Genomic DNA, 72,089 nt, shown 5'->3' on the forward strand with positions numbered 1-72,089 from the left:
GATGCTGTGTTTTTAGCTTTAGAGAGCAGCTTTCACCTGCGCATTTGAGATGTCCGGGAGGCTACACTGGCTGGGATAGTTATCTCTCCTTTAGGGGAGAGGGGTGAAGTTTGCACTGAACCTGTCTGCCAGTATGTTGGCAATGTCTGTGGGTTCAGTGATTTTTGTATCATTTTGGACTAATTCTGAGCATATCTGTGAGTTTCCACCCAGGTTCCTAACATAGCTGAAAAGGCCTTATGATTGTCCTTGAATCCATGGCAATTTTTCTCAAAATTGGCCTTAGTTGATTTTATGAGTGCTCGTAATTTTTACTAATAATGATCAGGGTGACTTCCTTTTATGGATTTTGTTCTATCATGTAATAGCTTTCTCCTCTTATTGTAAAGTTTGTTAATGGCTGGGGTCCACCAGACTGGACGCTTGCTCTGTGGAAAGAGTCTTGGTTTTATTTGGGATTGCCTGATCCATGCAGTCCTGGAGGTGTTCATAGAAGGCATTTGTAAGGGCTTCCGAGCTTGGGTTGTGGTTTCCTCTGACTCAGGGGCCTTGAAGGATACCACACCAGTCTTGAGTAGTGTGAAGTTTGCTTTAGAGAAGTTCTTCACTATGGTCTTTTTGTTTGGGGTGGGGCGGATGTGGATTTCCAGTGAGATTAGTTTATGATCAGATCTCACCAATGAGGGATATACTTCCGGTGTGGAGCATTTTGTCCCCATGTTTGTGACAATGAGATCTAGTATATTTTCTCCTCTCGTGGGAACAGTGACTAGCTGTTCCATGGCATTTGAATTTATGAACTCCAGGAACCTGGGCTAGAAAGTTAGGGCTTGAGTAATGTTCCCAGTCTATATTCGGTAGTTGAAGTCACCTAATATGATGGTGTTTGAGATACATTTATACCCTCCAGTGTCTTCAGGAAGGCTGTGTGGGGTTCCTGAGTTTGAGAGGGTGGCCTGTAGCATGCTACAATTTGTAGAGCAGTTTTGCCTATTGTTAGTTGCACCTGGATGGTTTCAAGCTTCATGTTGCCACCAACCTGGAGGTGTGAGTATCCTTTATGAATATGGATACACCCTCCTTTTGTGGAGTGGTCCGGTTTTGGGGCCGGAACGCATGATATGAGGTAAAACCTAATAGTGCCGGGTGCTCTCAGGAGCCTTGAACCAGGTTTCAGTTACAGCACAGACATCGATGTTCTCCATACTGAGAAGGGCCTCGAGTCGTGCATTTTGAGATTTAGACTTCTGGCATTGAGCAGCATTACCCTCAATTTCTTCCCATTTTGTTTTCTAGGGTGGTAGGTTTAGAATTTGAGCCTTGCCTAAAAGGCACTATGGGGTGGCAAGAGCCTTAGCCAATATCCGAATCCCAGGGTGACAGGTGCAAGCCGTCCCTCATGAAGCAGCGTGGCTTGTCAAGCATGTCATCCCAGGCAGACAGACACTGGATCCCCTTTGAATGACACCAGACATTAAGCCAATTGTTAAAGCTGATCATCTTGTCTCTATATTGTGGCATCATTCTTGGTGAAGGAAGGATACTGCTCAGGGTTAGGGTCATACCTGCCTGGGCTACATAATCAGAGAGCTCCTCTATGTCTCTTTTCATGCAGCCCAGGGAGGTATGTCCCAGGTCGTTCACACCAGCATGGACAATGACTGTGTCATATTTGTACCTGCTGTGGAGTGACCAGTGCTTGTGTTATGTGGCGGATTCTAGCACCCGATAGGCAGCTTACTGTGACCCTCTCCTTGTTCAGCCTGGTGAGTGGGACGTCAGTGTGTCTGACTATGGAGTCACCTATGACAAGTATGTTTGGTGTTGTATTTGGCCTTAAGGGCTGTGACTGCTTTGCACACTGCTTTTGTGGTTTATGTGTTGCTTGTGGGGTGTCTTGAGGTAGCAGTTGTTTGGGTGTCTGCTTTGGAGGCCTCTGCTGTTTAGGTAAATTTTACTCAGAGCCTCCGAGTATGTCTTTGTGTGTTTATGTGTTTGATTCAGTGGAGTGGTAGCATTATGTGAGGCTGGTTTTGTGGTGTGTGTAGTTGCCTTCTCCTCCTGTCTGGTCTTGCCAGTCCTGAGTTGAGAGAGCTCAGCCTCCAGTTTGGCTAAATAGCTGCATCTCTCGCAAGTATTTGTGTTATGTGGCAGGAGGAGAGGGTTGTCTGTGTACATGAGGCAGTTATAACATTGCCTCAAGATTCCCAGATTCACCAGCTGGACCGGAGATTGACAACTGACCTTTGGACATGCTAGAATAATATTGGGAAATCCTTAATTGAAAACAAGGGCCAGTGGGGAGTGAGGGTGTAGTGCTTTTAATTTTTAGTGCTGACTTATATAATTGCTTTAGTGAGCAAGTGCCAGGTAACTTGAGTGCAGTGTGATACAAGTAACTAAATGCAAAAACGACAAACAGTAACTTTCTTTCAAGTGAAACAAGGAAATAAGTACAGTAAGCAATGCAGATATCACTAGTGATCCACAGAAGCTGAGAAGTTACGTATTAGGTGAATTAGCTTCCAGGAAATAACAAGCAAACAAACAACAAGTATATAAACAAAGCTAGATTCAGTAGGCCTGGATCTAGTCTATGATAGAGCAAACAAGGTGAACCAATTTCAGTAAGATACAGTTCAAATATTCAGGCACCATAAACCTTTAACCAGAAAATTCCCAGCTCAGAAGGGCAGAGTCCAGCCTCTTCTCCCACAAGAGTGCAGTCCACGAACCTTCTTAATGTAAAATAACTGGCCTGAAGCCCAAGTGCCTAAACCAGAACTAATACACTTGGACACTGGGCTCTCAATCAGTAGTTCCCAACTTAGAAGGATGAAAGCTACCTGTCCTGCCACCACAGTGCTTGCCACAAACCTTCCTAATGTAAAACAACTGGTCTGAAGCCCAAGTGCTTAATCCAAAAGACTTGAATGATAGCTACACTTTAATCAAGTTACAACCAAGCAGTAATAAATACCATTGAATACTTTAGAGAATGTCTGGATTAGTGCTCAAGTTACACAAACAAAGCTAGATCCAGCAGGCCCGAATCCAGTCTATGCCACAGCAAACAAGGCACCAACTTCAGTAAGAAACAGTTCAGATATGCATGCACTATAAGCCTTTAACCAGAAATTCCCAGCTCAGAAGGGCAGAGTCCAGCCTCTCCTCCCACAAGAGTGCAGACCACGAACCCTCTTAATGTAAAATAACTGGCTTGAAAGCCCAAGTGCTTAAACCAGAATTAATACACTTTTAGAATAACAGACACTGAGCCCTCAATCAGCAGTTCTCAACCTAGAAGGATGTAAGCTACCTGTTCTGCCACAACAGTGCAGACCACAAACCTCTCAGTGCAAAACAACTAACTGGTCAAGCCCAAGTGTTTAAACCAAAAGGCTTAGAATGAGTTACACCAAGCAGTAATAAATACAATTGAGTATTTTAAGATGATGCAAAAAAGAAGTAGGTAAAACACAAGTACAGTAAAAGCAGATGAAAAAATTTTTTTTTTTTTTTCTGAACAAGTGCTGAGATCAAAGAAACAGATTTGAGTGCTGAAACTAGAAAACTGGCTAGTTACAAGAAAAAAAAAAAAACAAGCTAGAAGGCTTCCCTCAAACACAGAAGGGCTTGGGGGCTCAGAAGCCTACAAATAGTCTGTACCACTTAACAAGAAAGGCAGGAAATAAGTTTAATTTTTTTTTTTTTGTGTGTGTGTGTGTGGGTGATTGTGGTTGGTCTGTGTGCAAGTCTGTGTGAGGGAAATGTTCCTCTTAGCAACTGTGAAAACACACCACAGGATGCTCATTCCCCTTTCTAAACACCGATGATGTCAGCACCCTATAAGTAAATCAGGAGAAAAGAAATCTCCCAGTAATCCGAATAGTGTGCTCTGCTAATGCGTCCGTCTCTAGTGTCATAACATAGTTAGGTAGGGGTTTGAATCCAGCAAGTGTGTGTGAAGGGGGGTAAGTGTGTGTGAAAGGAACATCCCTTTTGGCAACTGTGGAAACACACCACAGGGTGCTCATTCCCCTTTCTAAACACCGATGATGTCAGCACCCTATAAGTAAATCAGGAGAAAAGAAATCTCCCAGTAATCCGAATAGCGCGCTCTGCTAATGTGTCCGTCTCTAGTGTCATACCATAGGTAGGGGTTTGAATCCAGCAAGTGGCAAGTGTGTGTGAAGGGGGGTAAGTGTGTGTGTGTGTGTGTGTGTGTAAGTGTGTATGAAAGGAACATCCCTTTTGGCAACTGTGGAAACATACCACAGGATGCTCATTCCCCTTTCTAAACACTGATGATGTCAGCACCCTATAAGTAAATCAGGAGAAAAGAAATCTCCCAGTAATCCGAATAGCGCGCTCTGCTAATGCGTCTGTCTCTAGTGTCCTAACATAGTTAGGTAGGGGTTTGAATCCAGCAAGTGTGTGAAGGGGTGTAAGTGTGTATGAAAGGAACATCCCTTTTGGCAACTGTGGAAACACACCACAGGATGCCCATTCCCCTTTCTAAACACCGATGATGTCAGCACCCTATAAGTATATCAGGAGAAAAGAAATCTCCCAGTAATGCGAATAGCGTGCTCTGCTAATGTGTCCGTCTCTAGTGTCATAACATAGTTAGGTAGGGGTTTGAATCCAGCAAGTGTGTGTGTAAGTGTGTATGAAAGGAACATCCCTTTTGGCAACTGTGGAAACACACCACAGGATGCCCATTCTCCTTTCTAAACACCGATGCTGTCAGCACCCTATAAGTATATCAGGAGAAAATAAATCTCCCAGTAATGCGAATAGCAAGCTCTGCTAATGCGTCCGTCTCTAGTGTCATAACATAGTTAGGTAGGGGTTTGAATCCAGCAAGTGTGTGTGAAGGGGGGTAAGTGTGTGTGTAAGTGTGTATGAAAGGAACATCCCTTTTGGCAACTGGGAAAACACACTACAGGATGCACATACCCCTTTCTAAACGATATCACAATTATTTATGGCTTTTGATTCCAGACATGTCACGTGTGTTCTGCTCACACAGAATGCCCATGTGTGCGGGTTGTTTCTCACAATAATGCATGACATCAATTAAACCAGTTATGGCACTGCACACATGATGTATGTGTGTGTCAAATACACATATGTACCTGTGACCTTCAATAGTTACCATATGTGATGCCTGCCACATGTGAATACATGGTATTTGCACTGGGTAACATTATGAGTGTGGACTTCTGTGCAGGTGCTGCATGTGGGATGTGTATATACAGTGTGAGATGTAGATGCTATCAACCTAGTAGTGAGGGATACACACCTGGTCTGGGGCATATAGTCTACATGTTGTTGATGAACAGGTGCTGCATGTTTTCACCTGTTGTGGGAGTGGTAAGAAGTTGTTCCATAGCAATGCAGTGACTGCATGCTACGAACCTGTCAGCTAGGGTGTTGTAGCTACAGTAATTCATTAGCATTCAGTAATATGTCAGCATTCCTGGTGAGGGTATGATGCCAACCAAGGTCAGGGTTCTACCAGCCTGTGCCACATGCTCAGTGAGCCCTTCCATGTTCCCTATCATGTATCCCAGTGAGGGACATCACACATCAGCTGTAGTGGCATGGACAATGACCGAGTCATATGTGTGCATGCATCTGACTGACCTGTATGCTTCTGTTATGTGGTAGACCGTAGTGCCCCATGAGCATATCACTGTGACCTTCACCTTGTCCAGCCTGGTGAGCATGACCTCACTGTACTGGACAATAAAAGTACCTAACACAACTGCAGCAGTAGTGTTGTATAGCTGTACAGACTGTGCTTGTTTGGCACACAGGATTTGTGTGTTATGCGTGCTGTGTTCAGGCCTAACGTATGCCTGTGTGCCAGCTGCAGAGGTGTCTGCCACTCAGGCAGGATGCTATCCTTAGGCTCCACGAATGGCCAGGTGTGTTTCTGTGCTTGTATTGCTGTCAGTGTAGGTCCACATCAGACTGGTATTGCAGTCACTGTAGTATTTCATGCCACCTGACAGGTTATGCCAGTACTGGGTTCAGAGTGCTTAGTCCACAGTTTGGCCATGTGTTTCCATCACATACATGTGTTGTACATCCATGGGTAGGGGATAGGGTTGACTGTGTACATGTGGCAGCTGTGACATTACTACATGACTCACATATTCCACAACTGTACCATAGAGGTCACTGACAACTGACCTTTGCACATGCTACCATAGTATTGAGATTGCATTGGTGATTAACAGCACATAGGGCCAATGGTGAACAAGATACATAGGTTCATAGGTTCATACTAGGCTCTCTGCCCTAGGGCATTTATAAACCTAGCCAGAATGTGTGTGGCTTTCACCATGCATTGTAAATCTATCTTGCTATGCCCTTTTCCAAGGTTAGTATACTGTGCCACTGTCTAACAGTGACACATAAATGATACCCAGGGTAAACCTACAATGTCCCATCCAGTCATTAATATCCCTCTTGAAGACAGTCACTAAGTGACTCTGCCTAACCTCTATTGGGATAATATTCCACAGTGAAGGGAGCCTCTGAGTTATGAATGTGTCCCTCCAGCATGTCCTATGTATATCACTCCTGAGGTGCAAGTCTTTCCAGCGTGTAGCCTGATGGAATCTGGATATTCTGAGGTGCAGCATGACCATTAAGTCAGGGTTTCACATGGCTTTATATGTCAGGCACAGATTGCCTATGAAGAGGCAGTATACCACTGAGTAGAGCTGCTGATTCTTTAACCAGTCAGTATGTGGCATCTGTTTGAGCCCTTTGATCCTCTTGTTGAGGTACTTTTGTGGTCTTTCCAGTTGCTGCAGGTGTCTGGTAAGGTGCATGCCGACAGGGGCATTGTAGTCAATTATGGGCATGATGAGGGATGAGTAAAGAGGCACAATGTCCTCCCCTGATCTACATGTGAATCCCTTCATGATGATGTGGCCCATATTACACGTTTTCCTAACCACTTTGGCCATGTGGTTGTCAAATGAGAGAATGCTATCAACTTGTGTACCCCAAGGTCCATAATTCCTTCATCTGCACTTAGTGGATTAACACATATGTGGTACTTTGTGGTCACTTTGTTGTTGACAAAGGGGATGACCATACACTTTTTGGCATTCAGCCTGAGGCCATGGCTGTGGCACAAGTCGTGTGTTTCTAAGAGGCCCTTTTGGAGGATGCTTGTGTTGGCTGGAGAGTTGATTATGGCGTCTGGTTTGCAGTCATCTGCGACTTGCTCAGCCACAGTACTTCCATGTTGGCCTGTACCTCTGATAACTATATACTGAACAAGACAGATCCCAGGGCTGAGCCTTGTGGGACACCACTTGTAACTGGTTTTGAGGCTGACATGGCTCCAGCAATTCTTACCATGTGTGTTCTGCCCTTGAGCCATACCTCTGATAACTATATACTGAACAAGACAGATCCCAAGGCTGAGCCTTGTGGGACACCACTTGTAACTGGTTTTGAGGCTGACATGGCTCCAGCAATTCTTACCATGTGTGTTTTGCCCTTGAGCCACTATGCAATATCTGTAGTGACATAGGGGTTAATATGTACACCGGTGAGCTTCCCTAGAATGCACAAGTGGGGTATTGTATCAAAGGCTTATGCAAGGTCCAGGTAGGCTATGTAGACCACCTTCCCCTTGACAGTGGCCTTGGTGACTGTTTCAAAGAAATCAAACAGGTCTGAGAGGCAGGATCTGCCATTAACAAAGCCAAACTGTGTATGATGAAGTGTCTGTAGGTCCCCAATATCTATATTTATGAGGTTTATGATGATCCTTGCCATAGCCTTGCAGACCAAGCTATTCAGACGTATGGGGCGATAAGTGTCCAGGATCCGTTAAGGCACCACCTGAATGTAGAGGGACCACTGTTGCTGTATGCCACTCTTTGGCCACATATCGTGTAGTAAGGCTGGGATTGAACAGTAGTGTTATGTCTGGGTGTAGCTCTTCTTGGGGTTCATGTAGGACACAGCCTGGGACACTGTCTGGTCCCATTGATGCAGTGTCTATTGCTTTGGAGAGGGCAGCTCTTACCTGAGCATCTGAGATGTCAGGGGGGGGCAGCACTCTGCTGGGAGAAATATTTGCCCTTTTGGTGTGGAGGGGGGGGAGAAGGTAGCAGTGAACCTGTCCACTAGGATGTTGGCAATGTCTGTGTGTTTGGTATTTCTTGTGACATCATGGACTACCTCTGAGCATATCTGCGAATTGCCACCCAGGTTCCTAACATAACTACAGAAAGCCTTGTGATTATCCGCAGTGTCTTGTGGAATCTTCTCTCAAAGATGGCCTTAGACAATTTTATGAGTGGCTGTAGTCTTCTTCTAATACTCATCAGTGAGGCCTTCACATTTTAGGTGTTTGTTGTATCATGTAGTAGCTTTATCCTTCTATTGTATATTTTGTTTATGGCTGGTGTCCAGCACACAGGATGTCTGCCTTTGGAGGATTGGGTCTTGCTTTTGTTTGGGAATGCATTATTGCATGATCCATGCATTCCTGAATGTGTCCATAGAATGCCTTTATACAGGTATCTGCAGTCTGGTCCATATTTTCAACAGGCCTGGGGGCTTCACAGGTTTCCGCATCATTTATGAGGAGTGTGAACTTGCTTGACATGAGTTGTTGACTGTATTCATCTGTGGTGGGGGTGGCCTTGGGATGTGAATATCCAGTGAGATTAGTTTATGGTCTGATCTTTCCAGTGAGGGATACACTTCTGGTCTGGAGCATAGAGTCCCCATGTTGGTGATGATCAGGTTCAGTATGTTTTCCCCTCTTGTGTGAGTGGTAACAGGTTGTTCCATAGCATATTGGTATATAAATTCCAGTAATCTGTGGGCTAGGGTGTTGGAGCTACAGTCATGCTCCCAGTCTATGTTTGGGTAGTTTAACCCACCCAATATAATGGTGTATGGACAGACCTACATATTTCCAACTGTTTTCAGGAAGGCCAAGTGCAGTTCTTGTGTTCGTGAGGGTGGTCTGTAGCAGGCTATAACCTGGAAGGCAGTTTTACCCATTGTTACCTGCATATGGATAGTCTCTGATGTTTGGTGCTTTGCCACCAACCTGGAGGTGTGGGTATCTTGGATGAATATCAATACACCCCTCCTTTTGTGGTTTTGTGCAAGTTTTGGGCCTGAAAAGCATGGTATGAGGTATAACTTGGTAGTGCTGGAGTGCTGTTGGTAGCCCTGAATCCGGTATCTGTTACTGCACAGATAGTGATGTTCTCCATGCTGAGGAATGTTTTGAGTGTGTGCATCATCAGGTTTAGAGTCCTGCAGTGGCATATATGACTGCTCACATGGACAGATGCCAGGTAAGTCATATGCAAAGTGTCACAGGCAACGTACATGTGCACAGGAGAAACAGTGACATTCTGTCAAGTCAGACATGAACATACATATAGTAAGCTATGCAGATGTCACTAGGAGTCCACAGAAGCTGTGTAACTCTGCATGGCAGGTTGGATCAGTATTCCAGGGTAACTGCAAGGAAACATGCATGCAAACATAGCTACTGTAAGCAGGGCTGCATGTAGTCCATTGTACAACAAACAAGCTGTACCACTATCAGTAGGTAACACTGCAAATGCTCACCAGCTGACATATGAATACCTATGTCACCAAAGGTGATACTTCCCAGACCATGGACAGAAATGACATGGCCAGACACGCTGCATCCCACATGAACACATATCTCAAGCAACACAGACCTCACAATGTCAGTGTTCATAACAGGCACAGCCCATAGGGCCAAACACAGTGTGTGACACACCTATAATAGGTGATGCCATAGTCAGACACACTGACATCCCGCCCTCCAGACTGAGCAAGGTGAGGGTCACATTTAGCAACCTGTCGGGTGATAGAATGTGCCACATAACACAAGCACTCAGGTCACTCCACAGCAAGTACAAGTATGAGGCAGTCATTGTCCATGCTGCTGTGAACAACCTGAGGCGCACCTCCCTGGACCACATGGAAAGAGACACAGAGGAGCTCTTACATCACCCTCTCAAACTCAGGAATCCCACACAGCCTTCATGACGACACAGGAGAGTATAGATTTCTCTGCAAACACCATCATACTGGGTGACGTCAACTACCCAAACATAGACTGTGAACATTACTCAAGCCACAATACCCAAGCTCTAGGGTTCCCATAGTTCAGAAACTCTTTAGCTATGGCACAGGTAGTCAACATTCCCACAAGAGGGGTAAATATACTAGACCTGATCATCACAAACATGAGTACAAAATGCTCACCACTTGAAGTATATCCCTCATTGTTGCAATCGAACCATATACTAATCACACTGGAGTACTGGATCCCCCACATGTGCAAATCTCAAACACATTGATGTGTGTGTGTGGGAAATGCCCCTATTAGCAACTGTGACAGTACACTACAGGATGCAGATTCCCCTTTTGAAACACTGATGTGAGCACTCTATAACTATATTACCTGAATTAAAGTTCTCCAGTAATTTGTATAGCGCGCTCTGCTAATGCATCTTTCTCCAGTGTCATAACATAGTTAGGTAGGGGTTTGAATCCTGCAAAGGGAATGTATGTGTGTTAGTATGAGTGGGGTTTGTGTGTGTGCATAATGCTGTGAGGGAAAAGTGACTTTTGCCAACTGGGAGAACACACTACAGGGTGCACATCCCTCTTCCTAAACACAGATGATGTCAGCACCCTCTAAGTACAGCATTAGAAAGGATTTCTCCCACTAATGCAAATAGCACACTCTGCTAATTTGTCTGTCTCTAGTGTTATAACACAGTTAGGTAGGGGTTTGAATCTTGCAAATGGAAAGTATGTGTTTTAGTGTGAGTGGGGATGCTGGGGGTGGGATGTGGCTTTTGCCAAATGGGGCTATGCACTGCAGGGTGCACATTTCCCTTAACAAACAGTGATGTTGACAGCACCCTATACAAACAACATGACAACAGACAACTGCCAGTACTCAGTATAGTGCTACATGCTACTGTAACACGCGCATGTACCAGAATATACCTAGATAGTGTTTTGAAACCTGAATGTGGCAAGTGTGTGGATGTGGGATGTTTCTGTGTGTGCATTTCCGTATGGAAAACATGTTTGATGTGGCAATCAGGGTACCACAGTACCTGATGCACATTACACTTTTAAACTAATGAGGTTGCCTGCACCCTGTGAGTACAGGTAGAGAGGAGGAAATCGGTAGTAATCCACATAGAGCACTTTTCAGATGTGTACCTGTCATGTATCGACAGCTACTCATGTAGGGTAATAAATAATGGAAATGGCAGATGAGCGTGTGCATGTGTGGGGGTAGCAGGGTGTGTGTCCATGCATGTGTGACAGAACAGATACATATAGCTGAATATACAATTCAGCACATGATGCACATTCCCATAGTCAATGGTAGCATGTGATGGTGTGCAGCTGGTACACTTTGGTAAGTAGTATGGGTGCAGATAATTCAGGACATTCATACAGTTACTGCAGCAGGAATGCTGGGATATACACACAATCATAGTGGAACAGTGAACAGTTACCAAAATGTTACTACTTATACACATCTATGTAGTTAGCCTGTGCATCAGCAATGTGTTTACCTTTTCCTGCACTGATGTATGCAGGAGGTGGCACAGTGTCATCATATGCACAGGGTGTGGGTTAGGTATGCCCAAGCCAGCCACTGGTACCACCAATTGACATGCGTGTGTATGTGTGTTTGTGAGGGGCAGCAGTACAGGGTGGACCAGTGCTGGTCCAGTGTGTGTGTGTATGTGTTTGCCCTAGGTGTTAAATTTCTGCATGTGTGTAAGCACGCACACAGTCCCACATAATGGCTGCCATGTACAGGGTTTTGTGGACAGCCACAGACTGCACCTGTCAGGTCATCCAGATCAGTGTCTGTGGGCACGGACATGGTACCTGTGCCTGGCAGGGGTGCTACGGACCGTATCCGGTACTAACCCAGACTGGGTACTGTCATCGGAAGCGGGGGTGTGTTGACTGGACACAGTTCCCTGTTGGGACTGTCCAGAGCCACGTGCACATGGTCTCCTGGGGCGTCCTGATGACAGCACTGACCCAGCATTGCTGGGGCTGGTGCTGACACTTGAGGTGCGTGAGTGGGTCTGTTGTCATCCGTGGCCACTGCCAGCTGGTGCTGTTGCCGGCATACGGCCACGTCGACGTCGCAAACGCACACCATTGCCCTGGCCCATGGACATCTGGTTGTGGAGCAGCTGTTGTATGTCCCCACAACGTCTGTCAATGACATCTGTGAAGTTACGAATAGCATTCGCAATGTCTCGCATGCCGTCTGTCATGGCTGTGTGACATGCTGTCAGCTCCTTCAGACCCTGTCTGGTGTACCTTTCCATACGTGCCTGTGCCTGCATAACAGTCTGAAACATAGTGGAAGTTGACATACCTCCTTGGGCACGTTGGCCAGAGGTAGTGCGGCCACGGATGCCCCCACAAGAACCCATGGGCGACTGTCTGCGTGGTACCATTGAAGGACCCTGCTCATGGCTGCTTTGTGGGGATGCATGTATCACAGGTACCACATTACCCTGATCTATGCCCAATGCATACTGTCCATCACCTAGGGACAATGGTGACAAAGGATGTAATGGCAGGATGACTGTGCGCATTGAAGGGGTTGACAGCTGTGTACTGTCAATTGGCTGACCAATGGCGGACCCAGACACACCTTCCTGCACCATTATAGACATTTCATCATCATCAGTACCTGGGGCACAAGATTCAGGTTCCCTGCTGCAGGTCACCAGAGCAGCACCAGAACCTACGGGAGGAAAACAGGGAACACAGATTACAGTATCAACACATATTTTACAGTGATGCACTTCAATACTAATGCACACATTCAGAAATGGACACATGCACTCATGGACACACACGCGCACATGGGCACAGGCACACTTGCACACATGCACACCCCACAGTACACACACATCAGTACTGAGTTACACTACTCTTACTAGTATTATAAATTGTTTTTCAGGTAATGTTAAACACACTCACCAGCATGTATGGCCTGCCTCATTGCTAGATGGGAAGGACCTGGAAATATGAAGAAAGTAATGTCAGTGGGCACAAGTGTGCCATTTGTTTTGCATATGATACAGTACAGTAGTACACCAGTTCCCTTATACACATCAGCTGCTCATAATGTCAGTATCACACATGCACAATTACATATCATGATGACAGATACAGACCACGTGCGCACCTTATGCATGCATGAAGTAACAGTGTACAGAACAGTCATATGTACATACAAGGAGTTAACTCGAATCTCACCCTTACCTCTCTTCAAACAACAAATCAAACTGTACTTCCAAAACCACTGGCTTTGTTCTTGTAGTACTCCAGGCTAACTTCCCTCTCCCCACCCTCTCTTTACCTTTAACCCCTCATTGTGCGTGAAAACTAGATTCTACCCTGTTTCTTTTCCCTTGCTGTCCTTCTATGCTCTGACCTACTTCTCCCATCTCTCCCACCTCCTCTTGACTGTCTTCCTTCTTTTCCTCTCTTCTCTTCTTGACTCCTGCCTCTTCCCTATTATTTTATCTTTCATACTCCTTCTACTTCTCTACCCTTCTGAGCTGTAACTGTTATCTATATGGCTTTTGCCTTATTGCATAACCTTTATGCTTTAGGTAAAATTGCTTTGAAACTGACAGGACATTGTGTATGAGTTTAAACTGTTTGAGTTCCTTAAATGTATGTTGATTTTATTAACAAGTTGATTTATATTTCTATTATTTTGTATGTCTTTATTAACAACTTGTCTGTCTGCCTTTATTATGTTATGTGTGGAGCTTTTCTCCCCGGGCCTCTACTGAAAATGGACATATATCCAGCTAGACTAGCCCGGTCAACAAATGTAAAATAAATAACAAATAATAAATAAATATGGCATCTTACCTGCAGGCTCGTGTCTTGCTGCTGTGTGGATCCAACCTCCATCATGATGCACGTCTGATGCTGTTGTTGTTCTGGGGCTGGATCCACAACACTTAGCAGTAGCCCCTCCTGTCTGGTGAGGGGGGATGTGTGGCCACCCCCCCACCTGTGGCAACCTGTTGCCTGCGGATATCTGCAGCACGCTGGTGGACATTTCTAATCAAATCACTGCAGTGATGGCTCACCTGCTCATATGTCCTATCATGCATGCCAACATCATTTATCCTGCTGACAAGGTTTTGCCACAGTGCAGACCTCTCCTGCTGATTCTGGGTGGTGCGTGAAAACAGGATGTCATAGTCACGCACCAGGCTCTGGTGGATCACTTCATCCTCTGCAGCAGAGTAAGCAGGGTTCCTTTTCGGAGCCATATCTCCCTGGAAAAGTACACAAACAGGTTATCAGCAGAGTATGTCAGCAATATATGGTACACATTCTATACAGGGAGTATTACATTGTACTTATTACTGCTTGGTTGTAACTTGATTAAAGTGTAGCTATCATTCTAAGTATTTTGGATTAAGCGCTTGGCCTTCAGACCAGTTGTTTTACATTAGGGAGGTTTGTGGCAAGCACTGCGGTGGCAGGACACATAGCTTTCATCCTTCTAAGTTGGGGACTGCTGATTGAGAGCCCAGTGTCCAAGTGTATTAGTTCTGGTATAAGCAGTTGGCCATCAGGCCAGTTATTTAACATTAACAAGGTTTGTGGTCTGCACTCTTGTGTGAGAATAGGCTGTACTCTGCCATTCATAGCTGGGAACTTCTGGTTTCAGGTTTATAGTGCCTGCATATTTGAACTGTATCTTACTGACATTGGTACACCCTGTTTGCTGTAGCATACACTACATCCAAGCCTCCTGAATCTTGCTTTGTTTATATGCTTGTTATTTGTTAGCTTGTTATTTCACTGGTACGCTACATCCACATAATACACAGCTTCTCAGCACTTCTGTGAATCACTACTGATATCTGCATTGCTTACTGTATGTATTTCCTTGTTACACTTGACAGCAAGTGACTGCTTGTCGTTTTTGCATTTACTTAATTGTAACACATTGCACTTAAGTTACCTGGCACTTGCTCACTGAAGCTATTATATCAGTCAGCAGTAGTAAGTAATATCAGTACACCCTCACTCCCCACTGGACCTTGTTTTCAATTATTACGGAATTCACAATAGTATTCTAGCATGTCCAAGGGTTAGTTGTCAATCTCCTCTCCAGTCCAGCTGGTGAGTGTGGTAATCCAGAGGCAATGTTATAACAGCCGCATGTACACAGACAACCCCCTCCTCCTAACAACAAATTCAAACACGAGTGATGCAACCATATACCAAACTGGAGGCTAGGCTCTCTACTCAATACTGCCATAACCAGTCAGGTGGAGAAGGAAACCACACTCACTACAATTCCAGTCTCGCATAGACCTACCAAGACAACAAAACAAACACATAATCACACAAAAACATACTCGGAGGCTCAGAATAAAGATCTGCCTAAGCAGCAGAGACCTCCAAAGCAGACACCCAAGCAACCACTACCACAATAACAAACACGTGCAACACATTTCACAAAGGCAATGTGCTGAACACTCACAGCCCTTAACAGTAAACAACACACCTCATACACTTGTAATAGGTGCCTCTATCGTCAGGCTCACTGACGTCACATTCACCAGGCTTAACGAGGAGAGGGTCACAGTGTGCAGCCTGTTGGGCACTATGACCCGCCAGATAACACAAACACTCAAGTAACTACAAGGCAAGTACAAGTATGACTCACTCATTGTCCATGCTGGTGTGAATGACCTGACACATACCTCCCTGGACTACATGAGATGAGACAGAAAGGAGCTCTCTGAGCATGTAGCCCAGGACAGTATGACCCTGACCTTGAGTAGCATCTTACCCTCACCAAGAATGATGCCACAATATCAAGGCAAGATGATTACTTTCAACAATTGACTGAAGTACTGGTGTCATTCACAGGTGAGCCAATGCCTGTCAGCTTGGGATAATATGCTGTACAAGCCACGGTGCTTTACTAGGGACAGCTTGCACCTGTCACCCCTGGGCTTTTGGATTTTGGCAAAGGCTCTTGCTACACCCATAGTGCCTTTATTAGGCAAGGATCATGAGGCAAACCCACATCCATACGTATCACAAAGGATGAGGAACTAAGAGTAATGCTACTCAACACCAGAAGTCTAGACCTCAAGATACACGCACTCAAAACTCTACTTAGCATTATGGACATCAATATCTGTGCAATAACAGAAACCTGTTTCAGGTTTCCCAGGAGCACACCAGCACTACCAAATTATACCTGTTACCATTCTTGTCGGCCCCAACACTTGGACCAAACAACAAAAGGAGGGGGAGTATCAATATTCATCAAAGATTCCCACACCTCCACATTGGTGGCAAAGTACCACATAGGTGTTAAGCCATTAAGTACAGAAGAAGTAATTGGGGACCTGGGGAACAAACTTGATAGCAATCTGTCATTTGTCAACCACGTGGCCAAAGTGGATTGAAAGACATGTTATATAGCCCAGCTAATCATGAAGGGATTCACATGTACAGCAGGGGAGGTCATCGTGCCTCTTTACTCATCCATCATTAGGCCTATAATTGAGTACAATGCCCCTTATGGGATGTACCTAACCAGACACCTACAGCAACTGGAGAATCCCCAACAGTACCTCATCAAGAGGATCAAAGGGCTCAAACAGATGCCATATGCTGCCCAGTTAAAGAAAATCCAGCTGGACTCAGTGGCATACTACCTGTTCAGAGGCAATCTGTGCCTGCCATATACAGCCATGTCCAACCCAGAAGTAATGGACATGCTGCACCTCAGGAAATCAAACTCCCATACAGCCACACACTCAGGAGACCTGAACCTTAGCACTGACATAAATAGGACATGCTGGAGGGACATATACCTAACCCAGAGGCTCCCTTCACTCTGTAATGAACTCACAGTACAGGTTAGGCAGAGTCCCTCATTGACTCTCTTCCATAGGAATCTGGATGAGTGGATGGAGATCATAGTTGTACCCCGGGTATCATGTCTATGTCACTGTTAGATAGAGGCACAGTATACTAACCTCGGAAAAGGGCATAGCAACATGACCTTTGATTGGGTGGCAAAAGACAAACACATTCTACTAGGCTTATCAATGCCCTAGGGAAAATAGCCTAGTATGAACCTATGTGTACTGCTATAGTACTTCTGCCATATGTTGCATGTGTGTGTGTTGTGGGGGATGCGCAGGTAATGGCCAGATATGTCTGCACAGGCAACACATCTGAAACACTCTGGGTGTTCATCCCTACATACTGAATGTGTGTTGCCATCCAACCCTGTGATGTGGACACACATTACTCAGCCTGGATATACATATCCCAACAACACCACAAGCACAGTACACTACCTTGATATGTATGTATGTAATTACACAGTTATTCACTAGTTAGGACTGTGATGCTATCCATTGCAGCCCACTGGGCCAGTGGAAGCCACAACACACACTGCTGGCCCCTTTGCAAAAGCGTACCACAGACATCCCACATAGTGCATGTAATGTGCACACACATATCTAACCCAGACCGTATGCACACCACTTATTTATCCTGTCCAGTGGACTACAGATACAGGCACATTGTATAACAATAGCAGGAGGCTACTGCAGCACAGGGCAGATTCACATGAAGGCAAGGCATCTGTGGTCAGCAGTGGTAAGATGCTTCACATTCACCAAATGCACAGATATTGGCAACATTGTTGCAGACAATTTAGGTGCAGGTCCCCCCCCCCCATTCTCCTACACAAGTGGAATTAGTTATCACAGATGACTGTAACCTCCCTATCATCTCACATGTCCAGGTGAGGGCCACCCTCAACATTGCAGAACACACAGCATCATTGTTACAAAATGGTATCCCTGGATGTGTGATACGTTCACCCCTAGAGGACATAGCTCCACATTACAGACTGATATTAAACCCTGGCCATACTACAGGATATGTACCTGAACAGTGCCATACATGCACAGTGGTCCCACAACAATGAGGAGGAACCTCTACTGACCCTGGGAACTACTGCATCATATGCATAACTGGCCTTGTGTTCTAAGCTATGGAAGTTTTAAGTATGGACGACATGTACAGCAATATTACATATGTATATATATCAGGACTATGTACACACAACCTATCTCATGGACATACCTATAGATAGTGAACTATGATACATTTGGAGGTTTCACAGTAAACACAGTATTAACCTGCTACTTTGCATTACCTGTGTTTGTGTCAGCTGTTGCTGTGCCAGTGGTGCTACTTGCTGTTTGCTGCTGGTTTTGTTGCTGGCTGTCTTTATTTCTTTTTTTTTTCTCTCTCTGTCTCTCTTTCTCTGTCGGTTTTGTGCAATGAATGTATTGCATGTGTGGAGTGTGAGTACTGGATGCTTTTGTAGGTATCTGCATAGGTCCATGTTATGGCCTTTGCACCAATTGTAAGGCAGCATTTGCTAATTGCATGCAGCCAGTTGTGTACTGATTGCATGTCTCACTGTGATTTCAGGACAGTGCTATAAAAGGGTATGTGAGATAGGCGTTGCCCTTTCAGATTGTAAGGGCGTGGACCATGCTGGTATGCTGTCGACAGTGTTCTGTGAGTGTGAAGGTTAGTACGTCTCTCATGCTTCATGCTGTGTTGTAAATTCAGGTTGCTGCATTTCTCTCACCTGTTCCCTGTAGTGAGTGTGTATGCATACTGACACCTATAACTATATGTGTACATATACATACTTTCATATATGTACATTAGCTGACATTATTGGGTACAAGCTAACAATTAGCAGGGCTGTTTCTGTTAACACTAAACTAGTATGGGAATCCAGTAATTGGGACAGTAAAAGTCTACCTGACATGCTTTGGGTAGTACACATCCTATATTGCCTTTATCTTCATTCCTACTATTACATGTTCTACTTATTTTAGCACTATATTCCTGTATGAGAGTCATGGCTTACTGGTAGGTCATACAGACTACTGTTACACTGGTCTTGTGGTAGGGCCTACTAGTATGCTTTTATTTTGCTTTTAAATTGAGTACAGGGCCTGTCAATCAAAGTGCTGGAGGCACCTTTAAGCAGTTTAGCACGGACATAAATAGGACGTGCTGGAGGGATAGATTTATCACTCAAAGACTCCCTATGCTGTGGAATAAAATCCTGGTCCATGTGAGGCAGAGCACCTCACTGGCTCTGTTCAAGAGAAATCTTGACCTGTGGATGGGAGATCGTAGGTTTACCCCGGGAATCATCTCTGTGTCACTGCTGGACAGAGGCACAGCAAACTAATGGGCACAGTATTTTTTCATATAAGGGGTGGCGTAAGCCACAAAAATTTGGGCTAGGCTTATAAATGCCTTAGGGCAGATAGCCTAGAATAAACCTATGAACCTATGAACTACATTAATAACACTACAGAGTTCCTGAAATTTACTCATATTTATTGCAGGGACATTAATTATTTAGATGTCACTATCAGAAAGGAGAATAACTGTTTCGTAAGCAATTTATTTAGAAAACCAACTTATAGTAACAGCTTAATGCATTATGATAGTAGTCATCCCTTGCATGTAAAGAAGAACTTGGTGAAAGGGCAATTTATTAGATTAGCCCATATGGTTACGAAAGATATAGATTTTCTGGCTCAATGTAATTTACTTTTGGATATGTTTTTATCTCAAGACTATCCATTAGAATTTTTGGACATTCTTTTAATGAAGTATGCACTAAAAGGGAAAAAGGTATTATAGTACCGATTATGAATTATGGTAATAAAAGTATTTAGGTAGACAACAACTATGAACAAGAAAAATTAACAGTCCATAAAGACTATATTTGCTCTTTTGTTACTAGATTTAGTGTTGATCATCATTTTTATCTTGCATTTTAAACAAGAATTTGTATATTTTTCAAGGTTTTGATGGAATTATGGAATAATTAGGCTCTAAACCTAGCATTGTTTTTAGAAAAGGGTATACGATCAAACAATTGTTAGAAAAGAAAGGACAATGTATCAAGAAAGAAAAGGCTATAGGAATGAAAAAATGTGGATTTTGTTCTCAATGTCCACTAATTAAATTAGTCAATAAGATCAAAATCAATAATTTTTACATCAAAATGGACGGAAAATTCTCTTGTGACACTGTGGGAGTTGTTTTATGCAGCTTTGTGTGAGGTTTGTTCTGGTTTTTATATTGGCAAGACCAAGAGAAAACTTAAAGAACGGATGTATGATCATGCTAGAGACATCAAAACAAAAATAAAAACAGTGCACTATACAAGCATATTGAGAATAACTCTTCACATTGTTTCAAATTTGTGGTCATTCAAAAAGTTCCACAGGATCCCAGAGGAGGACCTTGTGATGATTTGTAAGATTTTTAAAGAGCTATGGTGGCAGATTAGGTTAAATGCCTTATGTGCACCTGGGTTAAATGATGGTATGTCTTTAGTCAGTTTTTTAAAACTGCGCTCATACAGGGTGTAGTTACTCTTATTACCTTTGTAAAGTTAGGCACAATGAATGTTTGTTTCAGCTTTCTTTGTTGTTGTTATTATTTAATATGCTGCTGCTATTTTTATTCTTAATATACAATATTTTGTGTTTTATGTCTTTAAGAGAACTTTGTTTTTAAATGAATCAGTTGGGCTTTTATTGGATTATTGTATCACATGACTGAATAAAAGTATTTAAGACTCATGTGGTCATTGATTCTAGTATTCTGAAGAAGTCTTTGTTATATCCTGACGAAAGCGCTAATAATAAAGTGTTTTTGCACACTTTGATTCTACTACTTTTTGAGTGCTGATAGCAAGTTTGGTGATTCGTGGCTGGTATCAGTATTATTTCTTTGTTGTATCCTGATGAAAGCGCTAATAATAAAGTGTTTTTGCACACTTTGATTCTACTACTTTTTGAGTGCTGATAGCAAGTTTGGTGAGTCGTGGCTGGTATCAGTATTATTTCTATACTACAGGAGGAGCTAACAGACAAATTATTGGTGGCAAAGCCACACAGTTTACAAATAAACGCAAAAATGTGCTATTATTTTTGCCTTCTACAAAGTGGAATTCCTTGCTAATTACAACACTGACAACACTCCTTCTTTGCTGAAACCTAGTGATTCAAGACCTAGGAGCACAAGTAGATAGCAATCTGAGCTTTGCCCACCAAGTCTCCACAGTAGTATGGAAAGGCTACATTGTGTACGTCATAAGTCAGGCCATCATACACAGATCTGAGGATGATATAACAGCACTATTCTTGAACCTCATCAGAACACTATTAAAGAGACCACAGGAGTTTCTTACCAAGAAAATACAGGGTTTACAAACCATACCTTGATGTATGTGGACAGAATGAAAGTCATGTCACTGTAATCTGTATCATATAGGATAATGTGACTTGTGCCTGGCCTACAGGCCAGTCTCTGCCCCTGCCCTGATGAGAATACTGGACATCTGCAAATCAGCTATAGCTGATGACATCATCAGAGTCTGGTGAGAGGAAGATAGTAATAGTGGTGTCCCACATGCTGGTGTAAAATGCTCTCTCTAATGTCAAGGAAAGTACAGTTGTGTACACTTACCATAAATGTAGATGTTCGAGTGTATTCACTGTTGCAGTCCATTACATTTGGGTTATCTGCTTGCAGGTAGCCCTCAGTCGGCCTGATTAACAAAGTCTTGGGTCCTGCATCAGTTGCTGTCCCTTTTCCATGACGTCGGGTCATCAGGGGTATAAAACATGCAGCCGACGCCATTACATCAGTTTTTCTTGCCCCAGGTGTCAGGTCCCCCCCAATGGGAAGCAATTAAATATAAAAGCACAAAGATATACCTCCAACAAAAAAGCAAATACACCAAAAAGGCTTTTAAGCATAGTAAAGGAAAGTAGAGGTATAGCCAAAAGAAGTTAGGGGGCTGGAGGGAGGGTAACTAGGACTGCAACAGTGAATAAACTCGAACATCTACATTTCTGGTAAGTGTACACAACTGTACTATGTTCTTCGTGTTTCACTGTTGCAGTCATTACATTTGGGTAGATTCCCAGAGCTATGGTTGGGAGGAGGAATTTCGATAGCATTGGGGCCAGCTATAAGGCCCTGCAAGACTGCAGTGGCAAAGCCAGCTCTGGATTTAGAGAAAAATTGGAAAATGATAATGCTTGGTGAAAGTATGTACAGAACTCCAGGTAGCAGCTTCTAGGATGTCCCTGGTGGGGACGCCTCTGAGAAATGCTTTAGAGGTACATGCAGCCCTGGTGGAGTGAGGTCTGATCCCCTGGGGGATAGGATTTCAATGGTGCTTATAGCAGAAATTAATGCAATGGCTTATCCATTTAGAAATGGTTTGCTTTGAAATAGCCTTCCCCTCTGCCCTTGCAGCAAATTCCACTAGCTTTTGTTCAGATTTCCTTTGAGATTTAGTCCTGTCCGAGTAGAATCTAAGTTGTCTGTGCACATCTAAGGAATGCATTATCCGTTCTCCTTTATTCTGTGGATTGGGAAAGAAGGTTGGCAAATGAATGGACTGATTAAGAGCCACACTGAATGCCACCTTGGGCATGAAGGATGGATTGGTTCTGAGGGGCACCCTGTCCACATGAAAGATGATGAAAGGCTCCACTGCCAGAAGGGACTGTAATTCAGATACCCTTCCAGCTGAAGTGATTGCTAAAAGGAAAGCTGTTTTCCAAGAAAGAAATTTTAAGTTTGCAGTAGCAGCTGGCTCGAAAGGAGGTAGAGTGAGTTTCTCCAAGACAAAGTTAAGGTCCCAGGCTGAGGTTGAAGCTCTCCTGCGTTGTCTCAAATTTTTAGTCCCTCTGAGGAACTGCTTGAGCAGTGGATGAGAGAAGAGGGGTGGTTCTGTGTTATAATGAGTTGAAATGGCTTATGCATGTATTTTAATGGAGGAAAAAGACAAGCCCTTGTGAAGCATCTCGGTTAAGTATTGTAAAATCTGAGGTAGATTGGTTCCAGGCACAGAATCTTTTCCATTTTTCAGCATAAGATTTTCTAGTACTAGGCCTCCTTGCCTCGAAAATGATATCCATCAAAGGTTTGCTCAGGGATGGTAAAGGAGAGATTAAGTAATTAGCCTGGCTGCAAGGTTCAGTGTTAGAAGCTGAGGGTGCAGAATCTGGTTCCCCTGCTGAGACAGCAGGGAAGGATTCTGAGGCCGGGGGGGGGGGCATAGACTGATAGGTTTTTCCAGCTGAAGGACAGATCATCCACTTTCCAGGCTTGTTTGTGGGGAGTCCTTGTGCAAAATTTGTCCAATCGGTATTTCTGGAAAGAGGCAAACAGGTCTATATCTGGGCTCCCCCATTTGCTTGTCAACATGTTGAAAATCCTTGGTTCCAGTTTCCACTCGTGTGGGTCCATGAGGTTTCTGCTTAGTCCATCGGCCAGTGTATTTAATTTTCCTTGCAGGAATTGAGCTTGTAGGTGCACTTGGTAGCTCAAGGCTGTGTTCCACAATGCCATGGCTAGTATGCAGAGGGGGTAAGAATGTGTACCCCCCCTGCTTGTTTATGTACCACATAACAGTGGTGGTGTCACGTTTACCATTAGTTGTCCTGGAAGAATGTGGTCTTTGAAGGCTGTCAGAGCATTCTGTACAGCAAACATTTCTTTTTGATTGATATGAAGGTGCATTTGACTTGGGTTCCATTTGCCCTGAATTCACTTCCCTGCCAGGTGAGCCCCCCCCCATGCATAGTCTGATGCGTCTGTTGTTAGGGTTTGGGTGGCAGGGTGGTGTGAAAGGTAGTCCCTTGCTTTTGCGACAGGCCTCTGCCCACCAAAGGAACTTTAGCCATAGGCAAGGTAAGATAGGAATCATTGTTTCCAGGTCTTGGGAATGTCGGCACCATAGGCTTTTTAGATACCACTGTAGTTTCCTCATAAATTGCTGATACAATCAAGACTCTACATTTCTATATACCTTCTTAACGTCTTTAATATGATTTCATTTACAAAAAAGATTGCCATTCAATGCAACTTGTGTAACATAGTCACACTGATCCATAATTGCTATAGAATCCCCTCCCAAAAGCTTCTATAACAATTTTAAATCGCTTATCTGTAAGATTCTTCTTTCTTTAAGCATATTCCCAATACCCTTTTCACACCCATGTTTGAAAACCTGGATGACAGGATGGAAGGCTAAGGGATTTTATGTTCTTGGTTTAATAAGCTGACTTGATTGACCCATACCAGGCAAGTCCTTAAAAAGAAATTTTAAATTTAGTTTGCAGGTAAAGGTTTGAAATCCATAGTAGTTGGTCCATATCCACCTTTTTTGATGGAACAAATGAAAAAGATTTTTGCAAGAACCCATTTTTATGTTAGTCAAAGTATACGATGACAAGTAGTAATTCTTAAAAATAACTGGAATTTCCATTTGTAGTTCTTTTTATGAGTCAGATAATAATGGTTCTTCCTAGACTGAGGCTGACAGGATATCCTTTGTATCTCTGGTCTTAATTGTGCTAATCATGTCTGTATTTTACGTTCTAGTGCATGTTCCTGTCAGTACAAAACCTCTATTTTTTGTTGCACTAGAATAGTCTTCTTCCTCATTGAAAATGATTCCACCCCTGACGAGAAAGATGAACATTTACTAGTACTCCTAAATGAGGTACTCTCCACAGCAGTGAATTATCTCTTGTGGGAGTGTTGGCTAAAAATATCTTCTCTTTTGGCAGAGTTTGAACTTCTTGCGATCTTCCAGTGAATCGATTTGGCTCATCTGAATGATGACTTCTTCAGGAACTCTCTCTCTTGGAACTGGAGGCATATCTTTAATGTCCCTTAAAATACTTTTATTTTTATATTTTCTTTGTTGAATAGCTTTCTTATTCACTTTGTTCTGTATGGAAACCATTCTATTGTTGATCATATTATTGCTGGCTAAATGTATTTTAACCATGGTGTTGTTGACCTACTTAGATCAGTTCCCTTTCACTGTATTTTTCCAGTAAGTCAATGTATGCCAGCCCTAATATGTTCTTCATTACAGATCACTGTCGCAATAGTCCTTGCCTATTGGAAGTGTCCTTTCAAGGATACCATACATCCTGTCAGTTCACAAAGCTTCGGGCACCTTTCTCTCCTGCCATGTGTCTGCTGTATACCAGTATAATAGGGAACATATGGACACATTAAATCCCAGGGCTTTCTTGCCCCTAGCAAGGGATGCTGATGTCTGTTACTCTGAATGAAATCTTCTCAAAGAGAAAAAGGAGCATACCCTACCCCAGCCAGGGAGGTGATTATTTGGGAGATATAGGGTGAGTATTAGTACTGCAACGGTGATCTATTCAAACATATACTGTTATGGTAGGTTAACTGCATAGCTGTACTATATTCTTCATTAGGTTATTGTTGCGGTAGTCCTTACATATAGGATAATTGCCAAAGCACAAGGAGAGAGGGTAGATGGAGTAGGACTGGAATCCAGAATTCCCTGCTACAACTCTAAAAACTTCCAGTGTAAAATGTTTTGTAAGTGAACTGAGGACCAAGTAGTTGCTTCAGAAATGGAACTAGAATTCACTATTAAAATGTCCTAGATGTGGCAAATGCTTTAGTAAAATGAGTCTTTCCTGAGAACTGAATAGAAAGAAAAGCCTCTAGGTGTGTTTAACATCTGGCTGTCCTTTTTTCTTATCACTTTAAGACACAAAAAATTGATTAGATTTTCCAAATTCTTTAGTTTTATTCAGGTAATATTTCAGCTTATTTGTGTACATATAGGCAATGAAAAATCCTTTCTCCTATGTTTTGTGGATCAAGATAGAAACTAAAGAGCTGGATAGTTTGAGTAAATTCATATTGTACTGTAGACATAAATGAAGGATTGGTTCTCAGACTCATCCTGTCTTTATGAAGGATCAAAAAGGCTGAATAGACATAAGGGCTTGTAATTTAAAAAGCTGTCCAGAAAATGTTAAAGCTATCATCAGGGCAGTCTTCCGGGTTAGAAATTTCAGAGAAGATATGGCTGTAGGTTCAAAGGGAGGTTGAATTATCTTTTCCAAAACAAAATTAAAATTCCAAGAAGAAGCTACAATTTTTCTTGGTGGTCTGATATGTAAATCTCCCTTTAAGAATTGCTTGACTTGATATAAACAGGAAAGAGGGCATCCAGTGGCAGGCTAAAATGGCTGAATGATGTACCTTTACTGAAATATTCACTAGAACAGAGATGAACAATTTACATAGGTAGTGGACACTCTGTGGTGACCTCACTAGCTTTGGGTTCTGCCCTCTGTTTTTGTTTTTTTTTTTTAGATCTCCTTGATTATATTAAGGAAGTCCTATGTTTTACCACAAAAGAGAAAATCATTTCAATTTGGATAAAAAAGGTTTCCTAGTAGAAGGCTTTATTGTGTCCTACTATATATTAGACATAAGTTTTAATATTGTGCCTTTATCAGAATGGAGGTATTATTTAAATAATCAGTCATGTCTTTTGCCAATTTATTAAAAGGTTGACTGCTTATCCTATGAAAATTGCACTGTATCAGAAGTAAACTGTGACTGCTGAGTCACTAAGTAGCACATTTTTTAAAGCTTAATAGCGTGTAGCAATATGAGCTATAAAGGTGATGGGTCATGGATTGGCTGGGAATAAGGGAATTCGGGCTGGGTCAAGAAACAACCTCCTCCCATATTCTAGAGCAGAAAATCACTGTATTGCCATTTGTAACATACAAGCTATAACTATGATACAACAGCTACCTTTTCAATATTGTGGGTGACAAAGTCTAGTCAGTTAGGAAAGCTTCCTTATCTATATCTCCACATTAAACAAGAATGTAAAACCTGAACAAAATAAGCAAATATACATTTACCTTCAGATTCACCATAAGTAGCAGCACATTTGCTTATTTTCCTCCTTCATGTGAAACAGCTGTTGTGTTTATTGTGAGGCCCATTGTTAGCACTCACATTCACTGCGAGCAGCAGCACATTTAAAACATTAAGATCTTTTAGTCTCCTGTGTCTCGTACAAGGGCTGCTTTTCTGGATAGAAGAATAATGTTAGCTTTCAGATTTATTATTATCAGCAGCATACATGTAAAAAGAGTGTAGTCATCTGTGTGTGATACTATGACTGCTTTTGTTTACAGTATACACACAAGTTTTTAGAGTGAGGGAACTGATCCTAGTCAGTTCTGTTAGTTGGATGTGTTTGTTCATAGGCAGTTGCCACAAAGGACTGTCTGGTTAACTGACTTGCTCAAGGTCACACAGTAGGCAAATGAAGGTGGAATGGTTCAATTTCTATACCCTTGACACAGGAAGCAGCTCATTAACAAGGCAGAGCTTTAGTCCTCTGTACTAACACAATTGAAGTTTCAAGTTCTGCATCATTAACCCACTGCACCAACTGATCAGTTATGACAAAGTGTTAAATCAGAAGTGAAAGCAATTTCTTGGGTTGACAAATTGTTCTCGGGTAGAGTTTGTGAGAAGGTAGTCTAGCTGTGACCATACATAGCACTAATTATTTTAATGCAAGTGGAACATTTGCCCATTTACAAGTAGTGGTGGTGATCTTAGTGGATTTTGAAAAGACCTTTGACTTTGCAGATTGAGATTACATGTGAGTAAAGTTGATGCCATTTAAGATCCCTGACTGTATTGTGAATACCATTAGAACTTTGTATAGCTCTCCCTATTGTCAGGAATATGACTTTATCTCTGTCTCCCCACATGTTGAGAGATGAACTGTACAAATAAGTCATGCAATTCTGTCAATATTCTCAAAAATGAATTGCTTGCAGTTTGCTTGAGGTGCATGAATAGCTTGCATGGATAGGACTGTCCAAATAAGGAGATGCTGGTGCTTATTTTTAATGATAAATTGCCTCTTCCTGAATATAATCCTAACAATCCCTGTCATACATTTGTAAGATGCAGAAAGCCTTTTCAGTGTTGTCCAGGTGAAAAGTCATTCTCTCCAAAACTAAATTATTTCCTGTAATGACATTGCCAAGAAGGCTACTGGCAAAAAAGTCCTTTCTTTTCCAATGGTGAAAAAAAACTGTGGCTTATTTGGATACAATACTGCACACTCCCAAAAATTGTTACAGCTGAATTTTAGTCTGTTGTGGAAATCCAAGATCATGAATGGAATAATGTTTTTGTATCCTCACTTCAGAGGATTAAATACATTAAAATATACTATAAATGATGATTTGCCCTAGTGTCTTTGTTATGTTAACTTTGTGGCATGCAGCCAGGTTCAGAAACTTGTACACTGTGCCAAACATTGAAAGCTGAAGAAGCAGATCTTGTATAATTCTTCGGCAAAAGAGGATGGAGCAGTGTGCACAAGAATTCACCCTGCATTCAATTTATGCATGTAGGATTGAAATGGTATGTTAACTCATTCACTCCAGTGGAGCTTAAGAAGTTTACACTGTAATTTCCAATGGGTAGAGCCTAAGCCTTTTGACAGAATCAAATTATGTCCTCACATTTCAAACAAATGTTCATATCTCTGGAAATATAGACGTTATGAAAGAAGCATAAATGACAAACTCTTCAGCACAAACTAGTTTTATAGTGATAGTATTCTTTAGATTCTAGATCATAAAATGATTTTTAAAAGTCACAGTAAACACGGTAACCATTACGTTTGTAATATTTTGTAAACAACTTACAATATCTCGGCAACCTCTCAAATTATACACATAATTTCTGCAGCATTTTATGCATCTAGCTGAAAGCTTTCATATGAGGCTAAGGAGTTTTGTCTGTGAGATATTTAGAAAAATGTGAAAATTATATCTATATAAATTAATATCATAAATCAGCAGTTAATATTTCTTTATCTGCAGAGGTCAAATATTAATGCAGTTGAGTTTACCATTGTGTAAGCTATAAGATGAACTATTGTACATAGCATGGTTCTGGAATTATTTATGCAAATATGAACAAGCAATATTTGATACCTAGAGGCATCAGTAGGAGGTAACTGCAGATGCATCTGGAGGCATCACTCGGATGCAATGAGTTAAATGTGAGTCTAAAATAATATGAGGCAGAACATGTGTCTATATTAGGTAGCGATGGGCAAGCTCATTAAATGAAGTGGGTTAGAATCATTGTGAGGAGCTTCCACCCCTTTGTTATACAAATCAGGGAGATTATATTAATAGGGAAGAGATGGAAGGATGTGAGCATAGAAATGCTACATAGATTTTGTGGAAGGAAAGTTCCTTTGCTTTTGTCAGTCAGTTGTAGGAGGTTTAAAATTGAAAAAATGTGAGCTTTGGAATTATGTACATCTTCACATTAAGCCATTCAAAATTCTGACCTCTGTTGGAGGCAGAAGTCCCTTTTGTGTCTGGCTATCTGTTGAGTGCATTTCTGCACTGAAGCCCTCAGAAAGATTTTACAGCATCCCACATCTATAGAGTACTGAAAGGAAGGAATGTGACGAAGATTAGGGATAACAAAGAGGACCATTTTAAGAGTTGCGAGTCAGCAAATGGAGAGGCAGCTGTGTAGGTAGTATGGACTTGAAAGGAATTAAGGAATTCTTCTGATTGTAAGAAAATAAGTTACTTGCCCATGAAGGATATTAGACTCTGACACAGCTTTTGGATACTAGTCAGTTCCCTTAGGAGGTGGTGGTGGTGGATGTGTTTGTTCATAGGCAGTTACTACACAGAATGAGTGACACGTATTAAGCAGAAGCTCTGGCTATATCAGAATTAGTGGCAGATATGAAGCACAACTTGTGGAGCTGTCATTGGGTATTGATGTATGGTTCTTCCAGTTTGAAGTGACCTTTTGGTTCACTTTTTCTCATCCAACTTTTGTTGGATCAGTCCCATGGTAACAGAAGTGGTTGCTGCATCTCATTACAGTTAGTCATAGGATGATACTGTCTGCACCACCTTTGAAAAGAAATGTCATGAAAGTTTGCTGAAGTTTGCAATTGTGTATAGTGCTGAGGTTATTCACTCTTGGTGGGCTGCTGGAATTTTTTCTTCAAGATATTGCCATCTTTTCAATACAAAGTTATGGCAGAAGACAGTAAGTATTCTGAGGCAGCACCATGCTAAGGTTTAGTGCCACTGAAGATGGGTACACTAGTTTCATTTCCTCATGTCAGTGTTTATGTTCTGTTGCTACAGTATACTGGAACAGTCAGAATCAATACTCATATTTTCACTGTTGAATATGTTATGTTGGGGTCTATACCACTTGATCAAAAAAAAAACTAATTGTTGAATAACTATCTGTCAAACCCAAATTGTCAAAACCTCTCTTCACTGAATGGCCGTTTCATAAAACTTTTTCACAGGGAAAAGCAATGGTTGGGCATCATTGGGAAGTTGCCGTTTTCCCCACTGTAGTGTGATCTCAGAGTTGGTATATTTAGTTTGGAGCAGCCCACCCACATTAGGAGGTGTGTGGGGTGAAGATCCCCACTTGTGTGGGTTTTACATTTTTAGAGTTTAATGACAGGCGCTTGGTTGGATGGCCTTTTCTTTTCCCTGTGAAAAAGTTCAATGAAACGGCCATTCGATGAAGAGAAGTTTCAACAGTTTGGGTTTGATGAATAGTTATTCGACAAATAGGTTTTTCACTAAAGTTATATAGACCCGCTATGTTGAAATTATTATTTTGGATGAAATTTGCTGTATTTGATTAGTGCCATGTGACAATTATTTTCTACTGTGTTAATTCTGTGATATGAATGCTGTCAGAACTGACAAATATCTGAGTAAAGTGTGGCAAGGACTTTTGTTGCACTGATTTGAATATTGCTAGAAATTGGCAGAAAACTGATTGTTTGCTTGAACAGGGGTGCAGAGTAATAGTTGGTGCATAGGTGTCTACAGTGCTTAGGGTTAAAGAGCCATCGAGAAGCTGAGCCACTTCACTCTTTCAGTGATAAGGATAGCCTACTTCTGTCTGAGTAAGTGGTCATTAGTGCTAATGTCAGATATGAATTTGTGGTTATTCCCCCAGATATCAAGGTCTGAATTAAAGGTTTTTCAGGAGGTTACTGTACTTTGTGTGGAGAGGGAGTCTATTTCAAAGGTGGAAGTTGTGCTAGACAAGAAGCCTATCATGCCAGCAAGGTATTGTTGATCTTAACAGTAGAAGTTTACATCCTTTGAGCAGGTATTAGCTGTGGTGTTTGATCTACGAAGGTGAAGTAGGTATAAAAAAAAGTAAGGGGTGTTTTGTACCACTAAATGCTAAGCAAAAATCACCTTTTAGTAAGCTATAGGACAGCAAGTAGAGGGATAGGAATTTTAATCTGGTAGGGTAGCTTAGGCTACTTAAATCAGAGATTTTTCTAGTTAGGAATCTTTGAGGTCTTTCAAATTTAGAGAAGTGCAATCCAAACTGGGCACTTATTTACTAATGGGTTTGATGAGGGATGAGTAAAGTGGAAAAGGACATCCTTGGACCTAGAAGAGATGACATGACTGATAAGCTGTGTGCGGTAGAAGGACATACTCACCACAGCTAAGACATGTTGATAAAAAGAGAGCTCATTGTTGATGTGGGTATCCAGGTCTCTAATAATGTGCTCTAATTTTTAGAGAAACACCAACAGTATTATAAGAGGTCTTGATGGGGTGTTTCTGAAGGTAAATTTGTTATAATTATCATTTTGAGTTAATTCATTTTAATACACTTGGTGCAGGTATGATCTAGACTTTGCTAGAGAATGTGCATATTATGGGATGAATTGACAACACCATCCAGTTTGCAGTTGCCTACTCGCTTGGCTATCCATAGGCTTTGGATGCCCAATTTTGTCCCTTAGAAGCAAATGCCAGACAGGAGAGGATCCAAAACTGAACCCTGTGGACACTTTTCTTAATGTTTTTGCACAGAGAGGAGTGACTTCTTACTCGGAGTACATGAATTTGGTTCATAAGCCAATTGTTACTGAGGATGGCATAAGGATTAACACAGTAGAGTATTTGCTTATGATACTTGAAGGAAGAAATGGTGAAAAAAGCATGTTAAGTTGTCTATCTCGCCTTCATTCTTGCTGGATGGGTTCCTAAAGCTCGAGAGTTGGTTCCACCCAGGCTCCCCTTATCAGGTTGGTTATTTCCTGGTGAGTTTTAGCTTTTCTATAAAAGTTACTTTTACCCTTTAGTTTAATTATTCTTAAATTAGTGTAGTTCATTGAACTTTATCCCAACCTAATTTTTCTTGTTTAAAGAACTTTTAGTTCCCTTAGGCCTCCCTTCCCTAGGGAGTGTTTGTGTAGTGTTCTTTTATTGTACTTTATTTTTAGTATTTTACTAAACTTTGTAATTTTGACAGGGTATAACTGGTGTGTTTGAGTGTGTGTTTGTGTTCACCAGTTAGGCTAGTGTGATGCGCTGTCAGAAAATGTCTCTGTGCAGGACTCCTGTGCTGTCTGCCATGGCTTCAGCCCCAGGGTCCTGCAGGAAAGAAAAACAAGCTTATATTGAGAGGCTTGTTGAAGCCTGAGGATTCCCTGTCTGTCTCAACAGGGAGCCCTCCCTTCTGAGCCGAGACCTCAGGTTGTTCAAAAGACTCAGTCCACAGTTTCGGTTATCGAGGTACCCGTGTCGGCTCCGACAAGATCTTTGGAGCCGACAACCAGAAAGAGGTCTAGGTCACCTTCTCTTGGCTCCAGGATCTCCCCTGCTGCTCTAGGTCATCGAGGCTGTCGATCATGACCTTCAGAGGTGGTGAGTCGACTACTCAAGTCTGAGGCACTAGCCCAGATGCTTCAGGTGCCTGCCCGTCCATCAAGACAATTGTTCCATGGAGGAATGACCCTTGTCCACATCGCCTCGGAGCCATCACTGTCGGTGCCGAGGTCCTTAGGGACCTCTGGCTCTGCCTGACAGAGCCTGGCTCTACTCCACAGTCCCCTCCTCTATGCTGCCTCACCTCATCCCGGACCGCAGAGAGCCAACTTCTCAGGAACTCCCTTTGAGGATTTCATCCTCTTCTCCTGATTTGGCAGAAGAGCCCCTCGGAAGAGGAAGTGCCATTGACTCACCTGAGTCTATCACGCCGGACACAGATCTGGATGATTCTGAGGGTTCCCCCGCTTCTGAAGATGTCTCATTTGCAGACATTCTGGAGATCCTTAAACAGAGGGGAAATTGGCCAGCCCTCAACCCTTCGGAGGACGAATCTGTGTATCTTGAGGCGTTTGGCTCTCCCCCTTCCCCTTCCTGGGTGTCCCCCTTCACCCCCTCATGCAGGTGGTTGCTAAAAAGGCATGGACGGCTCCTGATTCAGTGGACCCCACTCCCAGGAGACCCTCCAAATTCATCACAGCTCCATCAGACAAGGAATTTTTATCAAAAGGAGTCTCTGTTGATGCTATGGTGGTAGCTGCGCCACAAAGAAGGAACTGGCTGATCGTTCAGTGCCTGGCGATCCACCTAACAAGGAATCTAGGTCCATGGATAGGTACGGAAGCGGATGTTCTCCTCAGCGACATTTACTATGCGTTCGCTGAATTACCTGTGCCATTTCACTCGTCTTCAAAGGGACTTGATCAAAGAAGCGAGTGAAATGCTGAAGGACCCTACAGCTACGGGTTTCCAAGAGAAAATGAACACGGACCTGGCTATGCTCCATTCTATTTCCAACTCCTCCATGGGGCGGCTCTCTTATGCGGCCGATGGAGGGAGCAGAGCGGAACAGGGTAGCCTTACGAGGCACGCCTGGATGCGCTATGCAATTTATGGAACCTTTCAAGACGCTTTCACGAACTCCCCTTTTGATGGATCATCTCTGTTTGGTCCACAAGTGAAAGAAACCCTGACTAGGTGAGTGATGGCAAGACCCTTTCTGCCGCCAGAGTCCTACTCCTTCTAGGCCTTACCCCAAAGGCCAGAAGGGAAAGATGTGGTTCCGTAAACAATCTCAAGGGACTTCGCCTGACGACAGAGTCCAGAGGCAGAGGGGGGAACAACAATGGTAGACGTCGCCCTAGAGGCAGAGGGGGTCCGCAGAACCAGGACCCTGCCCTTTGGTCTCACCACTGCCCCCCGGAGGGGGGGCATTATCAGGGCAGGACAGTCCAGGGCACATGGCAACCAAACGAATGCCACTTGCACATAAATGTTCTGGAGATGAGAGCAGTGCTTTTAGCGTTGCAAGCCCTTCAAGACTCTCTTCCCTTGGGAACGATTGCAATCCAGACAGACAATATGTCTGTAGTGTGGTACATCAACAAACAAGGCGGAACCAGATCATACCCTGTGTCGAGAAGCACTCAGACTGTGGCAATGGGCGATTTCTTCTCAGCGTTTTCTGATAGAAGTCCAATCACATTATGGACAAGTTGAGCAGAGCTATTCTCATGCCTCACGAGTGGTCTCTGAAAGACTCTGTAGTGAGAGAGATATTTCTCATCTTTTGCTACTCCCCAAAACAGCAAGTGCAGAGAATACTTCACTCTATTCCCTTTACCAGGCCAACCCAGCAGGGACGCTGCTAGTCCAAGTTTGGCCCCGGGCCTTCTGTATGCATTTCCTCCTTTCCCACTGATCTCTCAAGTAATACAGAAAGCTATCCAGAAGGCCTCATTGATCCTCATTGCTCCTTACTGGCCTCGCAAGTGTGGTTCCCCTTTCTGCATCGATTTGGAATCTGGACCTAGTTCCAGATCTTTTGACCCATCAGTCGGGTCAGTTTCATCGCTCCCTCCCTCTCTGAACCTCACTGCTTGGTTCCTCCACTTCCAACCGTAGCCAGGCTTCCTCAATTATCTCACTCTGTTAGAGATATTTTGATAGCTTCCCATAAATCTTCCACTAAGATTTATTTGAGTAAGTGGAAACGCTTTTCATATTGGGCACAAGGAAAGGACATAGATCCTTTCACCGCTTCCATCCAACTAGTCCTTGATTTTCTTGCTGAACTCTTCCATGCAGGTTCATCTCCATCTACTCTTAAGGTTCAATTGGCAGCTATTTCTAATTTCCATGTGGGTATTTCTGAATCTGCCTTAATGTCCCACAAACTCTTTTTGAAAGGAGTTTTTCTTCTCAGACCTCCTGTAAGAAATCCTCCTTCTCCTTGGGACCTAAATTTAGTTCTTGCTTCTTTGATTCTTTCCCCTTCGAACCTGCAGCTTCATGTTCCTTAAAGTTATTATCATGGAAAACTCTCTTTCTGGTAGCTATCACATCAGCTAGAAGAATTTCAGAACTTCAAGCACTCAGTTGTCGTTCTCCTTACCTTGTGTTCCATAAGGACAGAGTTTTTTGCCTAAGGTGGTTTCAACATCAAATCTAAACCAATGCATTGACCTCCCTGTCTTTTTCCGGAGTATTCAAATAGGTCTGAACAAAAATTACACTGTCTGGATGTTCATCGTCAATTAAGGTACTACTTGGACAACAATTCAGAAAATCTGATCAGCTGTTTGTCTCCTATGAAAGCAGAAAGGGACTTCCAGTTTCAAAGGTATCTTTATCCAGATGGCTAACATCTCTGATTACCCTTGTTTATGAGATTAGACACCAAAACTGCCTAATAAGCCTAAAGCCCATTCCACCAGAGCTTTGGCTACTTCTCTAGCCTTCCAAGACAGACTGCCTATTGACACCATACTTGGGCTACTCCTCACACTTTTGTTTCCCATTATAAGTTGGATTTAGCTTCTAGGCATAGAGCTAATTTTGGTTCCACTGTTCTCAGGAGTCTGTTCCGTTAGGCCACCCGGGACAAGGTGCTAGGGACGCGGTCCCATCCAGCAAGAATGAAGAGATAGACATAACGCTCCATGTTAGTTGTCTCCTCCTTCCCCTGGCCTGGACAGACCTAGAGGAGTTGTGATCGTCTTTCTACCACCTCTTTCTTAGCTATATGCTATTATGCATATTTCTTGTTTCAGGATGTAGGTCACCCTTCTTCTTCCTGTTGTTAGAGGTGGATTCTGTTTTTACAGTTATACTGTTTCTGTTATAAGCTGGGGTTAGCTTACAAACGAGATCTGAGGTAACTATCGCCTAGCATTGTGGGATATAGGAGCCTCGGGACCAACTCTCGAGCTTTAGAGTCCATCCAGCAAGAAGAAGGCGAGAAGAAGACAACTAACATGGAACGTTATGGTAAGAACATAACTTCTATTTTTGCAAGGTTGAGGGGGCCAGTATGTGGTAATACCTGCCCTTAACTAATTCAAATTGATTGTTGTCAAAGATCTGCATTTCACCTATGTCTTTGTAAGTTAGTTCAGATGTAGTGAATTTTATAGTTTTACAGATAATGCTAATGAGATTGATATGTCTGTTACTTACTGGGGTCTGTTCTGGGGATGCCCTTATGAAGGTGGACAATTGTAGCTGTTTTTTAAGTTTCAGGTAACCCATGAAGAGACAAAGATTAGATAGATTTATGAGAGACTGGGATATATGAGTGATCTTGCAAGGAAACAACCTGAAATCTTATCAGGAACTATTGAGCTAGTGATTTCAGTTTTAGAAAGAGCATAAGCCACTTGATCCAGGATGATAATGGGTGCACAGCTGGGGAGGGGTAGTGTGGATGAAATAGGATGAATGACAGTCATAAATTTGGAGTAACATTTATCAGCAAGGATAAGTGAATGCTATTTCTGAGTTTACTTATGAGCCTAGAGATAGTTTCATAGGTAAGATAGTTTCATAGGTGTTCTTAGTATGTAAAGTAATTCAAAGTTCATAAATTGTTACACTCTATAATATATGCTTTAGTGCTTGCTTAATCATTACATTTGTAGTACGAAAGAAGGATTTTATTAGAGTCACAAACTTTTCTTTTTCCTACAGAGATGGTTTATATAGACATTCCTCCACACTAGCTCATTTCTGAATTTATGGCTGCCCTTGCAGTGGATGGGAATGGCCTTTTCTATAATTTTATTGATAATAAAGTGAAAATCTGAGGGGTATTCTGAGGCAAGAGTGACATTAAAAATATGTTTGTCAGAATGTGTCAGTTGTGCTTTTCCAGGATATCAGCAAGTGGCAATTAACTGTTTTTTTAGAAAAAGCACAAAATACTGTGTTTTTTATAGGTGTGGAGGCTTGCAGTAAGGATGAAAGTAATAACTAAATGATTCAATTTTACCAGGGAAGTAGGAACAAGTTAGGTTGGACCAGGACGGTGAGCTTTTAGGACTGAGAGTTTAAACCTCTGGTAGAGACAGGAAAAAATTGCACAAGGGAGGTGGCATTTACAAAAGGAATTTCTGCACACAGTTACCAATTGATAGAGTGGCAATTAAAGTCTCTTGTAAAAAGGGTATTAGGCTTGATAGTTAGCTTATAAAATTGAGTTTGGTAATCAATATGCTCAGCAGCAGAAATGGAAAGGGGTATATAGTTAACAATGATGTGGTAGGCAGTTTTTGAGATACACAAGAACCACTAACTGCTTTCAGTTGGTATCATTCAATATCTGCCATGAGATACTGAGTACCCAGTGGTCTTAAATGTGTGTTAAGTGAAGTAAGGAGAGAGTGTAGTTGTTTTTCTGAAACCGAGTCTCAGTGATTATGCAAAATAGATACCTTCATGGTTGATGTCAGTCTGGAGCTCTGCTATTTTATTACTTAAACATCTATCATTGAGCTGAACAATCTTTGTATTGTTCATGTTTGGATTTGCTATGAGATTATGTTCATGAGTTGAACATTACCTAAAAGACATTATGGAGGATGCAAAGATTCTTGCTGGTATGTGAAAGCCAAGAGGAGTGGACAATTCCTGGCAATACAATAATGTCTGTTGACCATTTGATCCCAGGAAAACCACTCTGGTTGCCCTAAAATAACACCAGTTCATAGATTATTACTTGGTTGATCTGGTAGATATTTTGTAGCCTAACAACTGCATTTCCCACTGTATGCTACCAGTTTCCATAAGGCAAAGTAGATTTAGACCAAGGTATATTTGCAGTTATTTATTCATTCATCCAGGTTGTGTTTTAAAAGATTGAGGGAACAACTTTGATTTATATGAGTGAGGTCCCCATCACACCATCAGGTTTTATTTATGTTTCAGTGATGGTTGAGGTCTTGTGTGGGTGTTCATGGTGTTTCCAATTTTGTGGCTTGAAGGAGGTCACTCTAGCTAGGGGCATTTGAGATCTTATAGATGATATGAAGAGCCCATAAAAGAGACAGAAGAGGCACAGTGCCTTAAGACATTCAGCATAGGTAATATCAGCACCTTAATTTTCTTCATGAGGAAATGGGGTCTTTAGAGTTGGATCATGTATGTACCAAAAGTGGCACTGTATTCAGTAATGGACCTGATGAGAGAAGAGAGGTATGAGAGCATCCTTTGGATATGGAAGATATAGTCTTATACTAAATATATTATCAACAGAAGGTCTGAGGAAGTCGCATACCTCTCAGCTGTCTGATTTTCACAGAACATCCTTATTTTTGCCTCGTGTGTTTGATCATTTCCTCATAAAAGTGGCAGTTTTATGGCAATCACTGAGGGCTGAAGTCACTAAGTAGTGACATATTTGAGTTTCACATTTCATATCCTTCGTAAAATGCATACTAACACACATACTGTTATTGTAGTAAGTTACTAAGTTTACAAGAGCAATATTTAAAATCTTTTCCTATTTTTGGGCCATTGTCCCCTCGTTATTTAAAGCTTGATCTAGATTTCTTGAGCTAAGAGATTGAGAGGTATGGAGAGTCATAACCATTGATCTGTGATTTGGCAGGTGTGTTTTCATTATATTTGAGCCATGTTTCATTAATAATGCAAATGTCAATATTTTCCATTGTCAAGAAATTCTAGTGAAGGTAGTTTCTTACTGAGGCTTTTGGCACTGAGCAGAGCTACTTTATACTGTCCTGTTTTGGTTTTGATAGGTTGAGACAATAGTCTAAGTCCAGTGTCAGTAGGTCTTACCATGGACCTAACTTTAACAAAAATGTTAGGTTTAGGAGCAGGCCTATGTAACTTTATGGGTTTAGGTTTGCAGGCATGGTTATTCCCTGTAGTAGTGTGAGTGTCTGGGTGTAGGCTTTTCTCTAGATAGTTGAGGTACACATTAGTGGTGTGGGAGGCTTAGTCAACAATGCTTCCCCAGTTGTAGTGACATTTGACCGTTTACTGATAGTGGTGAGGGCAGAGAGATGTGTTCAGACCAAATAAGTAGATACACATGCACCTGACACAGGTAGAGTCGGAAAAATCTAGGAGTTGTGGGTAATCAATAAATGTGATGCTGAACCTATGCTTTCACAGAATAACTGGTGCCAATGGACTGGTAAGTGAGAGGTAGGTTCAGTCTGCAGCTCAATTATAAAAGGCATTTGATAGATTTGGCTATATTAGGGTCCTGATAAGTGCAACGACTGGTACAAGCAGGTTACAGCTTCCTACAGGAGTTACAGAAGATGCAGAAATTTTTATTGGTGAGTGTTAACTAAGAAGTATGGATTTAAAGATAAGTGCCTGAAGTGGTAGTGGTAGGTTGAGTCAGCTACCAGAAGTAAAGCTGGTGTGATTATTGCTAATCAGAGGGGTAAGTTATAAGTAAATGCCATGAGTGATAATAGCAGGGCTTGATTTGCAAGGTAGGGTTGCAAAAATAATGGACAGAGTAAGTTAACAACTATATTTGGTGAAATAACTGTTTCTAAATATGAGAAATATAACAATTGTATGATGTACATACACAAACTAAGTATGAGAACTCCAGCAAAATGGTATCAATATATATGGGTTTATGGCAACTATTTTCAGTGCTAAAATGTTGATTTATTCTTGAGCAATGCCTGCATATCAAAAATCATAATTACAGAAAAGCAAACATATTGAATCACTGAATACAACAAAAGGAAAACATTTTCCTTTTGTGTTCTTACAAGAAAAAAAAAAACTTCACATTCAGCCTAACGAACACTGACAGTGTTGTAGAAAGGAGTTTTCTAAGTTAAAGTACATGGCTTGGGTTAGGGTTAGCAGGCAGGTCCCCCTGCACTTGCTTACTAATGCCTTCCCTTAAATTTGCAGCTTATTCAGTATTACAGCAAGGGCTTTTCTATCACTACACAGCACAAGCTCAGACAAACACCAGGTGCACCAACACACAAGCACAATGCTAAATTTATCTCCTTACCTATCCCCTTACCCTAACTCTAACCTATGAACACACACAACACTAAATATGTTCCCTTATCTAGCCTTTACTCTAACCCTAACCTGAAAATGCTTATACCACACTATTTCCAGATGCCAAAACCATAGGTATATCTGAAAGCTTTCAGCACTAACAAAACAAACCCAGATGATCTTCAAAAGCTACCGTCCTCCTTCAACAAAAGCGCAGTTTGGTCAGTTGTAATGTTGGTCAATCATTCAACCACTTTCACAACCACAGCATACTTTTGACAAAAAATGTAAGCTGACCACCTTACTGGGTTCCAAATAATATATCCACACACACACATATAAAAAACAACAGCAGATTGTGAATAAAGGAGGGCTGCCACAGTGGTGCAACGGTTAGCGTTGTTGTCTCACATCAGGAGGTTCCCTGGTTTGATCCTTGGCTGGGGTGCCTTCTGTGTGGAGTCTGCATGTCCTTCTTGTGGTTGCGTGGGTTTCCTCCGGGTGCTTCTGTTTCCTCCCACATCCCAAAGACATGCTGTAGGTGGATTGGACACTCTAAATTGGCCCTAGGTGTGAGTGCATGTGTGTGTGTGTGTGTGTGTGCCTAATGTGGAAGGTTGGGCACCGGGCTGGCACCTCGACACCAGAAAACTCCACTGCCAATCATGAGCAGACAGTTGATCCGCTGTGGCGACCCCCTAACCGGGAAAAGCCTAAAGAAGAAGATTGCAAATAATGGAAACTTAATCATAAAAATGTTTGAGGCAAAAACTAATTTGTTAGTCACAATGTTCAAGAAAAAGTATGTTGGTAAAAGACGAGGCAGCACACAGCGGGCTAGTGGGAACAGCAGTCCAATAATAACAAAATAAGTGCAAATAATGCCCTGGCAGAACCATTTAGTCACAGTGAATATTAATTAAACAGCAGATAACTTAGCCTGGTAAAATCAGAAAAAGTGAAAGAAAAAAGTGGAGGTAGCATTTAATATTAGAATTACAAAAAAGAGTGCAATGACTGTGAACAGTCCAAAGAAATTCTGTTCAAAATAAAGAGCTTTTTATTTTATGTTGAACTTAGAAAGGGACTGGGCTTGCCCCTGAGGGGAAGAGTTCTAGCCAGTTCTGGTAATGGACATTATCTGATGTTGATAATCTTCATTCATTCCTTACTGATGGGTTATTGGTTCTGTCCTCAGAACCGAGCTGGCCAATATCAAGCTCATGTCAGCCCAAAACTCTCAAGCCAAGGTCCGACCCAGAATGCTCTGCTCCCTGTTACTTCAGATCTCGTTTGCCACGTTGCTGTACAGCCGTGTCAAGCCACTATCTCAGCTAAGTGTCAAATTTTTTGAAAGTTTATATATTATTACTCTTAAAATTTTCTCAAAAGTTTATTCTAATATTTTCCTACCCTATCGCACACTTTAGACTCTCTCCCTTTAGTCTTTTCACTTTATTTCCCTCTTTTCTTACCTTGTGGTAATTCTCCATTACCATCGTTAGTAATCCTTCCTTTTCTCTTTTTACCCTTTTGTTGGGTAGCCCTTATTCTTCCTTTTGGTACTGTGCTTCTTCTCCACACCAGTTGTATTGGATAAGAAAAGTAGCATTGGTTTCAAGCAGTGCAAGGATTACAGCCATAAGTTACTGCTTTCCAATGGCCATGACTTATGTGTCTACTGTCTTAATGTCTCCCACTTCCCTGTGGATCCTCCATGTAGGATTTCTAAAATTTCTCTACCAGGACTCTGAACGAGAGGAAGAATAAGTTAATTTTGAAAGGTCTCCTCAAGTCTCCTTTCTCTGAAGCTATTTCTGGGTTGGAGAGCTCACCCCCTCCTGTTAAACCCTGCAAGAGGCGTTCTTCCTTTTCTTTATCAAAGTCACTCCCTTCTTCTCCCTCTGGAGATTGTAGGGAGTCGACTCACAAGAAAGTGAAATTGATTACTACTCCGACACTGCCGGCTCCAGGTTTGGCACTGCCTCAAATGATTCTGACTACACCCCTGTCTCTTTTATCGATACCGGCACCGGAGTTCCTGGTGCAGACAACTATGGTTCCGTCAGTTCTGTCACAACCCCTAACGGCACAGTCAATACAGGTTCAGTCCCCTTCGGCACCGTTGGTACAGTCAGCTTCAACTCCCAAGTATGACTCTACTGTACTCCATGGCGCAGACATTTTTGGCACCATGTGCTCTGGTGCAGTCCTTCTTGGCACCGTCCTTATTGCCGATGCAGACACTTTCCACTACAGCACCGTACCCTTCGGAGCAGACCTTTACATTTACGGTGCAGACACCTTCAACTACTATGCTGTTGACATCTTCGGCACAGACTTTTTCCACACCGTTTTCTTCAGTACAGACTTCCTTGGCTTCAAGCTCTGCACCTATTGAATTAGCAAGGACCAAATATTCCCCTTCACTGGATCCTTTTGCTAGCAGTCAGTATTGTCCTTTCCTAGAAAGGCCAGAATCACCATCAGCTTTCTTCATGAGGTCAACCAAGGGGCTTTCTGAACAGGATGTGTTGCAGCTTGTTGATCAGTTGCTTGTGGCCAGAGGTCTGTCTCAACCATCAAAGTCCACATTCCCTCATTCTGGTGAATGTATATCTCCTCAAACCCCAACGTATACTCCTCCTTCGACTTCCACTCAAGTCTCAAAGCCTATTACTCTGACAGCAGAAGGCTGGAAGCCTATTACTCCGACAGCAGCTTCCCTCCCTCCAACTCCAATAGTGGATCTCACTTTGGAACCAGAGTCGTCCTTGTGGCCTTTGGTGCACTGGGCATCGGACTCTTCTCAGTCCAGTGGCTGTGCCATTCGGGAGGGCATTCTTAGCTCCATGCCAATTGTATCCTTGGCACCTTCTAGGGATGCTCTCTGTTTTATGGTTCACGGTCCTCTTGAGACTCCTGGTCTGAGGGCAGGCTCATTGGTGTGGAGTGTAACCCCAGTTCCGAGGTTGTCGTGCTTGGTTCCAGGCTCCCATCCCTCCTTGGGTGGGCCAGCCTTCCAGGCCATGGAGACGGTGCTTGCCTCTGCTGGCAAAGCTCATTTGTTGGAGTCCTCTTCCCCCCTCTGTGCCACAACTGCCACAAGCTTCAACTGCCAGACACCGGGCACAAGAGCCTCAGGTTTCTCCTCCTCAGGAGACCCCCTCTTTGCAGTCTTCCCCAGAACCTCCCACTGAGGAAGTACTCTGCAAAGCATTGTGTAAGAGGAAGCAATGGACTCCACTGAGGAGACATTGACTGAAGATACAGATTTTGATGACTGTGAAGGGTCCCTTCAGTCATGCTCTGATGAGGTGTCCTTTGGCGACATCCTCAAGATCCTTAGACAGAGGGGTGACTGGAAGCCCTCTAATCCTTCCTCTGAGGAATTCGTATTCCTGCAGGCTTTTTGTGCCCGGCCCCCTACCTCCTGGGTCACCCCACCTGCCAATGAGCTCATCCAGCACGCATGGAAGGCTCCTGACACCATGGCAATGATACCTAAGAGACCAGATCAAATATTATCGCCCCCAGCTAAGTACCCCCATTGGTCATGAGGTCTTCCAGTAGATGGTATGGTGGTGGCAGCTGCTACTAAGAAGGATTTGACAGAAGAGAGCCAAACTGTCCATCCGCCCAACAAGGAGTCCCGGGCGATTGACAGATTAGGGAAGCATGTGTTTGCTTCATCGACCTTCACCGTAAGGTCTTTGAATTATTTGGCACATTTTACCAGGCTTCAGTGAGATCTTATCAATCAGCTTTCAGAAACCTTGTCAGGAGCTGTTTCTGATGAAGTCCATGATAATGTGGCTTCTCAGATAGCCACCCTAGAGTCCATTTCCAACTCTTCCATGCGTCCTATTTCTCACGCAATGGAAGTGGCGACTACAGCGGCAGGTGCAGGTATAGTCACCAGATGACATGCTTGGATGTGCCTTTGCGACTTTGTGGACTCTTTTTAAGGCTTCCTTCATGAGTGCCCCATAGATGCTGCTTCTTTGTTTGGCCCTAAAGTCAAGGATATGCTGGCAAGGTGCGAACAAGATGCCAAGACCCTGTTTGCCATTGGTGTCAGACACTCCACTCCTCAACGATTCTACTCCAAAAATCAGAGGAGCGGAAAGATCTGGCACAAGAAATCACAGCGTTCTTTCCAGGATGTGCACGTGCCAAGTTCTCCCCTAGAGGCAAAGGGGGAAACTCCAATGGAAGATGCCCCTTTCGGGGCAGAGGAGGTCCATGAAACTGGGGTTCCAGCAATTCTTTCTCTGGCCAACCCTATCAGCGCTCTTGAAGCATTGCCCGACTGCTTACCTCTGGAAGCGGTCAGGGGTCATTTCTTCTTGTACCCCGCTGCCTGACAAAAGATAACTGACTCTTGGGTACAATGGATTATAGCCACAGGCTATCATATCCCCTTCCATCTTTGCCCAGTCTCATCAAGAGTATTACCCAATGTTCCACCCAGTCAAAGGGAAACAGCAGCACACGAATTCCAAAAGCTGCTACAAAAAAGAGTCATCCAGATGGTCCTCCCAGACCAGATAGGATCTGGTTTTTACTCAAGGTTCTTTTTAGTGCCACAAAAGACAGGGGACTGGAAACCAATTCTGGATCTCAGTACACTGAACAAATTTGTAAAAACAAAGAAATTCTGGATGGTCACAGTTCAGTCTATCCTTCCTCTTCTGGAAGAAGACAATTGGAAGTGCTCTGTAGATCTTCAAGATGCGTATTACCACATAAAAATGGACAAATGTTCAAGAAGATACAACCGCTTCCATATAGGAGCCAGTCACTACCACTTTTGAGCCATGCCCTTCAGTCTCTCTAAAGCTCCCAAAGTATTTACAAATTGCATGGCAGTGGTTATCACTCACTTGCGGCTTCAAGGATTCCAGGCGTTTCCATATCTAGATGACTGGCTCCTCACTGCCCCCACCAAGCATCTACTGGAAGAAGCCCTGCAGTATACTCTCTTAACAGCTTGAAGCCTGGGAATCACTATAAACTGGGAGAAATCCAACACAACCCCAACTCAGTCTTTGGAATTTGTAGGGGTACTGTTGGACACGAGACATTACACAGCATCCCTTCCAGAACACAGACTTCAGAGAATAAGACAACAAGTTCACCCACTGCTCTGTCACCACAAATCTCCAGCTCGATCTATACTCCAGCTATTGGGGTCAATGGCAGCCCCGATTACTATTGTTCCTCTAGCCAGATTCCACATGAGGCTCCTTCAATGGCTACCTCTCACTCAGTGGTACTCTCTACAACATCCTTTGTCTTTTCAGAGAAGTGTAACTCAGAGATGCAAGCAAGATTTACTCTGGTGGTCGTCTCAAAATCCCCAACAATAGTCTTACCCTTTCAACCCCCATCATCAATAGACATGGTGACCATGGATGCGTCTCTGATGGGTGGGAGGGGGGCTATGTCAGGGAAACTCAGTCCAAGGCACTTGGTCAGAGACAGAGGCCCTTTTGCATATCAATATCCTGGAACTGAGGGCAGTGCTTCTAGCATTGCAAGCATTTCACTCCATCCTTCCTTCAGGGACTATTGCGATCCAATCAGACAACATGTCAGTGGTGTGGTACATCAAAAAAAAAAGGGGGCACCAGATCCTACCCATTATGTTGAGAGGCCTTGAGAATATGGCAATGGGTGATAGCTTACAACTGCTTTCTGATTGCAACACACATTCCCGGGAACTTCAATGTGATAGTGGACAAATTGAGCAGGTGCATTCTACAGCCTCACGAGTGGTCCCGCAATCCTCTCATAGTGGCAAAATCTTCAACCGCTGGGGCCAGCCTTGCTGCGGCCTATTTGTCTCCCCAACCAACTACAAGTGCCGCTACTACTTTGCCCTGATCCCCCCTCGGGGACAGTCACCACGGGATGCTCTAATCCACGCTTGGCCCTTTGGTCTTCTTTATGTTTATCCTCCTCTCCCCTTCATCTCCCAATTTCTAAAGAAAGCACAACAGTTGAAGAGCAAAGTGATCCTCATTGCTCTATATTGGCCTCGACAAGTCTGGTTTCCCTTCCTCTGGCCTCACCTACTAGATCAACCGTGGATGCTCAATCCATCCCCAACATTGATCTCCCATCCACAGGGTCTGATTCACCCCAGTCTTACAACCCTGAAACTGACAGCTTGGTTTCTCCACTTCCAATGATTGCCAGGCATGAAAACCTTTTGTCTCCTGTGCGCAATATTCTTCTCGCATGTCATAAATCATCCACCAGACTAATCTATCTTAATAAATGGAATAGGTTTTCTTTATGGGCAGCAAATAAACTATTAGACCCCTTGTCGGCCCCAGTCTCGGTGGTATTGGATTACTTATCACATATTTTCCACTCTGGGGTGTCTGCCTTTACTATCCTTGTACATTTAGCTGCCATCTCAAATTTTCATATTGGTTTTCAAGATTCTTCACTTATGTTACACAGAGTTTATAAGACTTTCTTGAAAGGGGTATTTGGCTTTGGTTCTGCAAGCTCTAACAGCTCCCCCCTTTGAACCTGCATCTTCACCTGATGTAAAATATCTGTCTTGGAAAACTTTGTTTTTGATTGCAATCATATCGGCCAGGCGATTGTCAGAACTCCAGGCCTTGTGCATAAAACCTCCCTATCTTATCTTCCATAAGGATAGTGTATCACTGAGAACTAATTCTACCTTTTTACCAAAAGTGGTGTCAGAGTGATCTATCAGTCAGTCTATTGACCTTTCAGTGTTCTTTCCTAACCATTCTAACAAGGGAGAGTATTGCCTGCACTCCTTGGATGTTCATAGGCAATTACTATTTTATCTGGACAGAACAAAATCTAGCTGTAAATCAGACCAACTGTTTCTGGCTTTGTCTGGACCTAGATGGGGTCATCCTGTATCAAAAGTTACATTGGCTTCATGGTTGAGAAATTGTATAACCTTTATCTTCATGGTTGAGAAATTGTATAACCTTTATCTACAACAAAAACAATCTCACCTTTCCTCATAGTCGAAGCACATTCTACAAGATCTATGGCAACTTCAGCAGCTTTCCATGCTAAGGCTTCCCTCAATGAGATTTGCTCAGCTGCAACTTGGGCCAAACCTCATACCTTTATTCTTCATTACAAATTGGACTTGGCCTCTAGCGGTAGAGCTTCCTTTGGCTCCATAGTGCTCAGGAATGTCCTTCCATGAGGGCCACCTAGGAATACAGGTAGCTGGGGGCTCTGTCCCATCAGTAAGGAATGAACGAAGATTAACAACATCAGATAAAGAAGTTATGTCTTACCATAACATTCCATCTGTGTTGTTGATCTTCATTCATTCATTACTTCCCACCCTCCGTCCCCCATCTGAAGGTTCTTGGTTGATCTCATGTACTCCTTTCTTGTAGGTCTGTTATGACCAGAGGTAGCCTCTACTTTTATCTATCAACTTGCAAACTCGTTCTGAGGTAACGGAGCAGAGCATTCTGGGTAGGACCTTGGCTCGAGAGCTTTTGGCCGACATGAGCTTGATATTGACTGGCTTGGTTCCGAGGATGGAACCGATAACTCATCAGTAATGAATGAACAAAGATCAACAACATAGATAGAACGTTATGGTAAGACATAACTTCTTTTTTTTGGCTTTTCAACTCAGAATGGAGGTGCACCAAAATGGGGGAATGTCACTGGATGCAACATAAGCCAGGTACTGCTCTGGCCACCACGAAAGATTAGTGCAAATGATTTGCTTCAGGTTCCACTTCATCACCGCTTAGTACAGTGATAAGAAAATCAGTAGTCTACAGTTACAACTGGACTCAAGCTCAGAATATCAGCAGCCAACAGCAAATGATGAGTGCAAAAGACAGTAATGGTAACTATAATAAGTAATGGTTTCGTAGATTTTGGGTGCCAAGGAGACAGTTCTGTATTTGGCAAGGATGATGGAAGAACTCAAGCCTGAGTGATATGGCTCTCTGCAAGTGTTATTAGCTGCACACAGCTGAACTATTATGTCTGTAACTGCCAGCAACTGCACTCAGTCATGTATTTAAGTCCACATGAGTGTGTGGGCATGCCCTATTGGATACTGTTCTGTTAGCACAGTACCTAGTAAGTAAGTGTTAGGAGTGATACCACTTCATAATTGTTCTTACACAACTAGATAGTGGGAAAACTTAGAACTGCCATAAATAGTTCTCAACATTGCCGAACCCTGCTGTAGAATACACGGCACTTGCCAGATATAGTGGGATTGGTTCTGAGGCCAAGTCTGATTAGGTATACTTAGGTGTTCTCATATAGGTGCAGCATAGCAGAGTAACTGTGGACATTTTTTAAATTTATTACAATAAGAAATCAAAAGTGTAGACAAAGCCCCTGTAATTGCTGGGTATGGGGGTTGTCTGCAGATGAAAATGGCTGACCCTGGTCTGCTGTTGTCTGCCAATATTAAGCAGTCATTATTCTAGTTTTGCAGGACTGATGTGTATTTGTGTTAAGTAAGTGGGAGTACTTTACTGTGGTAGTCTAAACTGTGTTTATAGGAAACAGGGATGGAATAAATTACTATAGTATTTATTATTTTATTGTAATCAGATATCTGAGGTGTACTCAGTCAACAAAGGGTATACAACTGCTTGGTAAGGGGGCTCTCTGTGGATGAAAATGGCTGATCTTGCTGTTGTTTAAGTTAAACAGAAAGTATTTTTTTTTGCAGGATTAGTTTGTGTTTTGAGAAGCAACTTAGACTGCTTTTGCTGTGACTTTTTTAAAACTACAACCAGATATCTGAGATGTATGCATACAGTTAATTATAATTTACAGGTATAGAGACTATCTATGCATAAAAGTGACTTATCCCTGTTAGTTTATCACAGTTGTATAGTCACCGAACTGGTTTTGCAGGAGCAGTGACTCGCAGTGTATTGCATTTAATAAAATCAATTTAAACTAATTGTTGCTCTGGGTTATGAATGTGTGTGCATAAGGGAAGGGTTATAATGTATCCAAGAGTAACTTTCTAGCTGTAATTTCTTTTCCATTACAGTTAAGCATTGCTTTGAAATCAACAAGTTGCTGTTGTGACTGTCTGGTCAGGTTATATGTGAAAGTAACTGATTATTTCCACAGAGCTGCAGTTAGCGACATTGTCATCTCTCAGAGCTTGACTCTGTGGTTAAGATATTGTCTTTGGTTCATTCTGTCTAGAGTTTGCATATCCTTGTTGTTTTTGTTTGCATTTTATCCAGGTGCTCTGATTGTCTCCACAACACACAGGTAAACTGATGATGTTAAGTTGTCAATCTCGCCTTCATTCTTGCTGGATGGGTTCGGAGCCGATCCTCGGCTCCGACTCGGCCAACATTAAAGCTCGAGAGCTAATTCCACTGGCTCGAGGCTCCCCTATATCCCACAATGCTAGGCGGTAGCTACTCAGATCTCGTTTGCCGCTATAGCTGACGAGGTGCTTTTCTACCGGCTCAGGCAGGTGAGTTAGAGTTTTACCTTATTAGGTACTTCTTAACCCCCCCTTTTTGTTGTCATACCATAACCTTTTAGTTTAATTAAGTATTTAGATAAATCGACCCCTGTTTGTCGAGTCTTTTTTCCCTTTCTTCCCTTATCTTGTAGGCCTTCGGCCCCTACCCTTCCCCCAGTCCATTAGTGACTAAATTAGTTGTCCTTTTTTCTGTTAAGGGCTTGTGTGTGTGTGTGTTTGTGGCTTGCTTTAGCCTTAATAATTTAATTTAATAATTTAATCATTTTTTCTGTAAAGGGTGTGTCTGTAGCGTGTTTGTGTTGTCAGGCACTCCTTTTTACTATGTCAAAAGACAAGGTCTCAGGCTTCAAGAAGTGTGACTCGTGCTGTCAGAAAATGTCTCTGACAGACGGTCACACTTCTTGTGTGTATTGCCTGGGGCCTTTGCACCTGCAGGACTCTTGTGCTGTTTGTCATGGGTTTAGCCCTAGAGTCCTGCAGGAACGCAAGAATAAACTAATCTTGTGCGTCTTATTAAAGCCTGAAGGCCCCCCGACTCAGTCTGTGTCGGGGAAGCCGCCTTCCAAAACTTCCAAACAGTCGGCTCCGGTTCCAGAGTCGACTGCTGGAAAGACTAAGTCAGTTTCGACATCGGCTCCGGCTGGAGCCGATGTTTCCAAGCCTCATACTGTTACCTCGGCTCTGGCTGGAGCCGAGGCTGATAAAACTCCATTGGCTCCGATACTTTTATTGGAGCCACAGTCTAGGAAGAGGTCCAGATCCTCCTCTATCGGCTCCGTGCATTCGGTGCCAGGATCCCCTCTTCTTTCTGAACGAAGCCATAAAACTCATTCCTCATGGTCTTCTAGATTATCTGACCATGATTTGCAAAGGGTAGTGAGTAGACTTCTCAAGTCCGAGGCACTGGCCCAAATGCTGCATAGCCTGACTCACCAGTCAGTGGCTATTTCCATTCCCCAATACATTCCTCCTCCGACTCCTTTGAGTTCGGAGCCAGGGCTTGTTGGAGCCATGACTGTCGGTGCGTCAGATCCGATACCATCCCTTTCGGCTCCGTCGTCTGCTCCGATCTCCTCCTTGGAGGGATCTCGGCGCTGGGCTTCCCTCGTCGGCTCCGAGGGGGCGAGTGGCATCGGACCCTTGTCCACCCGCCTCCCTCTCGGGCTTCAGCGTTGGTGAGTTCGGCTCTGACATCGGCTCGAGCCGTCCCTGTCAGTGCCGGGGAGGTCCTTGTCTCTTCGAGCGGGCCTCTGGCCTTGCCTGACAGGGGTGCCTTCGAGGTCATGCGGAGCGTGCTAGAACAAGGTTCTGCCCCACAGTCGGCTCCTTCAGCCCCTCCATCTACAGTGCCTGCGGTGATTTCTACTCACCCCCTTGTCTTAGACCGCAGAGAGCCAACTCCTCAAGTTTCCCCATTGGGAATTTCCTCCTCTTCCGAGGCCTCTCCTGACCCGGCAGGAGATCCCCCAAGAAAGAGGCAGTGCAAGAGGAAGCACATTGACTCCCCTGAGTCTATCACCTCTGACACTGACTTAGAGGAATCCAAAGGTTCCCCTCGATCCCCCTCTGAGGATGTCTCCTTTGCTGACATCCTTGAGATCCTGAAACAGAGGGGGAACTGGCCAGCCCTTAACCCTTCGGAGGATGAGTCAGTGTATCTTGAGGCGTTTGGCTCTCGCCCTTCTACCTCCTGGGTGTCCCCTCCCTTTGACCCCCTTATGGAAGTGTTGGCAAGGAAGGCTTGGACGGCTCCTGACTCAGTGGAACCCACCCCGAGGAGACCATCTAAATTTATTACTGCCCCCAGAGATAAAGATTTTTTATCCAAAGGTGTCCCTGTTGATGCCATGGTGGTGGCTGCGGCCACTAAGAAGGAGTTAGCTGATCCTTCGGTTCCTGTCCATCCTCCTAATAAGGAATCTAGGACCATGGACAGGTACGGCAAGCAGATGTTCTCATCAGCAACCTTTTCAATGCGGTCGCTGAACTACTTATGCCACTTCACTCGTCTCCAGAGAAATTTACTCAAGGATATGGGTGAACTGATAAAGGATCCTACAGCTGAGGGGTTCAAAGACACAATGAACTCCCAGTTGGCAACCCTGAATTCCATCGTTAACTCCTCCATGCGGCTGGTCTCATATGCAGCAGATGGGGCGAGTAGAGCCGCAGGCACAGGTGTTGCCTTACGACGTCACGCCTGGATGCGGCTATGCAACTTTGTGGACCCTTTCAAGGTGTCCTTCACCAATTCTCCCTTTGATGGATCATCCTTGTTTGGTCCACAGTTGAAGGATACATTGACCAGGTGCGAGGTAGAAGGTAAGACTCTCTCTGCTGTAGGAGTTCGTTTTTCTACCCCTTATAGACTCTATCCCAAAGGTCAGAGGGGAGGAAAGATGTGGTTCTGCAAACAATCCCAGGGAGTCTCATCTGATGCACAAGGCCGATTCCCCTCTGGAGGCAGAGGGGGAATAATAATAGACGCTGCCCTAGCGGCAGAGGAGGTCCACAAAACCAGGGTAGCAGAGAAATGTTCTCTGACAAACCCTTTCAGCATCCCTGAGGGGCTGCCCGGCTGTCCACCTTCGGAGGCAGTCGGGGGAAGGTTATCCCTGTACCCAAAAGCCTGGCTTTCCCTTACTCAAGACAAATGGGTACAGTCGATCATATCCGAGGGTTACAAAATTCCCTTTATTCACATCCCAACCCAACCCAAAAGATCCCTTCCAGATGTTCCACCCGGTCTAATGGAACAAGCAGCATTAGAAATTTCAAAGCTGCTATCAAAAAGAGCTATCCAATCTGTCCCGGCAGACCAGCAAGGATCCGGAATCTACTCCAAATTCTTTTTGGTACCAAAGAAAACAGGGGACTGGAGACCCATACTGGATCTCAGCAAACAAGTATGTCAGGAAAACAAAATTCCGGATGGTCACGCTACAGTCCATTCTACCCTTCTTGGGTCAGGACAATTGGATGTGCTCGATAGATCTTCAGGACGCGTACTACCACATCAAAATGAACAGACGCTCCAGGAGATATCTCCACTTCAGGCTGGGAGCCAGTCACTACCAGTTCAGGGCCCTGCCCTTTGGTCTCACTACAGCCCCCCCATGTGTTCACCAAATGCATGGCAGTGGTCGCGGCTCACTTGAGACGTCAAGGATTCCAGGTGTTTCCATATTTGGATGACTGGCTCCTTACCGCCACCACCAGACATCAGCTTCTTCTGTCCAGGGACTTCACCATCCAATCTTGCCAAGCTCTAGGCATTTCGATAAATTTCAAATAGTCTGCCTTGTCGCCTTGTCAATCTATTACCTTTATAGGCGCCACCTTAGACACACTCAGTCTTTCACCCAGACTCACAGAGCAGAGAGTGTCAGACATTCGGAACCAAGTTTCCCTTCTCTTACAATGCAACAAAGTCAAAGCCAGACTAGTTTTGAAGGTGTTAGGACTCATGGCAGCAGCTATTCCCCTTCTTCCCTTATCTCTCTTTCACATGAGGATCCTCCAATGGATGCTGTTTACTCAATGGTCCTTTCAACAGCTCCCGATGTCCCATACCATATTGATAACTCAATCGTGCAAGAATCAACTGTCTTGGTGGATCACATCACATCAACTTCTCCGAAGAAGACCCTTCACTCTTCCTCCCAGTCGCCATGTTGACAACAGATGCCTTCCTGATCAGGTGGGGGGGGGCATTATCAGGGCAGGACAGTCCAAGGCACATGGCAACCTTTCGAGTGCCACTTGCACATAAACGTCTTAGAGATGAGAGCAGTTCTTTTAGCGTTGCAAGCCCTTCACGACTCTCTTCCCACTGGGACTATTGCAATTCAAACGGACAACATGTCCGTAGTGTGGTACATCAACAAACAAGGTGGAACCAGATCATACCCTTTATGTCGAGAGGCACTCAGACTTTGGCAATGGGCGATCTCTTCTCAGCATTTTCTGATAGCAACGCACATTCCCGGGAAATCCAACGTTATTGCAGACAAATTGAGCAGGGCAATTCTCATGCCCCACGAGTGGTCTCTAAAGAAATCAGTTCTAGAAGAAGTATTCCTAAAATGGGGCCAGCCTTGCTGCGATTTTTTTGCTACTCCCCAAAACAGCAAGTGTCACGACTTCTTCACTCTCTTCCCATTACCAGGCCATCCCACCAGAGACGCTCTAGTCCACGATTGGCCCCGGGGACTTCTATATGCCTTTACCCCCTTTCCACTAATATCTCAACTAATTCAGAAAGCCATCGCCTTGAGAGTGACAATGATCCTCATTGCCCCTTACTGGCCTCAACAGATATGGTTCCCCTTTCTTCATCGTTACCTTTTGGAGCAGCCTTGGCATCTGGACCCAGTACCAGATCTGATAACCCACCAATCGGGTCAGCTGAACCAATCTCTGCCCTCTCTAAACCTCACAGCGTGGTTTCTCTGATTCCAACCTTAGCCAGGCTTCCCTCAGTATCCCGCTCGGTCCGAAATATCTTGATAGCCTCTCATAAATCTTCTACCCAGAAGATTTATAGTAGCAAATGGAAACGCTTCTCCTTTTGGGCAACGTCAAAAAACATAGATCCCTTTACAGCACCTATCCAGTCTATTCTAGATTTTTTAGCAGAACTCTTTCATTTAGGATCATCTGCATCTACCATTAGAGTTCAATTGGCTGCCATATCTAATTTTCATGTTGGTGTCTCGGAGTCTAGCATCATGGCTCACAAACTCTGTAAAGCCTTTTTAAGGGGAGTATTTCTTGTCAAACCTCCAATCAAAGATCCCCCGCCTCAATGGGATTTGAACTTAGTTCTGGCATCTTTAATTCTTTCCCCCTTCGAACCAGCGGCTTCATGTTCTCTGAAGTTGCTTTCTTGGAAGACACTTTTTCTGGTAGCTATAACTTCAGCGAGAAGGGTATCTGAACTCCATGCTCTGTGCAGTCGTCCTCCTTACTTAGTGTTTCACAAAGACAGGGTATCCCTCCGTACTAATCCATCCTTTTTGCCTAAAGTTTCCTCTCAATAAACCTAAACCAAATTATTGATCTCCCCATTTTTTTCCCTAACTATTCAAACAGGTCGGAACAAAAGCTACATTTTTTGGATGTTCATCGCCAACTTAGATATTACTTAGACAGGACTAAACAATTCAGGAAATCTAATCAATTGTTTCTGTCATATGCGGAAGGGAAATTGGGCCTTCCAGTTACTAAAGTATCCCTCTCTAGATGGCTCACCTCTACAATTACCTTCATCTATGAGATCAGACATCAAAACTACCCTCAAGACCTAGAGCTCATTCAACTAGGGCATTAGCTACATCTGTAGCTTTTCAGGATAGGCTGCCAATAGATTCCATTTGTGCAGCAGCCACCTGGGCTTCTCCTCATACATTCATTTCACATTACAAATTGGACATGGTTTCCAGAAGCCGTGCCAATTTTGGTTCCACTGTTCTCAAGAGTCTGTTCCGATAGGCCACCCGGGATAAGGTGCTAGGGACGCGGACCCATCCAGCAAGAATGAAGGCGAGATTGACAACTTAACATTAAGAAGTTATGTACCTACCATAACGTTCCATGTTAGTTGTCTTCTTCTCGCCTTCTTTCTTAAGGCCCCACCCTCCTTCCCCCAAGCCTGGACAGACCGACAGGAATTCAGTTTGTGTTCTTCCTCTGGAAGTTATCATTCCCACACGTTCTTCCACCTCCTTTATCCTTACTGAGGTCTGCGATACTTTTTAAGCAGATTGTTTTGAGGTGGGTTTCCCTACTCCATTCTATGGAGACTAGGATTGCTTGGTATAGCTATCAAATGAGATCTGAGTAGTTACCGCCTAGAATTGTGGGATATAGGGGAGCCTCGAGCCGGTGGAATTAGCTCTTGAGGTTTAATATTGGCCGAGTCGGAGCCGAGGATCGGCTCTGAACCCATCCAGCAAGAAAGAAGGCGAGAAGAAAACAACTAACATGGAACGTTATGGTAGGTACATAACTTCTTATTTCTTCAGTTTGCTGGGGCAAGTGTACAGTGAGCATGTATGCATGCCTGTGTGAACTCACATTGTGTAACCAGCACTGCCAGGGGCAGTGTCAGCATGCGTGTGTGTGCATGTGAAAATGTGGAGAAAATATCACCAATTTTATTTGTGGTAACACACAATACTGGGGAGGGGGAGCACATACATAGTTACTGTCAGACATACTCTGCTGTGCAATGTGCAGACCCATGTAGTAGGGCTTGGTTCTGAGGTCAAGTCAGGTTAGGTATACTTAGGTGTCCTCATGTAGTTGCAGTTCAACAGAGGAGCTGTGGACATCCTTCGAAATGTATTTTATTACAATGAGACAAAAAGTTTCTGTAATTGCTAAATGAGTGCCTCCTTACCCCTATTCCCAAAAGAACACTCCCCAAAGGCTCTTTCAAGGCAACTATTTTATCTCATTAGTATGACAGAAGATTGGGGACCTGTTTACTAGTATGCCAACATGTATATATGTGATGGAGAACTATCTGTGCACAAAACCCCAGCTTCCTATTATATAGACGTGGAGCTCAAATGAGTTAAGTAGACCCCTGACAGAAGAATTGTAGGAGATGTTGAATCTGGGGATAATCCAGGAATCCAATAGTCTACTTCTGTTTTAGCATGTTTTGTGACAAAATAAAATAATATACTGATGTTAAGTTGTCAATCTCGCCTTCATTCTTGCTGGATGGGTTCGGAGCCGATCCTCGGCTCTGACTCGGCACTTGCTTTAGCTTGAGAACTCCTTTTACCAGCTCGAGGCAACCCTATATCCCATGATGCAAGGTGGAACTACCTCAGATCTCGTTTGCCGCTTAGCGAAAGAGGTCTCCTTTACCAGCAGAGGTAAGTGAATTTCTTGTTAAAGAAAGAGAAGCTTAGTTAGGGTTTTATTTTCCCCTTTTATTCATAGTATAGTCTGTAGTGAATTACAGCCCACCCTATTCCCTTGTTTTTCAAACTTTTATAACCTTTTTATAACCTTTAGTGTAAAGTTTTAGTTAGGCCTAAAACCCCAGTTGTTAATCCCTTCCTGTGTGTTGTGTGTAGGGGATTAATTTTGTGTGTTTGTTGGGGTTTGTGTGTGTTACTTCCTCCTAGGATATGTCTAGGGAAGGCAAGGTCTCAGGCTTCAAGAAGTGTGACTCGTGCTGTCAGAAAATGTCTCTGACAGACGGTCACACTTCTTGTGTTTATTGCCTGGGGCCTTTGCACCTGCAGGACTCCTGTGCTTTGTGTCACTCTTTTAGCCAGAGAGTCCTGCAGGAAAGGAGGAATAAGCTTATCCTCCGTGGCTTACTTAAGCCAGAAGGTTCTCCCTCTAAAGCAGGGTCTGGGAAACCTTCTAAGCCACCGAAGGCTCAGGCTTCAGTATCCAAGCCTCCTCCGGTAGCTCCGGCTCCGTCGGAGCCGAGATCGGCTTTGGCTGGAACTGATGTATCTACCTTGAAAGTAGTGGGTTCGGTGCCGGCTGGTTCCGATACCTTATCTACTGTAGCCTTGTCGGCTCCGGCTGGAGCCGACACTTTATCCAGCATCGGAGCCGAGAAACCTTCGGCTCCATCTGGAGTTCAGGGGACTTCAGCTCCAAGGGCTCCATCCCGAAAGAGATCTCGGTCCCCTTCGTTACTGAGTATCCACTCGGCAACGGGGTGTCCTCTTTTGTCAGAGCGGAGCCATCGGAGCCGATCTTCGAGATCTTCCAGGCTGTCTGACCACGACTTGGAGAGGGTGGTAAGCAGGCTGTTGAAGTCTCAGGCACTGGCCCAAATGCTCCATAGCCCGTCTCAACAGACTTCGGCTATAGCCTCACCCCTTGAACTTCCTCCTCCGACTCCACATCAGAGTTCGGAGCCGGAGCTTCTCGGGACAGCGACTGTTTTGGTGCCGGAGCCGATACATCCTTCGGCTCTGTCATCCTCGGCTCCGATCTCCTCCTTGAGACCTTCCTTGGAGGGATCCGGTCGTCGGGTTTCCCTTGTCGGCTCTGAGGGGGCTAGTGGCATCGGACCCTTGTCCGACCCCGCCTCCCTCTCGGGCTTCGGCTTTGGTAAGCTCGGTGCCGACATCGGCCTCGGAGCCTTCCCTCTCAGTGGAGCCGGGCATTCCTGTTTCCTCGAGCGGGATATTCCGGCCTCCCGGGGAGGGGAGCCTTTGAGGTGATGAGGAGTGTCCTGGCCTCTGAGCCTGGTCAATGGTCCATCCCTCTAGCTCCTCCCTCATCAGTGCCTACAGACGCCTCTTGCCAGCCTCTTGCTCTCAGGCCCAGGGATCCATCGCCCCAGGTTTCCCCATTGGGAATTTCCTCCTCTTCCGAAGTTTCTCCTGATCCTGCAGGTGAACCCCCTCAGAAGAGGACGTGTAAGAGGAAACACACAGACTCCCCCGAGTCTACTACATCGGATACCGACTTAGATGAGTCGGAGGGTTCCCCACGATCCCCCTCTGAGGATGTCTCCTTTTCAGACATCCTTGAGCTCCTCAAACAGAGGGGGAATTGGCCAGCCATTGATCCCTCCGAGGATGAGTCAGTATACCTGGAGGCTTTTGGATCCCGACCCTCCACCTCCTGGGTGTCTCCGCCTTCGACCCACTTATGCAGGTAGTGGCTCGAAGGCGGGCGGCTCCAGATTCTGTGGAACCTGTCCCCAGGAGACCATCCAAATTCATCACGGCCCCTACGGACAAACAGTTCCTTTCCAAAGGTGTCTCTGTGGATGCTATGGTGGCGGCGGCCACTTAGAAGGAACTGGCGGATCCTTCAGTACCTGTCCATCCTCCTAACAAGGATTCTAGGACCATGGACAGGTATGGAAAGCGGATGTTTTCTTCAGCGACCTTTGCTATGCGTTCGCTGAACTACCTTTGTCACTTCACCAGGCTTCAACGAGATATTCTCAAGGAACTGGGTGAAGTAGTCCAGGATCCTTCTGCTGCTGGAGCTCAAGAAAAGATTGCCTCGCAGCTTGCAATCCTGAATTCCATATCTAACTCCTCCATGCGGCTCATATCCTATGCGGCCGATGGAGCGAGCAGGGCCGTAGGCACAGAAGTTGCTCTTAGACGCCAAGCCTGGATGCGGCTTTGTAATTTTATGGACCCCTTTAAGGCGCCCTTCACTAATACCCCCTTTGATGGTTCGGCTTTGTTCGGACCTCAGGTGAAGGATACCTTGACCAGGTGTGAGCAGGATGGTAAAACTCTTTCTGCCGTTGGAGTCCAGTTTTCCACTCCTTCTAGACCATATCCCAAGGGTCAGAAGGGGGAAGATGTGGTTCCGTAAAGCCCAAGGAGCTACACCGGACGCACGTGGTCAGTTTACCCCCAGAGGCAGAGGGGGTAACAATAATAGACGCCCCTAGAGGCAGGGGGTCCTCAGAACCAGGGCAACAGGGAGTCTCTTCCTGAGAAGCCCTTTCAGCATCCCTGAGGTGTTGCCAGACTGTCCACCCTTGGAGGCAGTCGGGGAAGGATTTCGCTGTACCCAGTAGCCTGGCAATCCCTATCTCAAGAGATGTGGGTACAGTCGATCATATCCGAGGGTTACAAAATCCCTTCAAAGGTTTCCGACCTCTACAATCCCTTCCAGACATCTCACCCGGTCAAAGGGATTTGGCAGAACAGGAGGTTTCAAAGCTCCTAGAAAAAGAGCCGTCCAGACTGTGCCGGCAGACCAGGTAGGATCCGGCCTACTGAGATTCTTTTGGTCCCCAAAAGGACGGGAGATTGGAGACCAGTATTAGACCTGAGCAATCTAAACAGATTTGTCAAGAAGGCAAGATTCGGATGGTCACGCTTCAGTCCATTCTGCCCTTTCTGGGCAAGGACAACTGGATGTGCTCTATAGACCTTCAGGATGCGTACTATCACATAAAGATTCACAGATGCTCCAGAAGGTTTCTCCGCTTTCGGCTAGGGACCAGTCATTACCAATTCAGAGCACTGCCCTTTGGCCTCACTTCAGCCCCCAGAGTGTTTACCAAATGCATGGCAGTGGTCACAGCTCATCTGAGACGTCAAGGATTCCAGGTGTTTCCCTACTTGAACGACTGGCTCCTCTCCGCCACCACCAAGTGTCAGCTTCTTCAGTCCAGAGGCTACACTCTACAGCTTTGCAGGAGTTTGGGAATTTCAGTAAATTTCGAAAAATCTTCTCTGCTGCCTTGCCAATCTATCACCTTTATAGGCGCAGAATTAAACACCGCCAAAATGTTAGCCAGACTAACAGATCAAAGAATTCTGGACATCCAAAATTGCTCGCTTCTATTGCAAAGCAACAAGATCAAAGCCAGATTTATACTGAAGGTTCTAGGTCTTATGGCTGCGGCCATTGTTCTTCTACCACTGGCTCGCTTCCACATGCGCCTTCTGCAGTGGATGCTATTCACGCAGTGGTCGCACCACAGTCTCCCTATGAGGCACGAAATCTTGGTCACACAGTCGCAGAGCTCATCTGAACTGGTGGATATCTTCCCTCTTCTTCATCAGGGCCGACCTTTATTCCCCTCCTCCAATTGCCACAGTCACTACGGATGCCTCTCTGATCGGGTGGGGGCATTATCAGGGCAGGATGGTCCACGGACGTGGCAACCCATAGAATACCATCTGCACATAAATGTCCTGGAGATGAGAGCAGTGCTTTTAACATTGCAAGCCCTCAACGACTTTCTTCCCACGGGACTATTGCAGTACAAACGGACAACATGTCCGTGGTCTGGTACATCAACAAACAGGGCGGACCAGGTCCTATCCGTTATGTCGAGAAGCTCTCAGACTTTGGCAATGGGTGATCTCTTCTCAGCGGTTTCTGATAGCAACGCACATCCCCGGCAGGTCCAACCTATTGGCGGACAGGCTGAGCAGATCCATTCTGATGCCTCACGAGTGGTCTCTCAATCAATCTGTAGTGGATCAGATTTTTCTGAAGTGGGGCACCCTTGTTGCGATCTTTTTGCTACTCCTCAAAACAACAAGTGCCCCGATTTTTTCACTCTTTCCCCTTCCAGGCCAACCCCTGAGAGACTCTCTAACCCAGGATTGGCCCCGGGGACTTCTGTATGCTTTTCCTCCCTTTCCCTTGATTCCACAAGTCATTCAGAAAGCCACCATTTTGAGAGCCAAGTTGATCCTCATTGCCCCATATTGGCCTCGACAAATTTGGTTTCCGTCTCTGCATCGTCACCTTCTGGTGCAGCCCTGGCATCTGGACCCAGTTCCGGATCTCTTGATCCACCAGTCGGGTCAGCAGCACCGGGCCATTCATTCTCTCAACCTCACTGCTTGGTTGCTCCACTTCCTTCCCTAGCCAGGCTACCGATGATTTCTGACTCAGTCAGAGACATTTTAGTGTCTTCTTTGAAGTTGTCCACTAGGACTGTTTATGCTAGCAAGTGGCGACGTTTTTCTATTTGGGCAAATTCCAGAAATATTGATCCCTTTACTGCTCCTGTACATTCGGTTTTAGATTTCCTGGCGGAGGTTTTTCATTCAGGATCCTCGTCATCTACAGTCAAAGTACAACTGGCTGCTATTTCCAAGTATCATGTTGGCTTGCATGACAATAACATTATGTCTCATAGATTATGCAAGGCCTTTCTGAGAGGAGTTTTTCTCCTAAAACCACCTATAAAGCATCCTCCTCCGCAATGGGATCTAAACTTAATGTTGGCATCCTTGATACTACCTCCCTTCGAACCGCCTGCTTCATGTCCTTTGAAGTTATTGACCTGGAAAACTATATTTTTACTGGCTGTCACTTCTGCAAGAAGGGTTTCAGATTCAAGCTCTCTGCATTCATTCCCCTTATTTGGTTTTTCATAAGGACAGGGTATCATTAAGAACTAACCCTTCCTTTCTCCCCAAAGTCGTATCTCAAACCAACATTAACCAATCTATAGACCTACCAGTCTTTTTCCCAAACTATTCCGACAGAGCTGAACAGAAATTGCATTTTTTGGATGTCCATCGTCAGCTCAGGTACTATTTGCATAGAACTAAACAATTCAGAAAATCGGACCAATTATTTGTCTCCTATGCAGAAAACAGGATAGGTCTTCCAGTTTCTAAAGTGACCTTATCCAGATGGTTGACTTCCACCATTTCCTATGTGTACTCTCTCAGAGGCAAGCAGCTATCTTCTAAGCCAAAAGCACACTCAACCAGGAGTCTATCCACTTCTGGAGCTTTTCAGGATAGACTACCCATTGATACCATTTGTGCAGCAGCTACTTGGGCCATGCCTCATACCTTTGTCTCTCATTACAAATTGGACTTGGCCTCCAGAGACAGGGCCAGTTTTGGTTCCACAGTTCTCAAGAGTCTGTTCCATTGAGCCACCCGTGATACAGGTGCTAGGGACGCGGTCCCATCCAGCAAGAATGAAGGCGAGATTGACAACTTAACATTTAGAAGTTATGTACCTACCATAACGTTCCATGTTAGTTGTCTTCTCGCCTTCTTTCTGCCCTCCCTCCTTCCCCCTGGCCTGGACAGATCTTGAAGAGTTCCTATTAGGTTGTTTCCTCCTGAGCCTTCATATGAGGACTTCTATTAGGAACTTGTGTTCCTAATTATGTTAGGATAGTCTTTAGCAGGGTAGGTTAGCTACCAAACGAGATCTGAGGTAGTTCCGCCTTGCATCATGGGATATAGGGTTGCCTCGAGCTGGTAAAAGGAGTTCTCAAGCTAAAGCAAGTGCCGAGTCGGAGCCGAGGATTGGCTCCGAACCCATCCAGCAAGAAAGAAGGTGAGAGAAGACAACTAACATGGAACGTTATGGTAGGTACATAACTTCTAATTTTATTTTAATACACAGTCTGAAATGATTCTTATTCCAGGAAACCAGTGAGTGGAGGGGAAGTTGGTGTAGTGGGTGGGATGTTAGCTGGGTGGGGGCACTAAAATGGTCTCAACTGGGTTTCTCATTTGCTAAGGCTGTCCCTGAGCTCCATTACTTTCTGGAATAGGCTCTAGCACCACAAAGCCCTGAAATGATAAAAATGGATACTATAAATCTTATGGATAGATGAATACAAATTACTACAGTAAAAACTGTGTGAAAAGAGGATACACTTGAAACTTGGACAGAAAATTTTAATTTCTTAATTAAAAGTGGGCTTGATAGATGTGGTAAACTTTATTGTGGCCATGATGTGATAGCAATTGTCAATGGCCAAGGAAATATCTTGAAACCGTATTCTTGTGCACCCTGTTCTGTGTATCAGGGAACTACAAGTAATTCTGAACACTTGCAAGATTAATGCCCTTTCTCTATATTTTGGGTGGAGAGAGGTAGAAGCAACCATCATTACCCTGAAAAACACTGGGCAATGTTATGCATTGCTTTTAACCTAGGATGCCTCCATTTCAAATGCCCAAAGGGGGACATTTATCATGGAAGCATAAGACTTCACAGAAGAATGCATGCTCACAACCACTGCAAAGTGTGGGGCTTTTTTTTTTTTTAAACGAAAAGCTCACTTTTGGAGACTGTTAGTTGCTTTTGTTGCATACCTCAACCTTGTAGTACAAACATATCTGGACAAAGCCAAAAATAATGGCAGGACAAAGGCCTAAAATCAGGGACAGGTTTTAGTTACTGGTCTTATAAACATATTAAGTTGATAGAAAAAGAAGTTATGTACTCATCATAACGTTCCGTGTATGTAGTCCATCTCGCCAAACATTATTACATGTGGGGATCAGCTCCGACTTGGCCACTTAGAAAGCCTGAAAACTTCTGATTGGCTCGTGGCTAATAGGTATCCCATGATGCATGCACACATTCCCCAGATCTTTTGCTACTAGTCTACCAGAATCAGACATGAAAAAGGAACAAAGGTCCGGAAGAATAAACTGTAATGAAAGGAGCCCTTGTGACAAAAATCACTGTAGAAAGGGAAAAAAACTGTATCCAGATTCCCCAGGAAGGGGGCTGGTGGGTGGGTTCGTAGTAATGTTCGGCGAGATGGACTACATACATGGAACGTTATGGTGAGTACATAACTTCTTTATGTTATGTAGTCCGATCTCGCCTCCATTACATGTGGGACAGCGTCCCTAACATCTTGAATGGGTGGCTCACTGGAAGATACTCCTGAGTACCGTGGAACCAAATGAAGCACTACCCCTGGAAGTTAAATACAATTTATAATGGGAAATGAAGGTATGAGGGGTAGCCCATGTTGCTGCTGCACAAATACTATCAATAGGTGTCCTAGCTTGGAAAGCAGCAGAAGTAGAGAAGGACCTGGTGGAATGCGCTTTATCTTTAAAGGGTAACTCCTTTCCTTGAGAACTGTAAATAAAGGAAATACAACTAGAGATCCAGTTCGAAAGTGTAACCTTGGCAACTGGCAAGCTCATTCTCGTCTCGGCAAAGGAAATAAACAGCTGTTCTGATTTTCTAAATTCTTTGGACCGGTGGATATAGAAACGTAGTTGCCTGTGTACACCCAGTTGGTGGAATGTATACTCTGCTTTATTGGAGTGATTAGGGAAGAACACTGGCAATTCAATTGTTTGGTTTAAGTGAAATTGAGAACAGACTTCAGGAATAAAGGAAGGGTTGGTCTGGAGAGAGACCCTATCTTTGTGAAAATTTGAGTATGGAGGTTTAACAGACAGAGCCTGTAATTCAGAAACTCACCTGGCTGAGGTTATTGCTACCAGAAAAAGAGTCTTCCAAGACAGAAACTTCAACTGACAACTATGGGCTGGTTCAAAGGGTGGCAGAGTAAGTCTAGACGGAACTAGATTCAGGTCCCAAGGAGGAATGGGGTCTTGCACAGGAGGTCTTAACATCACGGAACTGTTAAGAAAGGATTTGCACAGTTTGTGAGACATAAGACTGGAATCATTAATCCCCACTTGAAAATTAGATATTGCTGCTAGTTGAACTTGGAGTGTAGCAGCCACTAAATCTTGGTGAAACAGTTCAGAAAGAAACTCTAAAACAATAGTAATGGGAGCTATAAATGGATCAACTTATCTATTTTATGCCCTTATGGAAAATCTCTTTCATTTACTATGATACAATTTTCTGGTCAAAGGCTTGTGAGAAGAGATAATAATATGAGATACAGCTGGAGACAAATCATGAAACCTGACTACTGATGGAACTGGAGCAGCCATGCTGTCAGTTTGAGAGTGTGGAGACTGGGGTGAAGAGAACCTGACGTGTGTCAGGAGGTCTGGCACTCGGTCCAGCGTCCATGGGCAGTCCAACAGGTGAGACCCGAGAAAAGGGAACCAAATCTGACGAGGCCAGTAAGGGGTGATGAGGATCATCTTGCTTCCCAACAGCATTGCTTTCTGTATGACCTTGAGGATGAGTGGAAAAGGAGGAAAAGCATAAAGGAGTCCCAGGGATGAGTGGAAAAGGAGGAAAAGCATAAAGGAGTCCCGGGGCCAATCATGGACTAGTGCATCTCTTGGAGACTCCCCCAGAGGGGGGATGAGAGAGAAAAAGGTGTTGCATTTGGTGTTGATGGGACTGGCAAAGAGGTCACAGCAGGGTTGTCCCCACTTGTGAAAGATCATACTGGCTATTTTCTGGTTGAAGGACCATTCATGAGGTAACAAAATTGCCCTGCTTAGCTTGTCCGCTATTACGTTGGAAGTCCCCGGGATGTGTGTTGCAATGAGAAAGCGTTGGGAAGAAATCACCCAATCCCAAACTCGCATGGCCTCTCGACATAAGGGGTATGATCTGGTCCCCCCTTGTTTGTTTAGACACCAGACAACCGACATGTTATCGGTCTGGATAGCTATCGTCCCTAGAGGGAGAAAGTCGTGAAGTGCTTGCAATGCTAGAAGCACCGCCCTCATCTCTAGGACATTGATATGCAGATGGGCCTCCTGCTCTTGCCATGTGCCTTGGACAGTTCTGCCAAGATAATACCCCCCCACCCTATCTGAGAGGCATCCATGGTCACAGTGGCAACAGGTTGGTACGGTACAAAGGGAGTCCCTGTGGTAAGATGATCTGGTTGAATCCACCAGCGTAGGTCCTTTTTGAAGAATCTGTAATCAGGATCTGATGATGTAGAGGCAACTGTTGAAATGACCACTGGGATGAAAGGAGCCATTGGAGTATTCTCTATTCTCATATGTAGTCTTGCTAAGGGTACCCAGGTTGTGGTTGACACCATAGTCCCGAGAAGCTGCAACACCACCTTTGCTTTGACTCTTTGAAGGGGAAGTATTCTGTAAATTTGTTGCATAAGATTCTGTATTCTGTCTGTAGACAGTCTGGCTGTCATCTTGTCCGTGTCTATGTTTGCTCCTATAAAAGTTATAGACTGAGTAGGCAAAATAGAGGATTTTTCCCAGTTTATCGAGATTCCCAACTGGGAACAGAGCTTGATTGTGGAATCTCTCAATTGAATTAGGTGATGCCTGGTGGTGGCGGTCAGGAGCCAATCATCCAGGTAAGGAAAGACTTGGATTCACTGACACCGCAAATGAGCTGTGACTACTGCCATGCAGTTGGTGAACACCTGGGGGGTTGTGGTGAGACCAAAGGGCAGCGCCCGAAACTGGTAATGATTGGCTCCCAGCTGGAAGCATAGGTAGCTCCTTGATGCTTCGTCCATCATTATGTGGTAGTAGGCATCCTGGAGATCTATTGAGCACATCCAGCTGTCTCTCCCCAACAAAGGGAGTATGGATTGTAGAGTGACCATTCGGAACTTGGACATCTTTACATGCTCGTTTAACCTGCTGAGGTCCATGATGGGTCTCCAGTCCCCTGTTCTTTTTGGAACTAAAAAGAACCTGGAGTTTGTTCCGAATCCTGTCTGGTCTGTTGGGACCTTTTGATGGCTCTTTTTAATAGCAGCTTTTCTATCTCTACAGCTGCTTGATCCCTGTTATTGGGTGGTACATCTGGGATCCTTTTGGGAGGGCATAGTGGATGGGAAAAGGGTATAGAGTAACCTCTGGTAATGATGTACCCACTTGTCTTGAGTGAGATTTAGCCAGGCTTCTGGGTACAAGGACAGGCAACCTGACCAGCTCCAGAGACGCACAGTCTGGTTCCACATCAGGAACGCTGATAGGGATGGTCACAAAAGGAATCGTGACCTTCCTGATTTTGTGGGCCTCCTCTGCCTCTAGGGTGACATCTACCATTATTTCCTCCCCCCCCCTGCCTCTGAAGGAGGAATCACCTTGTGTGTCCTGGAAAGGTCTCTGTGATTTCTTGAACCACGTTTTGCCACTCTTCTGACCTTTAATATAAGGTCTAGAAGGAACGGTAAAATGGACTCCCATGGCAGAGAGAGTCTTTCCTTCCTGCTCACACCTGATGAGGGTATCTTTCTCCTTGGGTCCAAAAAGAAAGGATCCATCCACAGGAGCTTTGGTGAATGTAAACTTGAAAGGCTCAGCAAAGTTGCATAGATGCATCCAGGAATGTCTCCTTAATGAGACTCCTGAACCCGCCACCCTACTCGCACCATCAGCTGCATATGAGATCAGCCGCATGGAGGAGTTAACAATAGATGTGAGGGTAGCCAACTGAGCCAACACTGTAGATGGGACTGCTTCAGTCTAGGTACCCTGAAGAGCATCTCCTAACTCCTTTAGGAGATCTCTCTGAAGTCTCATAAAATAAAGTAAAAACCAAAAGATGCAACTGCTCTGATCAAGAGACCAAAACTCACAAGTCCAGAGAATAGTCAAGCAAAAAAGAGGTAGGTCTCACCACGATGTTGTTGAAAATAAAACTCCGTGTCTCCTTATAGTAGAGGCAAAAATACAACTTTATTCCATAAACAACAAGGATAAGCGCTTTCGCGTAGGTAATACTACGCTTCATCAGATAATTTTTAGAATGAAAAGAACTCTGTATTTAAATTCAAAAAGGCGGGAACTTAATTGATATCAACATTAATTACAAAATTAAATAATTGAATAATTGTATGCAAGTTAATACTATTCTCACTGTTTTGAAAGACAATGTTCTCCCTTCAAAACAGAAAACAGAGTGTACCTATAAAGTATGTATACATATGTAAAATGCATTTGCTGAGTAGATTCAAAATAATTATATTTGTATTTGATAAACATTCTATAGACTCATAAACAATATTGACATATTTGTGTGAACCACTTTTTTAAAAAACATTTCTAAAATGCTCAATTCAGAGTAAATGCTTTAAAATCAACTTATTTGTTGCAACAAAACTTCAATGCAACCTCACTATGTCATAAGTTATAATACTTAATTCCTTAGAATATAATTTAATGTGTGTGAGTTATAAAACTATAAACCTCAACGAAAAAACCAATGTAAAAAATGTATATATATATAAAATATATCAATGTATAAAAATATGTAAATTCAAGCAGCCTTATGGTTTTAATAATAAAAGTAATATAAATAAATAAATAAATGTTTAAGCTTTTTAAAAACTTAATATGCTATTAAAAATACACATAGTTCATGTGGAAGGTTATTTTGTAATGGCTGTAGGTTAAACTTGGATAAAGTGCTATGATTTTGTGTTATATGAACATAAAAATTTTGTGTAGAGTCCCTTTGTATAAAGATGGTATCATCAGGCTATAGAAAGTTAAATATGGCTAGTTAAAAAATATTTATGTATATGAAACATAGACCACCTAACCATATTAGATAGTTGGTGTATTACCATCTATTTTTTAGGATGGGTTTAATAGAGACAAATTTGTTTAAGCCTGGTAAAAGATGAGCTCCTAGCCTAAATATCCACTTCAGCTCTACCATAGCTTTTTTGCTTGACTAAGTCTCATAAAATGTGATAGTTCAGCGATCGGAGTGTAAAAGCCGCTGAAGAGAAGAAACGCTTCCTGTACCTATCCATCGTTCAGGATTCCTTATTAGTTGGATGGATAGAAGAAGAAGTCTCTGCTAGTTCCTTCTTAGTGGCCGCTGCTGCCACCATGGCATCAACAGGTAAACCCTTAGATAAAAACTCTTTGTCCTTAGGGGCAGAGAGAAATTTATTCGGCCTCCTGGGGACTGGTTCCACGGCATCGGGAGTCTGCCATGCCTTCTGACTCATGAGATCTAGCAATTCATGAAATGGAGGAGACACCCATGAAGCTGAAGGTTGAGACCCAAAAGCCTTCAGATACACTGACTCCTCATCAGAAGGGGTAATGGTAGGCCAGCCACCTCTCTGCCTGAGGATCTCCAAAATGTCTGCAAAGGAGACATCTTCAGAGGACGACTTATGGGACCCCTCTGACTCATCAAGATCAGTGTCAGATGTGACAGACTCATCAGGGGAGTCTACATGCTTCCTCTTACATGATCTCTTCCGAGGAGGCTCCTCAGTGGGGTCATCTGGGGATGTCTCATAAGATCGGGGACCACCCAAATGGGGGTTCTGAGGCTGTGAGTCTCTACTATCCCTGGGGAGAGAGGATGTTGAGACCGTAGTCGGCGCTTGAGGGAGTACAGCATTGGTACTGCTACGTGGTACAGATGAACTATCCAACATGCTCCTCATCTTCATGAAAACAGATTCCTCCAGCTCCAAACTACGCCTCTGCTCCGAGGAGAGAGTAGGCACCGATGGCTCCAAAGGAATTGGCTCCGAGAATGATGTAGGGTCCAAGCTCACTCGGGCTAATGCACCAAGAGGAAGACTCTGCACCGAAGTGGTTCAGTTCCAAGTGTCCCCCTCTGGCCCAACAGAAGAGCTTCAGACCCTAGACACTTCAGACAGTGCCAACAGTGTCGGAGCAGGGCTCATCTCTGAGACAACCACCCAGGGTGCTGGAGCCGAGGACACCACTGTAGTTGGTACCGACAGCATCGGCTCCAAAGGCCCAATCTGGGTTGGAGGAGGAAAAAGAGCAGGGTCGGTAAAAGGAGTCGGCTCCGAGACAGAAGTGGTCAGAGCCGATAAAAATTTTAGCAAGGCCAACAACTTAAGGGAGTCTGAGCACCACTCTCTTAATGTCTTCTTCAGAAAAGATCCTGGAGGATCTGGGGGACAGTGTTGGAGACCTCACTCTCTGTAATATAGGTGATTTTAAAGTAGGGGGAGACCAGTGGAATGTCTGTAGACCAGCTCTGAAGAGGACTGCTAGTGATCAGCACTGAAGCACTGGTTGCTGACACTGCAATGTCTGTGTCCAGAATCTCGATTGGCTCAGAGGACAGTGGAGCCGAAGAGACAGAGGCCATCTCCAATTTACGTTACTTCTGTGGAGGTTCAGAAACAGAAGTTGAGGCTGGAGAAGGCCTTTTGGAGGTCTTGCCCTTATCTTTACTGGAAGAATGCGACCTAGCAGAGGAGGGCAAACTGGCTAGGTCCTCCTCAAAAGAAGGTTTTAACAATCCTTTTAGAATCAACTATTCTTCCGTTCCTGGAGCACTCTAGGACTAAAGGAATGGCAAAAGAGAAGTCTCTTGAAGATGTATGGCCCCTAAACAGTACACACAGATGCTATGTACATCAGTGATGGACATTTTTTGAGAGCATTTAGTACACTTTTTAAATCCTGACTGTTTATGCTCTTTATGTTCTTTCGACATAATGGCAGTCTCAATAGGCGACTGAAGAGAAAAAATAACACACTCACTCAACAAGAGAGGAACTAGATCCTCTAACTTAAACAGATCTAGCCCTATTTCTCACAACAAACAACCAAGGGAAGTTTTACTAGGTTCTCTAACTTAAACGAACCTAGTGTAAAGGAAAGGGGAACAGACTAATACCTCTAAGTAAAATGGTTTAGTCAAAAGCACGCACTCACAGGAACACACACAAAAAAGGCCAACAGGCCCAAAATTTTATAGCAGAAAAAGTCAAATCCGGTTAAATTGACACAATCGGTTATCACAATAAGGCTAACAGCAATAAGAAAAGCACTTCACACGAAGTTAAAAACTTCTAACAAGCAGAATAATAAAGAACTAAATCACTTAGCCACGGCCAACCAGAAGAAGCTTCCGACTGAAAATGTGGCAAACGAGATCTGGGGAATGTGTGCATGCATCATGGGATACCTATTAGCCATGAGCCAATCAGAAGTTTTCAGGCTTTCTAAGCGGCCGAGTCAGAGCCGAGGATCAGCTCCGAACCCACATGTAATAATGGAGCTGTGCTAGGACTACATAACATTAGCAGGTTTTATGTTAACATGCATTTACTGAAACATATCAGGCCTGAAACCCAAATGTCTGTCATTATTTAATGACTTCAATACTCAATGGTATGCCATAAAAAACAATTTTTATGGGGAACAGACCAAAAATATGATACAAAATTCAGGAAATTCTGTGAAAATCTGGAAATTTGAGAGACATGTTCTGTTGCTTAATATGGAACAAAGATGTTTCAGATGCACAATAAATGAATGCAATGATTAGAGGAAATTAGGAACTATTTTTTGTTCTAAAATCTCAGGACATTTGCCTTTTTTGCAAGGTACAGCTGCTCAAATAAGGACTGTCCTGCATAAAGAGGGACAGGTGGTAACCTTAAAAATCAGAATCAAAGACCCCAAATTAGGGACACTTTTTGAATATAGTACCAATCACTCGAAATTCTTCTAGACTAACAAAATATGTTAATATGCATTATTTAAAGATGTCTGTAATGTATGAAACTATTTATTGATTATAATTTTCACTGTTTTTCTATAAAAAGCACAATTTTTATAATGAGAAGAGCAACATTCTGAGGCAAAGTCAGGAAGAATTGAGTTGTATGTTATGCTTAATTATTGCTGGAGATCTAACGGCCAATGACAGGTAAACTAGTTTTACAATACACACATATAGCAACACATGGCTGACATCTGCTTCTTTTTCTAGTGTTTCTAGTGAGCATAAGCCTACTTATCTTATTGTAATCTCAATTATGGTTAATCATAGTCTTTTTCTGGATGTATTTACACAATCTTCTTCCATCTTCATTTGGACACTCCATTTCTTTATTGAGATTTAGTGCTTGCGTGACTGCTTGTGTCTTAACATTCTTTGATGCCGTTATTTTGTCCTTTTTCTTTAAGGGCTGACAATCTGCTCTGAATCCCCTGATTATGAAATCATTTGGGTTAGTTAGTAAGCTTCTGGTAATACTTCATATCCTGTTTTTCTCTTGCACAACTCCTCCTATACTGTTTTCACTTCATTAGCAGCCGGTGCTATGTTCTGCAGGTTAACTCAGTTTTATACAGTGCCATGATGTTGTGTTTCTGTTTTCCAGTTCCTGTTGGCCTCTCCTCATTGCTAACTGTAAGAACATATTTCACTGCAGTGCATCTGCATTCTTCACAGAGCAGCCAAATACTGTA

Source organism: Protopterus annectens, chromosome 10.part0, assembly GCF_019279795.1.
Source record: "Protopterus annectens isolate FY-2018-M chromosome 10.part0, PAN1.0, whole genome shotgun sequence".
NCBI lineage: Eukaryota > Metazoa > Chordata > Ceratodontiformes > Protopteridae > Protopterus > Protopterus annectens.